Source organism: Zeus faber (assembly GCF_960531495.2).
Source record: "Zeus faber genome assembly, chromosome: 20".
In the NCBI taxonomy this organism is placed as follows: domain Eukaryota; kingdom Metazoa; phylum Chordata; class Actinopteri; order Zeiformes; family Zeidae; genus Zeus; species Zeus faber.
In genome coordinates, this window is record NC_137207.1 from 27,314,406 (window position 1) to 27,386,494 (window position 72,089).

Here is a 72,089-nt window from a genome sequence, read left to right on the forward strand (position 1 = left end):
ACATGTACATGGAAAAACGTAAACATAGAAACAAACAACAGCATGCGCATGGAAATGGAAACGAACATGTAGATGGAAAAACAAACATAGAAACAAACAACAGGTACATGGATAAACATATCCATAGAAACAAACATGTACATGAAAAAACAAACATAAAACCAAACAACATTTACATGGAAATAGAAACGAACATGTAGATGGAAAAACAAACATAGAAACAAACAACGTGTACATGAAAAAGACACATACAAACAAACGTGTACATGGAAAACATAAACATATAAACAAACATGCACATGAAAAAACAAACATAGAAACATGTAGATGGAAAAACAAAGAACCAAACAACATGTACATGGAAAAACATCAACAAAGAAACAAACATGTACGTGGAAAAACAAACATACAACCAAACAACATGTACATGGAAAAACATAAACATAGAAACAAACAACAACATGTACATGGAAAAACATAAACATAGAAACAAACATGTACATGGAAAAACAAACATAGAACCAAACAACATTTACATGGAAAAACAAACAGAACCAAACAACATGTACATGGAAAAACATAAAAACAAACATGTCCATGGAAAAACATAAACATAGAACCAAACATGTACGTGGAAAAACAAACATAGAACCAAACAACAACATGTACGTGGAAAGACAAACATAGAAACATGTACATGGAAAAACAAACAGAAACAAACATGTACATGGAAAAATGTAAACATAGAAACAAACATGTACATGGAAAAATGTAAACATAGAAACAAACATGTACATGGAAAAACATAAACAGAGCTAAACAACAGCATGCGCACAGAAATAGAAACAAACATGTAGATGGAAAAACAAACTTAGAAACAAACAACATCTACATGGAAAAACAAACAGAACCAAACATGTAGATGGAAAAACAAATTTAGAAACAAACAACATCTACATGGAAAAACAAACAGAACCAAACATGTAGATGGAAAAACAAACTTAGAAACAAACAACATCTACATGGAAAAACAAACAGAACCAAACATGTAGATGGAAAAACAAACTTAGAAACAAACAACATCTACATGGAAAAACAAACAGAACCAAACGTGTAGATGGAAAAACAAATTTAGAAACAAACAACATCTACATGGAAAAACAAACAGAACCAAACATGTAGATGGAAAAACAAACTTAGAAACAAACAACATCTACATGGAAAAACAAACAGAACCAAACGTGTACATGGAAAAACAAACTTAGAAACAAACAACATCTACATGGAAAAACAAACAGAACCAAACATGTAGATGGAAAAACAAACTTAGAAACAAACAACATCTACATGGAAAAACAAACAGAACCAAACGTGTAGATGGAAAAACAAATTTAGAAACAAACAACATCTACATGGAAAAACAAACAGAACCAAACATGTAGATGGAAAAACAAACTTAGAAACAAACAACATCTACATGGAAAAACAAACAGAACCAAACGTGTACATGGAAAAAACTTTTAAAACTTTAAACTTTTAGAGACTGCTGTCGTTGAAGTAATTGAAGGAAGCCGTGGCCGCCAATATTATACCTTTGGGTTGAGGTTGGGAAGGATATGAGCAAATTGTTTTCAAAAATGTGTTCCAGGTGAGTCATTCCTTGTCTTTTCCAAGACCTGGTCTGTTTTTAACCAGAATATCTGGGTTCTTCCAGATTGGCATGAATTTGTTTGCAGATAGAGTGTGAGTGTGTTTGAGTTTGAGGAATCTCCACCAGGCTGACAAAGTTGTTGTGATGAATGGGTTTTTGAAACAGTTAAGTTTCCTTATTGATTCAGTCTGAAATGGTAGATCAGATATTGATGACTCCTGACATTCTGTTTGTTCAATGTGTCTCCATCCATGGCCCAATTGTTGCTCTGGTTGTAACCATTTCATTATACTTTTGAGATGGTTCCCTAGATAGTAGTATCTAAAGTTTGGGGCTGCTAGCCCTCCACAGTCTTTGTTTTTCTGTAGTGTTGCTAGTTTAATTCTCGGTTTCTTGTATTTCCAATATAATTTATTGGTGTGTACAATCTTTGCAGTAGTACTCCTGATGTGTGTACTGTCTACAGCTGGTCAGTTCCATTTATCAACCCACTGTATCTCGAGGGCCACAATATAAAGAAAGAAGCCCAAAATCTAAGCTTAAAGAGGTAAAATGCACTTAAGAACTAACTTGTCAGTTGTATAATTGTAGTACATGGTAGAAACATGTTAGAAAATGTTTATGGTTATAATAACCCCTTCACTGTTGATGTTTGTATTATTTTGTGATATTCTCAGGTTCTAATTTTAGTGTCAACATGCAGACCAGGATGTAGGTTATTAGCGGATTTAAAGGCTCTCTTCTCCTTCTCTTCTTCTCCTCAGACTACCTGAGTAATGTGATGGATGCTCTGGGGCTGCAGCCATCCCGCTCCCTCCAGCAGATCCTTGTTCTCCTGAAGACCAAACCAGCCGAGTATCGAGTGATGGCCAAGCCGCTGCCTCGCAGGCTGGCCTGCACTGTGGCAGCCATCCGGGGGCTGGACTACTGAGCCCCCAGGGGGTCAAGGGGCAGATTTGGGGCCCTCAGGGCTTAAGGACAATCCCAATACTTGTTTGTATTGACTTGCCTGTAATATATTTATCTGTCATATGAAATGTTTGAATTAAATGACCTTAGGCTACTAAAGGTTTCTGAGATGTTTGATTGGATGTGGCAGTTAGATATTCTACTCTGTGGTACTAATCTGCAGTACTCTGTACTACTCTGCGGTACTAGGTTTAAAGATGTTTCTTTACTGAGGACGGACAACAATCAAACCACATTAAAATAAACCATACTGTCATGTATCTCACTGAGCAGGAGTTGAACAAACATTTCTTCACTGTTCTTTAAAATTAAATGAGAGTGTTTGTGTGATGTGGGGATGGGTTGGTTTGAGCAGCCACACCTGACCTGGATCTAGGTGACTGGGTCAGGGTGGCTGCATACCTGTTGCTCGTTGGTTGGGCTAACGAGCAGCAGGTTAAAACGCCCATCCCCACACTCACTCAGGAGAGGAGCCCTGTCATGACATGTTCCACCTGCTCCTGGCTTGTTCCAGCTAGCCTCCTCTCTACAATAAACTGCTCCTGGCTTGTTCCAGCTAGCCTCCTCTCTACAATAAACTGCTCCTGGCTTGTTCCAGCTAGCCTCCTCTCTACATTAAACTGCTCCTGGCTTGTTCCAGCTAGCCTCCTCTCTACATTAAACTGCTCCTGGCTTGTTCCAGCTAGCCTCCTCTCTACATTAAACTGCTCCTGGCTTGTTCCAGCTAGCCTCCTCTCTACAATAAACTGCTCCTGGCTTGTTCCAGCTAGCCTCCTCTCTACAATAAACTGCTCCTGGCTTGTTCCAGCTAGCCTCCTCTCTACATTAAACTGCTCCTGGCTTGTTCCAGCTAGCCTCCTCTCTACATTAAACTGCTCCTGGCTTGTTCCAGCTAGCCTCCTCTCTACATTAAACTGCTCCTGGCTTGTTCCAGCTAGCCTCCTCTCTACATTAAACTGCTCCTGGCTTGTTCCAGCTAGCCTCCTCTCTACATTAAACTGCTCCTGGCTTGTTCCAGCTAGCCTCCTCTCTACATTAAACTGCTCCTGGCTTGTTCCAGCTAGCCTCCTCTCTACATTAAACTGCTCCTGGCTTGTTCCAGCTAGCCTCCTCTCTACATTAAACTGCTCCTGGCTTGTTCCAGCTAGCCTCCTCTCTACATTAAACTGCTCCTGGCTTGTTCCAGCTAGCCTCCTCTCTACAATAAACTGCTCCTGGCTTGTTCCAGCTAGCCTCCTCTCTACAATAAACTGCTCCTGGCTTGTTCCAGCTAGCCTCCTCTCTACATTAAACTGCTCCTGGCTTGTTCCAGCTAGCCTCCTCTCTACATTAAACTGCTCCTGGCTTGTTCCAGCTAGCCTCCTCTCTACATTAAACTGCTCCTGGCTTGTTCCAGCTAGCCTCCTCTCTACATTAAACTGCTCCTGGCTTGTTCCAGCTAGCCTCCTCTCTACATTAAACTGCTCCTGGCTTGTTCCAGCTAGCCTCCTCTCTACATTAAACTGCTCCTGGCTTGTTCCAGCTAGCCTCCTCTCGACAATAAACTGCTCCTGGCTTGTTCCAGCTAGCCTCCTCTCGACAATAAACTGCTCCTGGCTTGTTCCAGCTAGCCTCCTCTCTACATTAAACTGCTCCTGGCTTGTTCCAGCTAGCCTCCTCTCTACATTAAACTGCTCCTGGCTTGTTCCAGCTAGCCTCCTCTCTACATTAAACTGCTCCTGGCTTGTTCCACCTAGCCTCCTCTCTACATTAAACTGCTCCTGGCTTGTTCCAGCTAGCCTCCTCTCTACATTAAACTGCTCCTGGCTTGTTCCAGCTAGCCTCCTCTCTACATTAAACTGCTCCTGGCTTGTTCCAGCTAGCCTCCTCTCTACATTAAACTGCTCCTGGCTTGTTCCAGCTAGCCTCCTCTCTACATTAAACTGCTCCTGGCTTGTTCCAGCTAGCCTCCTCTCTACATTAAACTGCTCCTGGCTTGTTCCAGCTAGCCTCCTCTCTACATTAAACTGCTCCTGGCTTGTTCCAGCTAGCCTCCTCTCGACAATAAACTGCTCCTGGCTTGTTCCAGCTAGCCTCCTCTCGACAATAAACTGCTCCTGGCTTGTTCCAGCTAGCCTCCTCTCTACATTAAACTGCTCCTGGCTTGTTCCAGCTAGCCTCCTCTCTACATTAAACTGCTCCTGGCTTGTTCCAGCTAGCCTCCTCTCTACATTAAACTGCTCCTGGCTTGTTCCAGCTAGCCTCCTCTCGACAATAAACTGCTCCTGGCTTGTTCCAGCTAGCCTCCTCTCGACAATAAACTGCTCCTGGCTTGTTCCAGCTAGCCTCCTCTCTACATTAAACTGCTCCTGGCTTGTTCCAGCTAGCCTCCTCTCTACATTAAACTGCTCCTGGCTTGTTCCAGCTAGCCTCACCTCTACATTAAACTGCTCCTGGCTTGTTCCAGCTAGCCTCCTCTCTACAATAAACTGCTCCTGGCTTGTTCCAGCTAGCCTCCTCTCTATAATAAACTGCTCCTGGCTTGTTCCAGCTAGCCTCCTCTCTACAATAAACTGCTCCTGGCTTGTTCCAGCTAGCCTCCTCTCTATAATAAACTGCTCCTGGCTTGTTCCAGCTAGCCTCCTCTCTACAATAAACTGCTCCTGGCTTGTTCCAGCTAGCCTCCTCTCTACAATAAACTGGTGTCTACAACCCATCGTCGTCTGTGTCTCTGTGCTGAGGGCCCTGGAAACGCCACCCATGTGGCGTGTGGAAGGTGGAACTGCCACAGTATGTTTACTGAGTCCCACGGAATGAAGAGAAGAAGGAGATGGACTGGCTATCCCTCACAAGCAACTGACATATTCTGCAGAGGGGATGTAGGTGGATGGATGGAGAGATGACTGATGTACATTTACATTTACATTTAGTCATTTATCAGACGCTTTTATCCAAAGCGACTTACAAGGGAGAATAACATTCAAGCTACATTGCAACAGAGACATTAGTGTAAAAATAAATACTGCTAGGTAGTGCTAAGTAATTGTATGTTAGGAGAGGAGGTACTCACTGAAGAGCTGGGTCTTCAAGTGCTTCTTAAAGACAGAAAGGGAGGCCCCTGCTCTGGTGTTTTTTTTGGCAGCTGGTTCCACCAACGTGGAACTACAAATGAGAACAGCCTGGATTGCCGTGGCTGTATGGCCAGCAGAGCCAGGCCACGCCCATTTGATGAGCACAGCATCCGGGGGGCAACATGTGCTTTTACAAGAGCATTTAAGTAGGCGGGAGCATTCCCAGCAATCACTCTGTAGGCCAGCATCAGAGACTTGAACTTGATGCGGGCGGCTACAGGTAACCAAGCGGCTACAGGTAACCAAGCGGCTACAGGTAACCAAGCGGCTACAGGTAACCAGTGGAGCTCGATGAGCAGCGGAGTGACATGTGCCCTCTTTGCCTGGTTGAACACCAATCGCATTCTGGATCATCTGCAGTGGCTTCACCGCACAGGCCTCAAGCCTGTTAAGAGGGCGTTGCAGTAGTCGAAGCGGGACATCACCAAGGTTTGTAGCAGCAGTTGAGTGGCATATTGGGTCAGGTACGGCCTGACTTTTCGGATGTTGAATAGTGCGAAGCGGCAGGACCGGGAGACGGCGGCAACATGGTCCGAGAATGTAGTTGGTCATCTATAATGACACCAAGATTCCTTGCAGCCTTGGTAGGAACAAGAGATAAGGAGTCAATTTTAATATCAATGTTGTGATAACATGATGGATATGTGATGTACATGAAGGATGGCAAGATGACTGATGTAGATGGATGGATGAGAGATGACTGATGTAGATGGATGAGAGATGACTGATGTAGATGATGGATGAAGAAATATGCTGATGTAGATTGCTGGATGGAGAGATGACTGATGTAGATGATGGATGGAGAGATGACTGATGTAGATGATAGATGGAGAGATGACCGATGTAGATGATGGATGGATGGAGAGATGAGTGATGTAGATGAATGGATGGAGAAATGGCTGATATAGATGGATGAGAGATTGCTGATGTACTGTAGATGGATGGATGGAGAGATGACTGATGTAGATGGATGGATGGAGAGATAATGGATGGAGAAATGGCTGATGTCAAGGAATGGAGAGATGCCTGATGTAGATGGCGGGGTGGAGAGATGATTGATGTAAATGGATGGGTGGAGAAATGACTTGTATGTAATTATTATGTGTTATATATATTTTATATAATGTACTACGATTCAATATGTCATATAGTGTTATATATATTTTATATAATGTACTACGATTTATTATGTTGTATAGTGTTATATATATTTAACATGATATACAATGAGTAATTATGTTATATAGTGTCATATATTTTATATGATGTACTGTCATTTATTATGGTATAAAGTTTTATATCTTTTATATTATGAACTATGATGTATTATGGTATATAGTGTTATATATTTACATGATGTTCTATGATTTATTATGTTATATCATATATATCTTTTACATGATGCACTATGATTTATTATGTTATATAGTGTTCTATATATTTAATATTATGTACTATGATTTATTATGTAATGTAGTGTTATATATTTGACATGATCGACTATGATTTATCATGGTATATAGTGTTATATATACTTGACATGATGTACTCTGATCTATTATTCTAAATAGTGTTGTGTTCATACAGTGCATGTTTATCATGTGGAGCTCCTCATGACGCGGCTCCTCCATCACATGCGTGGAGGAGAGGAGCGGGCTTAGGACGTCACCGCCCCCGCCCTGCCTGCCGCAGCATCCGGACTCGGATGATGGAGAAGCGCCGGGGAGGGGACGGCTCTCGTGTCGAGGTTTGCTGATGGAGGATCGGTGTGGAGCCTTAGACCTCCAGGTTCAGAAGGTGCAGCAGGGCTTAGGTGGAGGTGTTCGGGTGCCGCCGCCTGAATAAAACATGACTCCATCACCGTCCACGGGCTGCTCTTACTGATCGATCCGAGTCCTCCAGCTCCATGTCGAGATGACGGCCCCGGTCCGGCTCTCCTGCTTCCCCAGGGTGGATGGTGCAGCTGGTGGTGTCGGCTCCGGACCAGCGGGCCTGGCGGAGAACAACACGTTTTCATCGGTTCCTTTCTTTTAAAAACGGCCTCGGAAGACCCGCGCCACCATGTCCAAAGCCTCCAGCACCAAGGAGAAGAAGTCCTTCAGCAAGAAGCTGTTCAGGCGGAGCTCCGTGCGCTCCGTCGGCAGCTTCATCAACCGGGTTCTCCGGACCCTGTCCACCTTGTCCCACTTCGGAACCGAGGAGAACGCGGCCGACGACGAGAAGGACGAAGCCCCCCCCGTCCCACCCGCCGGGGGCTCCGTCCCGTCGGACGACAGCGACTGCGGGGGTCTGCTGTTCGGGGACAAGGTCCCGGGGGTCTCCGGGCTGAAGAACCACGGCAACACCTGCTTCATGAACGCCATCCTGCAGTGCCTGAGCAACACCGAGCTGTTCGCAGAGTACCTGGCCCTGGAGCAGTTCAGGGGGGCGCCGGAGCCCAGCGGCGCCGACAAGACCAAGTCCAACGGGGTCCTGGTCCAGAAGAAAGCCCCGCAGCCCCCGCAGGACGGCGGGGAGGTGACGGAGCAGCTGTCCGGCCTGGTTCGAGCCCTGTGGACCTTCGAGTACACGCCGCAGCACAGCAGGGAGTTCAAGGTGCGAGTTGTGTCTGGACTTCCTGTCGTCGTGGAGTACTATGAACGATGAAGTAGTAAACTATAGAGTACTATATAGTATAAAGTACTCGATTGGATAGCGTGACAGTCATAGCCTATAGGGTACTGTAAAGTACTATATTCTATAGGCTAACCGACTCATACCGTATAGAGTGCTATATACTATAAAGTACTAGATTCTATAGAGTACTATAAAGTACTATATTCTATAGAGGAACAAAGTCATATCCTATAGAGTACTCTGTACTATAAAATTCTATATAGAGGAACAAAGTCATATTCTATAGAGTACTATCGACAATAAAGTACTAGATTATATGGAGTAACACAGTCATAGCCTATTGAGTACTATAAAGTACTATATTCGATAGGCTAACAAACTCATACCGTATAGAGTACTATATACTATAAAGTACTCGATTCTATAGAGTACTATAAAGTACTATATTCTATAGAGGAACAAAGTCATATCCTAAAGAGTACTCTGTACTATAAAATTCTATATAGAGGAACAAAGTCATATTCTATAGAGTACTATCGACAATAAAGTACTAGATTATATGGAGTAACACAGTCATAGCCTATTGAGTACTATAAAGTACTATATTCGATAGGCTAACAAACTCATACCGTATAGAGTACTATATACTATAAAGTACTCGATTCTATAGAGTACTATCAAGTACTATATTCTATAGAGGAACAAAGTCATATCCTATAGAGTACTATGTACTATAAAATACTATATAGAGGAACAAAGTCATATCCTATAGAGTACTATCGACAATAAAGTACTAGATTATATGGAGTAACGCAGTCATAGCCTATTGAGTACTATAAGGTACTATATTCGATAGGCTAACAAACTCATACCGTATAGAGTACTATATACTATAAAGTACTCGATTCTATAGAGTACTATAAAGTACTATATTCTATAGAGGAACAAAGTCATATCCTATAGAGTACTCTGTACTATAAAATTCTATATAGAGGAACAAAGTCATATCCTATAGAGTACTATCGACAATAAAGTACTAGATTATATGGAGTAACACAGTCATAGCCTATTGAGTACTATAAAGTACTATATTCGATAGGCTAACAAACTCATACCGTATAGAGTACTATATACTATAAAGTACTAGATTCTATAGAGTACTATCAAGTTCTATATTCTATAGAGGAACAAAGTCATATCCAATAGATTACTATGTACTATAAAATACTATATTCTATGGAGGAACAAAGTCATATCTTATAGAGTACTATCAACCGGGTGTCATGACATTTCACTGCATATATGTATGAACGTATGTATATGTATGTGAAAAATAATCTCTTGAACTTGAACTTGAACTTGAACAATAAAGTACAAGATTCTATAGAGTAACAAAGTCATAACCTATTGAGTACTTTATACCAAAAAGTACTAGATTCAATAGAGTATTATGGACTATAAAGTACTGTATTGTATAGCGTAACAAAGTCATATCCTGTAGAGTACTATATACTATAAAGTACTAGATTCTATAGAGTAACAAAGTCATACCGTATAGAGTACTATATACTACAAAGTACGAGATTCAATAGAGTTCTATGTACTATAAAGTACTAAATTCTATAGAGTAACAAAGTCATATCCAATAGAGTACTATGGACTATAAAGTACTATATTCTATAGAGGAACAAAGTTATATCCTATAGAGTACTATCACCAATAAAGTACTAGATTATATGGAGTAACACAGTCATAGCCTATTGAGTACTATAAGGTACTATATTCGATAGGCTAACAAACTCATACCGTATAGAGTACTATATACTATAAAGTACTCGATTCTATAGAGTACTATAAAGTACTATATTCTATAGAGGAACAAAGTCATATCCTATAGAGTACTCTGTACTATAAAATTCTATATAGAGGAACAAAGTCATATCCTATAGAGTACTATCGACAATGAAGTACTAGATTATATGGAGTAACACAGTCATAGCCTATTGAGTACTATAAAGTACTATATTCGATAGGCTAACAAACTCATACCGTATAGAGTACTATATACTATAAAGTACTAGATTCTATAGAGTACTATCAAGTTCTATATTCTATAGAGGAACAAAGTCATATCCAATAGAGTACTATGTACTATAAAGTACTGTATTCTATGGAGGAACAAAGTCATATCTTATAGAGTACTATCAACAATAAAGTACAAGATTCTATAGAGTAACAAAGTCATAACCTATTGAGTACTTTATACCAAAAAGTACTAGATTCAGTAGAGTATTATGGACTATAAAGTACTGTATTGTATAGCGTAACAAAGTCATATCCTGTAGAGTACTATATACAATAAAGTACTAGATTCTATAGAGTAACAAAGTCATACCGTATAGAGTACTATATACTACAAAGTACGAGATTCAATAGAGTTCTATGTACTATAAAGTACTAAATTCTATAGAGTAACAAAGTCATATCCAATAGAGTACTATGGACTATAAAGTACTATATTCTATAGAGGAACAAAGTTATATCCTATAGAGTACTATCGACAATAAAGTACTAGATTATATGGAGTAACACAGTCATAGCCTATTGAGTACTATAAGGTACTATATTCTACAGAGGATCAAAGTCACATCCTATAGAGTACTATCGACAATAAAGTACTAGATAACTATAAAGTACTAGATTCTATAGAGTACTATAAAGTACAAGATTCTAAGTAACAAAGTCATAACCTATAGAGTACTTTATACTATAAAGTACTAGATTCTATAGAGCACTATGTACTTTAAAGTACTATATTCTATAGAGGAACAAAGTGATATCCTATAGAGATCTATATACAATAAAGTACTATATTCTATAGAGTAACAAAGTCATATCCTATAGAGTACTATGTACTATAAAGTACTGTATTCTGGAGAGGAACAAAGTCATATCTTATAGAGCACTATCGACGATAAAGTACTAGATTCGATAGAGTAAAAAAGTCATATCCTGTAGAGTACTATATACTTTAAGGTACTAGATTCTATAGCGTAACAGTCATATCGTGTAGATTACTATAAAGTACTAGATTCTATAGAGTAACACAGTCATAGCCTATAGAGTACTATAAAGTACTAGATTCTGTAGAGTAACAAAGTCATATCCTATAGGGTACTTGATACCATAAAGAACTAGATTCTATAGAGTAACAAAGTCATATCCAATAAAGTACTATGTACTATAAAGTACAATATTCTATAGAGGAACAAAGTCATATCCGATAGAGTACTATATACAATAAAGTACTAGATTCTATAGAGTAACAGTCATATTGTATAGATTACTATTAAGTACTAGATGATATAGAGTAACACAGTCATAGCTTAGAGAGAACTATAAAGTACTAGATTCTACAGAGTAACAAAGTCATATCCTATAGAGTACTTGATACTATAAAGTACTAGATTCTACAGAGTAACAAAGTCATATCCAATAGAGTACTATGTACTATAAAGTACAATATTCTATAGAGGAACAAAGTCATATCCGATAGAGTACGAAATACAATAAAGTACTAGATTCTAAAGAGGAACAAAGTCATATCCTATAGAGTACTATATACAATCAAGTACTAGATTATAAAGAGGAACAAAGCCCTATCCTATAGAGTACTATATACATTAAAGTACTAGATTCTAGAGAGTAACAAAGTCATATCCTATAGAATACTATAAAGTTGTCGATTCTATAGAGGAACAGTCATATCCAGTCGAGTACTATATACTATAAACTATTATATTCTATACAGTAACAAAGTCATATCCAATAGAGTACTATATACTATAAAGTATTATATTCTACAGAGTAAGAATGTCTATCCCATAGAGTACTATAAAGTACTATATTCTATGGAGTAACAAAGTCATATCCAATAGAGCTCTACACCCTAGTGCTCTATCTAGAGGTGTGCCAAGTAGAAAGTACTATATTCTATAGAGTAACAAGCAATATTCTATAGACTACTATGTACTGTAAAGTACTAGATACTATACAGTAGCAAGAAGTATTTTATACAGTAATATATCCTATAGAGTACCACATCCTATGTAATAATAAAGGATTATCTTCGAGTACTACATCCTCCAGAGGTGTCAACTCACATTGCTGACTTGAAGGTGTCATAGTTGCCGTCGCTGCTTCTGACTTGAAGTGTTTTCTGAATCCTGTCTTGACAAATTCAACAGAATCTAGATTGAATGTTGATCAAGGTATAAATGATATCAACCATTTTCCAGCACAAATGCTTTTAACATTTTTGGGAAGAAGAGTGGATTCAGAACATAATCGAATAAAAATGGAATCATGCTCAATGCAGACGCATCAGAGTGAAACACCTGGAAAATGATACAAAAGCAGAAGTCAATGATGTTGAGGAAAAGTCCTGAAGGTCTCTGGTTGTGAGGGACGATGTGTTGTTCTCACAGGAACTGCCTTGACCTGGGATTTAAACCATGACTTTTATTTCCTGTATTTGTTGAAATCAGAAGCTGGAAGAGCAACAGAGCAGCTTCACCTGGTGATATGATGTCATATTCAAATATGACATCATATTTAAATATGATATGATGTCATATTTGAATATGATATGATGTCATATTTAAATATGATCATATCATATTTAAATGTTTAGCGATGAACCTCAACAGCAGTGTGATGAAGGTACTATACACCTGTGTATCTAGACACTGTAATAGAATAAAGTACTACTATCTAGACTCCAGATACTCCTCTCTAGAATGAAGACACTACTGCCTAGTTGTATCCGGTAGTACTATCTAGGCTCTAGATACTACTGTCTAGTTGTATGTGGTAGTACTATCTAGGCTCTAAATACTACTGTGTAGTTGTATGTGGTACTACTATCTCGGCTCTAGATACTACTGTCTAGTTGTATGTGGTAGTACTATCTAGGCTCTAGATACTACTATGTAGTTGTATGTGGTAGTACTATCTAGGCTGTAGTTGTGTGTGGTAGTACTACCTAGGCCGTAGTTGTATGTGGTAGTACAATCTAGGCTGTCGTTGTATGTGGTAGTACTACCTAGGCCATAGTTGTATGTGGTAGTACTATCCAGGTTGTAGTTGTATGTGGTAGTACTATCTAGGCTGTAGTTGTATGTGGTAGTACTATCTAGGCTGTAGTTGTATGTGGTAGTACTATCTCTGTGTGAGTACATGATTTCTCTGTTTCTATTTTTGTTCTTTTCACTTTGATGATTCTTAAATAAACACAATGTTGAACTGAAGCTTCAGACGTCGACACAGTTTGAATCATTTGTTTTCAGTTTATTTCCTATGAAACAAACACGTTCAAAACAAACATATTTAAAACAAACATGTTCAACGTCACTTCTCCACACGTCAACGTCTCCCCACGTCAACGTCTCCACACATCACTTCTCCACATGTCAACGTCTCCCCACGTCAACGTCTCCACACATCACTTCTCCACACGTCAACGTCTCCCCACGTCAACGTCTCCACACATCACTTCTCCACACGTCAACGTCTCCCCACGTCAACGTCTCCACACATCACTTCTCCACACGTCAACGTCTCCACACGTCAACGTCTCCACACATCACTTCTCCACATGTCAACGTCTCCACACGTCAACGTCTCCACACATCACTTCTCCACACGTCAACGTCTCCACACGTCAACGTCTCCTCCACATGTCAACGTCTCCACACGTCAACGTCTCCACACATCACTTCTCCACACGTCAACGTCTCCACACGTGACGTCTCCACAGGTCATGTCTCCACACGTCAACGTCTCCACACGTCAACGTCTCCACACATCACTTCTCCACATGTCAACGTCTCCACACGTCACGTCTCCACATGTCAACGTCTCCACACGTCACGTCTCCACACGTCACCTCTCCACAGGTCATGTCTCCACACGTCAACTTCTCCACACGTCACGTCTCCACAGGTCATGTCTCCACACGTCAGCTTCTCCACACGTCCACATCTCCACGCATTACATCTCCACACGTCACGCCTCCAAACGTCACGTCTCCGCAGATCACGTCTCCACACGTCAACGTCTCCACACGTCAACGTCTCCACACGTCAACTTCTCAACACGTCAATGTCTCCACATGTCAACGTCTCCACACGTCACTTTCTCAACACGTCAATATCTCCACATGTCAACGTGTCCACACGCCAACGTCTCCACAAGTCAACGTCTCCACACGTCACGTATCCACATGTCAACGTCTCCACACGCCAACGTCTCCACAAGTCAACGTCTCCACACGTCACGTCTCCACAAGTCAACGTCTCCACACGTCAACGTCTCCACACGTCAACGTCTCCACACGTCACGTCTCCACACGTCAACGTCTCCACACGTCAACGTCTCCACACGTCAACGTCTCCACACGTCAACTTCTCAACACGTCAATGTCTCCACATGTCAACGTCTCCACACGTCAACTTCTCAACACGTCAATGTCTCCACATGTCAACGTCTCCACACGTCAACACTTCCACACGTCACATCTCCAGAAGCTCTGATCAGCCACCACAGGAAACAGCAAAGTTCTGTTCATTAATTACCAGAATAAATGTCGGTTTTGTTAAAGACATTTCTGTCTGTCCTTGCCGATGAAACAACACTGGTGACTTTTTAATACAAATATAGCGTGGAGAAAAAAATCTAAGTATAATACGATATATATAATAATATGGGTGAATTTAAGAATTAAGAAATTTAAGAATTTAGATTATTTTCATAACAGTTACACAAAGGAATGTTCACCCAGAATGACAGAGCTAAGCTTCTTGAATCTTTCATAACGATGCCTTCATGGTCATTACGACTTTCCTTCACCAGGGGACGTCAGGGTTTTGCTCAAGGGCTGTGGCAGATGTGGTGTCCAGCCGCTCAGTTCATTGGACAACTGAGAACTAATGTTCGATGGTCATCACCAGAAGATGTTGAATAATAAAGTACTATCTCATCTTAGTAAAACTAAATTCAGTCTTTGATATTCTGGCTTCCCAGGTTGTTGTGGAGTTTGTTGGCTTTGGTTCCTTTCTTCGACTGCACCGTCTCTTTCTGCTCTAACGCCTCAATTTCTCTCCGGGGATTTAAAAAGTCTTATCTTCCCACTGTCACGAGTCACTGCTGGACTGCAGTCTGGTGCTGACCAAGGGATCCAAGGAAAACCTCAATGTTTCGTGGTTCAACAATGTAAACAAATGCCATCACATAAAAATAAATCTTAAAGTTTCCAGATCAAACACTAATCTGTTTGTGACACTGCATTGATGTTTTCACATTGACTGTCTCACCCAGAGCATCAGAACTAACAGCCTCAGTCCCTGGATGGACAACATCACAGCCAACACTGTAAGAATTCCAAGTATTAAAACCAAAACCTCTCAGACCACAAATCCATCCCATAATATTGGAATTATGTCTTTCTGAGAGAGAATGACCCTTTTATTTTTGAGTTGATAAGATAATGAGGGGGCTCTTTTATGGTCTGTGGGAAGATGACAATAAAGAGTTCATCTAGTCATGGATGTTCTCTGCACACCAGAGCTGGACTCCTCCAGCTTCAGGTTCCCACCAATCAGCAGCTTCCACTAAGTTGGGTCATGAGGGTGGACTGAGAAGACCTTTTTTGAACCCTTCTGCCAACCTATAAACTTGTGAAAAATTCCTTGTGAATGGACTACAACACTGTTCTGTTGTATTTCCAGAACGTGGTGTCCAAGAGTGCCCTCCAGTTCCGGGGCAACGCGCAGCACGATGCACAGGAGTTCCTTCTGTGGCTACTGGACCGAGTCCATGAAGACCTGAACAACCTGGTGCACCCTGAGAGCCGACCCCCCAGGCAGGTAAACAAGCAGGACGCTTCACGACAGAGCGTCTTATCTTACCCTTTGGTTAAGGTCTTATTATTAATGAGATTATATAATGTCATCAAAATAGATTCAATTTTCAGCTCCAATCAGCGGTTTTGGAAAAGAGTGTTCCCCAAGTGAAAGATGGCACCCCCCATTGAAGTAAAGTGAGAAGCAGCGATGCATCGCCAGGTTTTTAATTGGAAATGGAATAACAGAAAATAATGAATTCAACACCGTGGTCAGGAATCTGACGAATGAAATGAAAGCAACAACAATAAATGTAGGTGCAGCAGCAACAAACGGGGTCCAGGTCACTCGTGTTTGTTCAGAATTCCCCTGAAACGCAGCATCACTTCCTACCGAGTCGACGTGGAACCGAAGGGTGGACGTTCTGCCCACTGCGTCTTCTTGTCTCAGACCTTCAACTTCTCTTTTGCATCTGGAACACAAACAATACTATACTATTATTTAATAACACAACAAAAACATAACTTGAAATAAAAAAATATCTGGGGGAAAACAACATGAATAACAGTTAACCCAGTTTTATTGAAAGCAGCGTTACTTGGGAGTTTTCCGAGTTCCGTGAACACACCATCACTTCCTGCTTTTGGAGCGCTTTCACCCGTAGAGCCTCTGGTGTCGCTCTACCAGAGGAAAAAAAGATTTATTTCATGAAATGATTTTTGTTATTCATCACGTTTCAGTCTTTTACGATGATGCATGTTCATATTGCAATTGTGATGAAAATAAGGTTGATCATGTAGCCTTACACTGCGCACCCCGCCCGGTGCGAAAGACCACCCAGAGACGAAACCTGGCCATATATAACAAAGTGGATGATGATGTCACAAAGTGCCCACTCCACAAACTAATCAAGGTAGGACAATTCCTGCTCCAAATGTAGACGAGATGCCTGAGATGTCCCGGTTCTAACAAGACCTCAGCCATGTCAGTGGGTTCGGTGGCTGTCGTGCACCAGACACTTTTATCCCGAAAAATGCCAAGGAGAAAAATAATAAAAATCTGAATAAAAACAAAGGCGAATCATAACAATAATAATAATAATAATAATAATAATTAAAGCTGCAGGCAGCAATACACGGGCCTCTTCTCGACAGCGATTACAAATTTCCGATTTCCCATTGAACGCAGCATCAGCTGCTGCTGTCGCTCCTCTTTACATTAGCATCACGTCAAAAACAAGTTACAATTTTCCGAGTTCCCATTGAACGCAGCATCGGCTGACGTTATGACGTTGAGTCCTGATGACACAGAATTACTAATACAAGGATCCACTTGATGTGTGTTGTGACTCTATCCCAAAAATGAGAAGGTCCCTGTCTACTTCCTGTCAAGTCCCTGTCTACCTCCTGTCAGGTCCCTGTCCACTTCCTGTCAGGTCACTGTTTACTTCCTGTCAGATCCCTGTCTACTTCCTATCAGGTCCCTGTCTACCTCCTGTCGGGTCCCTGTCCACTTCCTGTCAGGTCCCTGTCGACTTCCTGTCAGGTCCCCGTTGACTTCCTATAAGGAAATCACTCCGTGTGGAAGTTCCCAACAACACGCTTCCATTCAAACGGATTCAACACTGCATGTCCCTCAGACATTTCGTCCACTTTTTTAACTTTTGGGACTTAAATAAAAGGGACACCATTCAGACCCGTTGCTCTGGAGATGCAAGACAACTCCATGTGTGAGGTCACAAACAGGGAAGATGTTTTGTTCTGTTTTCCACTCCTACACTTTGTGTTACAACTGGATCCAATGCTGCAAAATAACAACACGGCACCGGTTCCATCAACACAATGAGTTTATATTTCGAAAAAGGAAAAAAGAATCAAATAACAAACCAAACGCCCACGTCAAGCAGGTAAGATGACGCACACACACACACACACAGTGCACCCACTACAGAGTGATGGCGTCTACATCACGCAGCCACAACATGAACATTTATAATGAATTGAATGTTGACGTCACAAAGCGTCTTACCCCACAACCTCATCTCGCTGCACCACCCGACCACAACTTTTACAACCTGGTGTGTGGGTGGTGCACAAACGTTCGGCTTTTTCTGCTCAAATTTCATCGCTTTTTCGCTGATTACTGCTTCATATTTGGATCCATTTGGATGGAACTTGGACGACAAGATGTCTGAGACGTCACGGTTCTAACAACACCTCAACTTTTTGACATTTTGTTTAAAGGCTCTACGAGGTGCGCGCAGGACTTTTTGCCACGCCCGTGCACAGAACCATAGAATATCAAATGCCTCACGGGGACTGACGAGTGTGAGAGAAGCTGATTCAAAATGGCAGAAGAAGAAGAAGAAACGGAGCAATAACAACACGGTGAAAACAGGAAGAATAAAAAGTAAAAATGACTCATGAATAATAAATACTAATGATGTCACTCAGTTGCTTTGGTGACAATAGCTGTTCAACTCAACAGGATCTCCAGGGACCATCTAGATGTAGGACCTGGGCGGGGCTGTTGAAATCCATTAATAACATGAGACTTGAGTCCTGATTCAGAGCGTAACGATGACATCACTTCCTGTGGCTTCAGGCTCCATTGGAAGTTGAAAGCGTGTCGGAGGGTTCTCCGCTGCCGACGCCCGGATCCTTTGTACAGGAGCTGTTCCAGGCCCAGTACAGGTGAAAATATCAATAAGCACATCATGACATCATGACGACAAAGATATTACACTCTGTCATGAACACTCTTGTCAAATGACATCATACTTCATCACATCTTCTTTAGCATGTACTTGGGATATACTTATATACTAGATATAATAAATATACTATATGTAGATATAGATGTACTATATAGATCCATTAACACGATAAATGTGTAGACCTAAAATTAATACAGAAACTATTTAGAATTCCTATTAATCATTATGATTGATGAATTCAGTAATGACATCATCAATGTGTAGAATGAACTGTGTCCTTTTATTCAGATCAATGCCATTAAAAATGATATTCCCTGATCAGATGGAAGGTTGCACCACATGTATGAAAGTTAATTAAAACTAAACTAATTCAACTAAACGAGTTAGTATTGTTAACACTGAGGTAGTATTATTATAGTATTATTGTACCATTACACATGTTATAGTCAGCAGGAAGTAGGATGTTGCTGTTTCATGGACCTTTCAAGCAGGTTGTTGTTTCCATGCAGGTCGTCACTGACCTGCCCTCACTGCCAGAAACAGAGCAACACCTTCGACCCCTTCCTGTGCATCTCACTGCCCATCCCTGTGCCTCACACCCGGTAATCACAAGTACACACACGTAAACACACACGTACACACAAGTTCACACACGTACACACAAGTATACACAAGTACACATGTGTGTACAAGGTGTGTACTTGTGTGTACAAGGTGTGTTTTGGGTGGTCCACTGACCGCAGAGCTTGTGGAGCCTCTTGCTGTTGGAAGCTGCAGTGTACAACGTGCGCTATGCGCTGTTGCAGACCTCTGTATGTGACGGTGGTGTACCAAGGAAAGGGCTCCAGCTGCATGAGGGTGGGCGTGGCCGTTCCTCTGTCAGGAACCGTGTCCAGACTCCGCCAAGCCGTCGCACAGGAGACCAAGATCCCAGCTCAGCAGGTGAGGAACACATTACCACTCCCAGCAAGTGGGAGGTTCCCCATCCTCTTTGGTGGTCGTTCATCATTTGCAGATAAGGTTGACGGGTAAAATTGACCAAGGCAGGAACCCATCAGTCAGTCAGTGTCAGACTGTTGTCCTCCTAAGGGGACCAAAGTTCCAGAGGAGATGCTTTCACCAAAGTGTAGAAAGAAAAGGAAACTAGAATCAAGCTGATAGACAGGAAATGGTAGCCATGCCACTCATCTAGTAAGTAAAGCTACATCTAGTGAGTACAGCTGAGTATAGTTATTAGAGCTGCAGCTAGTTAGTACAGCTGTATCTAGTCAGGTTCTAGACCTGCTCCTCTGCTGCTACGTGTTGCTAGGGGTCGTTCATCTCATCTGGTAGTAAGTCACTGGGTGGTCTGTACTGGTGGTGGTAGTTAGTCACTGGGTGGTCTGTACTGGTGGTGGTAATTAGTTACTGGGAGGTCTGTACTGGTGGTGGTAGTTAGTCACTGGGAGGTCTGTACTGTAATGGTGGTGGTAGTTAGTCACTGGGTGGTCTGTACTGGTGGTGGTAGTTAGTCACTGGGTGGTCTGTATTGGTGGTGGTAATTAGTTACTGGGAAATCTATACTCTACTGGTGGTGGTGGTTAGTCACTGGGAGGTCTGTACTGTAATGGTGGTGGTAGTTAGTTACCGGGAGGTCTGTACTGTATTGGTGGTGGTAGTTAGTCACTAAGAGGTCTGTACTGTACTGGTGGTGGTAGTTAGTCACTGAGAGGTCTGTACTGTACTGTACTGGTGGTGTCGGTAGTTAGTCACTGGGAGGTCTGTACTGTACTGTACTGGTGGTGATAGTTAGTCACTGGAAGGTCTGTACTGTACTGGTGGTGGTAGTTAGTTACCGGGAGGTCTCTACTGTACTGGTGGTGGTAGTTAGTCACTGGGAGGTCTGTACTGTACTGGTGGTGGTAGTTAGTCACTGGGAGGTCTGTACTGTACTGTACTGGTGGTGGTAGTTAGTCAATGGGAGGTCTGTACTGGTGGTGGTAGTTAGTTACTGGGAGACATTTACTGTACTGGTGGTGGTAGTTAGTCACTGAGAGTTCTGTACTGTACAGATGGTGGTAGTTAGTCACTGAGAGGTCTGTACTGTACTGTACTGGTGGTGGTAGTTAGTCACTGAGAGGTCTGTACTGTACTGGTGTTGGTAGTTAGTCACTTGGGGGTCTGTACTGTACTGGTGGTGGTAGCTAGTCATTGAGAGGTCTGTACTGTACTGGTGTTGGTAGTTAGTCACTGGGGGGTCTGTACTGTACTGATGGTGATAGAAAGTCACTGGGAGGTCTGTACTGTACTGTACTGGTGGTGGTAGCTAGTCACTGGGTGGTCTGTACTGTACTGGTGGTGGTATTAGTCACTGGGAGGTCTGTACTGTACTGGTGGTGGTAGTTAGTCACTGGGAGGTCTGTACTGTACCGGTGGTGGTGGTTAGTTACTGGGAGGTCTGTACTGTACTGTACTGGTGGTGGTAGCTAGTCACTGGGTGGTCTGTACTGTACTGGTGGTGGTAGTTAGCCACTGGGTGGTCTGTACTGTACTGATGATGGTAGATAGTCACTGGGAGGTCTGTACTGTACTGTACTGGTGGTGGTAGCTAGTCACTGGGTGGTCTGTACTGTACTGGTGCTGGTAGTTAGACACTGGGAGGTCTGTACTGTACTGGTGGTGGTAGTTAGTCACTGGGAGGTCTGTACTGTACTGGTGGTGGTAGTTAGTCACTGGGAGGTCTGTACTGTACTGTACTGGTGGTGGTAGTTAGTCACTGGGAGGTCTTTACTGTACTGGTGGTGGTAGTAAGTCACTCTGAGGCCTCCTGTCTTCTTAAATTATAAATATACTTCAATATTCCATATCCAAAGTCATTCCATACTATGAAAATATGACAAAATGTCTTCCTCAGATCGTCCTCACCGAAATGTACTTCGATGGATTCCATCGCTCGTTCTGTGATGACGACGATGACCTGGAGAGCGTCCAGGAGAGCGACACCATCTTCGCTTTCGAAACACCGGAGCAGTTCAGGCCGGAGCAGATCCGCTCGCAGCGAGGAGGTACTCATCTGCATATCATTTATATTACCTCACATTTTCATTCACATAAGATAACACTTTATTATCCCCAATGGGAAGTTCAATTACAGCAGCAAATTACATATATAGTACATTACATATACTGTACACAGATCTGACACAACAGTAAACCAGTGACAGGTGAAGTGAATAACATTGATAATCTGGTTCCAATGGCACCTTTCAAGGGGTGGGATATATTATTATTATTATTATTATTATTATTATTATAATATACTGTTATATATTGTTATTAAATATATGCTGTTATATATTATTATTATATATATACTGTTATATATTTTTATAACGTTTTAAATATACATCTTCTGATGCTCAAACTTGGACACAGATCATCAGTGTTGTATCCTGGGGTCATTGGGTGTTTCGGGTCTTGCAACAGACACCCTCGTCCAGGTGACCCAAACCAAGGTTGATCAAGCCTCGGCCTGTGTCCAAGCGGCATGCTACTGACCCCACTGGTCACCCCTTTTCAGCCACAGCCACCTTGACGCCCTTTCCGCTGCCTACACGTTGTTGTTAATGGCTTTTTTCCCCTTAAGGCCCGTAATGCCCAGCACTACATAGGCCTTGCTGAGGGAATGGCTTGTTAACCCCCGACTGCCCACTTAGACAGGCATGCACCTGGTCCTCCAACCACTCCTGTGGCAGTCCTCCACCAGCTCCTGGTACTTGACCCTCTTCATCTCTTATGATTCCTCCATTCCTCCAGGGCACTGTCAGTTCCAGTAGGATGAGCTGTCTTGTGGCCTCCGAGACCAAGATAATGTCTGGTCTCAACAAAGTCTGGGTGATGTGTGATGGAATTTTCAGCTACCTCTCGTGGTCAACTGTCATCACCCAGTCTTGTGCTGTGGATAGCAGCCCAACAGAGCAGTTCCTGGGTCTGCTCCTTGGCTTCTCTCCCGCCTTGACAAACTTGATCCTCCTGGCTGTAGCGTGGTAGTATCTGCTGTCACTGATCCCCTTGCTGATTGCCTCAGCGATGGACTTGAGGACCTGGTCGTGTCTCCAGCGATGGCTTCCTTCGCTCAGTGCTTTGGAGCAACTGCTCAGGATGTGCTCGAGGGTACCTGTTTTGGAACAAAGGGGACATGCTGGTGTTTCTACTTTGCCCCATGTGAACAGGTTAGATGGACTGGGGAGGACATTGTAAACCCCCTGGATCAAGAACTTAATCCTCTCGGGGTTCCACTTCCAGATGTCCTGCCAGGTGACATTCCGCTACATTGCCTGTTCCCACTTCAGCCAGGCACCCTGTTGTCGCATCGCCACTGTCCTGGTCAGTCGCTCTTCCTCAACTGAAGATCTCACCTCCTCCTGCACCAGCTTCCACCTGTCCTTCCCACTGGCAGTGTCGTATCGGGTTGATGTTGAACTCCCGAGTCTGGCTCTGCCCTGTGCCCCGTTCCCAAGAATGGCCTTGTGCTCCAGCCGAGCTTCTGCCTGCTGGACTGCCTCTTCCGCCCTCCACTTCCTCGCCGCCCCCCGACAATCCCTGCGCCGGACAGTTTGTTGTCTCTCGATCCAGTGGACTATAGGTGCTTTTGTTACCTGTGCCACAATGAACTCCTCCCTGTCTGAGCGGAATGGGAGCCTGAGCTCATTGCTTATTGTTTCCGTACAACCCGATGCTACTCAGGCTGCGTGGCAAGCCCAGCCATCTGCGCAGATAGCTGCTCATCTTGTGGAGCCCTCTACCACAGTCATGGGAACTTCATAAATGAGCAGGGGCCAGAGGATTCTTGGGAGGATCCCGTGCTGGTAGACCCATGCCTTGAATCTTCCCGGGAGGCCAGACTTGTCCACCGCTCTCATCCAGCTCTCCAGATCAGCACGGGTTGCCTTGATGGAATCTGTGTTCTTCAAGCTGCAGTTGAAGACCTTACAGAGGCTTTTCACTGGTCTTTCGGTGATTGACGGGATCTGGTCTTCTCCCAGCCTGAAACGGAGGCTGTCTGTGACCTTCCCCTTCTTCAGAACCAAGGAACGGGACTTTGTAGGTTTGGAACTCATGCGTGCCCAGGACACAAGCTTTTTCAACCCTTGGAGGATATACCTGGCTCCTAGCACTGATGTTTTTGTCACCGTGAGGTCATCCATAAAGGCTCTGATGGGGGGTTGCCTTACTCCGCACTTGCTGAGAGGGCCTCGGCACCCTACCTCCGCCGACTTAACCAGCATGTTCATTGCCAGTGCAAAGAGGGTCACCAAGATGGTGCAGCCGGTGATTATCCCTACTTCCAACTGGTGCCAGTCAGATGTTAATGAGCTGGAGGAAGCCATCAAACTGAACTTACTGTAGTAGTCCAGGATGAGGCCTTTCACCTTCTGGGGTACGTGGTGTCTATCCAGTGCAACCTTGACCAGCTTGTGGGGTATTGAGCCATAAGCATTGGTAAGATCCAACCACAGTACAGCTAGATCCCCTCTGCCCTCTCTCGCCTCCCTGATGAGCTGGGTCACCACACCAGTGTGTTCAAGGTAACCAGGGACACCGGGTATGCCTCCCTTCTGCACAGAAGTGTCAATGTAGTTGTTGTTCACCAGGAAGTTGGAGAGTCTCTTGGAGATGACGCTGAAGAAGATCTAGATCTAGATCTGAAGCTAGTCTAGTCGTTTGGTTCGATTCCACAGAAGAACTACTGTAGCACAAAGTGGTGAAACAGTGAATGTTGCTATGATAGATAGAACACACAGTGCATGGCAGCTTACTGCGTATGGGAGCGCTCAGTGTCCATGCTGACCCCTGTCCACCCCTGAAAGCATCTACAATGGACACGTGAGCGTCACTACTGGACCATGGAGCAAAGAAGGTGGTGTCTGATGAATCACCTTTTCTTCTTCTCATGGATGGGCGGGGTTAAGGTCCGATCCGATGGAGCATGGGGGCCCCACCTCCAACTTCCAGGACTTAAAAGGATCTGCTGCCAACGTCTTGGTGCCAGATACCACAGGACACCTTCGAAGTCTGGTGGAGTCCAGTCCTCCACCTCACAGCTGTTTTTCGGGAGCTCCACAATATTAGTGCGATTAATGGTGCTTTTAATGTTGTGGCTGATCAGTGTATATTGCATCACATTTCTATTACATTATCTCATCTATATTATCTATATCTATCTTAAGCTCATTCACAACAACAGGAAGGTGTTGCCTATCTAGACAGACAGATGGATAGATAGATAAATAGATGGAAGGATGGATGGATGGATGGATGGTTACTTTATAAATCCCCGAAGGGAAATGGCAGTGTTGGCAACAGCTTACATTAAAAACAGGCAATAATAATAAAGTGTGGCAGTTTCGCCTGCAACACACTACCTGAGTGGTGTTTTCAGATCCTTCCGGCACACAGACACAGATGACGGGGTTGAGGAAACACAAGATTATTGTAGAGAGGAGGCTCGATGGAACAAGCCCGGAGCAGATTGACATGTGTCATGACAAGGGCTCCTCTCCTGAGTGAGTGTGGGGATGGGGCTTTTACCTGTTGCTCGTTAGACAAACCAACGGGCAACAGGTGTACATCTGCACTGATCCTGGGCCCCAATAACCTATACCCATGACAGGTGTGGCTGCTCAAACCACACCACATAAAGCAAAAGAATAAAAAATATAAAAAAGAAAATGGCAATATATGCAACAATGCGGAAATATACAATAAAATTGTGCACAATAAACATGAATATGATGCTAGAGAAAAGCCAGGAGTCACATCCTGGCTCCTTTATTTATTAAGAAATAAAGTCTTATTTTACCTCCTTATTTTATTGAGAGTATGTTAGTTTGTTTTTTGTGTTTGCTTGGAAAAAGGTAAATAGGTACAATATAAGTTCAACATGGGTTAACATTTTGATTGTTGAGTGAAGACCACGGTGTCTTGCAGGGAGCCCCCACCTGAACCTGAACCAGAACAACCTGAAATTCGATAACAACCGCGCGTCTCCACAAACGCCCCCCCAGAGCCCCAACAAGAACAGTGGGCAGGCTGAGAAGATCGTCCTGCTGGTGTGCAACCGAGCATGTGCTGGACAGCAAGGACGCAGGTAGGACATGTCCCCGGAAAGATGGTCGCCACCAACCATGGTATAGCTGATGGTATGCCCGATCCGATGTGCGTCCCCACGCCCCGTTTCTCCAAACAAAACCAATAATAATAGTGTGTTTTTATTGTAGATGTATTTATTGTAATTGACTGAAACAAAAAAAAACACGGTGCGTAGCGGTGACACTTTCTCAGTCCCTCTCAGTCAACCATGACTGGAAAGTGGTGACCCGAAAGGCATGGCCAGGACAACCTGATGTCAAATAACAACTCATACTATTAACAATAAGAAATATTTAATATCCATTTGAAGCACTTTGGATACGATCACCTCAACTCACCAACTACAAAATCTAAGAATCATAACTAATAAAACCTGTGATTAACGGGTGAGAGGATGCAGCTCGAACACAGCTGGAGGCTTCTGTACAGTGTGTGTGTGTGTGTGTGTGTAGGTTTGGGAATCCCTTCATGCTGTTCCTGGAGCGCTCCATGACCTGGGACTGCCTTCAGAAGGAGATCCTGGAGAAGATGAAGCATCTCCAGCGTCCTGGAGTTTTCCTCCAGGTCTGTGACCTTTGTTATAACAAATGACACACGCATTGACCCACTAGGCACTTTGACATGGACCAGGAGGAGCCGGGCATCGAACCAGTAACCCTCCGACTAGCAAACGCCATGTTCCACCTCCCGAGCCACTGCCACTGCGTCCATTCACCGTTTACCATGAATATTCAACGGGTGTTTGTGTGTGGTGTTTCTGCAGGCGGGGCCCTTCAGCCTGCGTGTTGTCGGTGTTGTAGGAATCACGTACCTCCTGCCGCAGGAGGAGCAGCCTCTCTTCCACCCGTCCGTTGAGAGGTATTTCCCCCTCCCGTCACTAGATGGCAGTATCACGGCACAGAGCCCTGTCTTCCTGCTTCACTGCTTTGTCTCTTTGACTCGGTAAAAAGATGAATTTCATTTTGCGTTGCTTTGATTGTGTTTGACAAGCTGTGAGAACGTGGAAACCGCTCCCATTCAGTGTGAACTATGACAAATACCTTCAGCCTTTGACATAACAATGAATCCTGGCTAAATACTTCCTGTTTGAGCAGCAGAGCTGCAGGGTGCCATGCGTCTCACCCTCCTCCAGGGTCAGTGGAAGGTGCATCACTGCTTCAGATCAGAGACAGGAAGTCATTCAACATCAGGATAAGAAGGAATATTTCATGTGTGCAAAGTATATTTATCATGATGAAAAGTGGAGGGTGTGGAGGTTAAAGAGCAGCTTGCAGAACTAACATGGGGATGCAGCAATTCCATTGAAGAAATATTTTCTTTTTTTTTGTTTTACTTAGAATTACAGCTGGACTCATTTCTGTAATGCAGTTAGCCACGCCCGCTCACCTCAACGTGACGTCACTTCAAGGAGACAGGACAGAGCTCGAACAGTAACTTGATAAGTAGAAGAAAAATGAATGGGAATGAGGTGGAAAACCCTCCTCCAGCAAGACCCAGGGCCAAGCCCCGCCCGCTCCCAGGGGGCGTCACTCTGGCCCCGCCCGCTCCCAGGGCCAAGGGTGAAGCTCTGCCCCTCACCCCAGCCTTGTGACGTCACTGTCATCGTTGCTTCAGGGAACAAGAGCCACGCAGGAAATGTTTTTTATGTTTTGGTTTTACTACTTTTATTGGAATCAGTGTTTTTTTTATTCTTAATTGGACTTGGGATCGTTAATTGGCGTCTTTGTTCCTTTGGCAATAATAAAGTGTCTTATCATCATATTGTTTAGTTCACTCCTATGAGGCTCCACCACTGTTCTACTCTATGTTATGGTGCTGTAGTAGTACTGTATGTACTTGTGTGTTTTCTATGAGTTTAACTTTTGGGGAATGAGAAGTGAAGTCATCCTACAGAATACAGGAAGCTGTCAGAGTGGGACAGGAAGTCCCGTCCCAAGCCCCGCCCCAGCCCCGACCCTAACAGTACAAAGAGCCACGGTGTTCCAGTTTCATGAGGTTTATTTATTTTTGCTGAGTAGCTTTAGTCTTCTCAGTGTCCACCTCTTCCTCCACCTCCACCTCCTCCATGTATTGAAAATCACTTGATGCCTGTCTGAACCACAACAATCTGAGCGTACCCTGCTTTTTTTTTTTCAATGTACTTGAACGCCGCCACGTGATCATGAAAGCCATGCCTCCTCCGGTGCTGCCCAAAGTCCTGAAAAAGCTGGCGCCGCGCCCGCAGCCCGTGCTCTGGACCCGGTGCGCTCGGCTCGGGTTGCACCTGTACCCACACTTAGGAAAAAGCAGTTTCTGTTATTGGGACATTTAACAATATATATTTTTAAAAACATCTTCTCCATAAAGCCAAAATGGAACCTCCAGGTTGCTATTTAATGGTGATTGAAGCCCCTCCGTTCCTCTGTATTAAAGCCAGACTGGTAATCTGTTGATCCTTGTTGGGGCTTTCAGGGCGTTCCGGTCCTGTGGCCCTGGGGGGCCAGCCCATGTCAAGATCGTCGTGGAATGGGACAAAGAAACAAAAGATTAGTAAGTAGGATCTGCAGAGTGACATGGCTCTGTTTGACCTCCATGTGACCTCCGTTTGATCTCCATGCGACCTCTGTTTTAACTTCATGTGACCTCTGGTTGACCTCCATGTGTCATCTGTTTGACCTCCATGGGACCTCTGTTTGACCCACGTGTCCTTTCCATCAGTCTCTTCCAGCGCACGGAGGAGGAGTACATTCCTGACGCCGAGAGCGTCCGTCAGATGAAGGAGCTTCACCTACAGCCTCAGAGCTGCTCTCTGGCCCAGTGCTTCCAGCTCTACACCAAGGAAGAACAGGTTTTCAAATGTCTTTCATTCACCTTTACAAATATAAGGCGTTAAATGTCGGAAATAGTCATAAGTCTTCATTTCAAAAAGATAATTTGATCATCTGAGCTGGAGTGTCCTTTCCCCTTGGTCTCCGTGGTTGCTAAGTGGCTCGTTCTCTGCTTCCTGTCCAGCTGGCTCCAGACGATGCCTGGCGCTGCCCACACTGCAAACAGCTGCAGCAGGGAAGCATCAAGCTCAGTCTGTGGACGCTGCCCGACATCCTGATCCTCCACCTCAAACGCTTCAGACAGGTACTGTACTACACCCGACATCCTGATCCTCCACCTCAAACGCTTCAGACAGGTACTGTACTACACCCGACATCCTGATCCTCCACCTCAAATGCTTCAGACAGGTACTGTACTACACCCAACATCCTGATCCTCCACCTCAAACGCTTCAGACAGGTACTGTACTACACACCGACAGCCTGATCCTCCACCTGAAACCAGCAGTACAGCAGAAATTATTCAGCAATACTTTGCTTCTACTGAGCTGAGTTTTCAAATGGAATCGGATCGAATGGAAATACATTTTTGCGTTAGCTGCCTTCAAACTGCAACTGCGTTAAACTATCAGACTTTTAGGGCAAAATAAAATCTCTTCTTGATGTTTGTTCTGTAATGCCAATACGAAGGGCTTTTTTATGTACATAAGCATATATAATATAATACTTTAATAGTCCTGCATAGTGTTATTAGCACCGTCCATCCAAGTCTAAGTCCCTGAGTCTGAGTCTCTGTCCCCCAGGACGGAGAGGATACAAATGCTTGACATGATAGATGAAGAAACCTTGAATCATAATGTTTTCTTTAATAGCCCTGGTGCTGGTCTTTGAGTCCTGGTGTCTGTGTCCCTCCAGGACGGAGAGCGCAGGATGAAGATGCAGAACATGGTCAAGTTCCCTCTGACTGGCATGGACATGGCGCCTCACATGGTGAAGAGGAGCCAGAGCAGCTGGAGCCTCCCATCCCACTGGTCACCATGGAGACGGCCCTATGGCATGGGCCGCGACCCCGAGGATTACCTGTACGACCTGTACGCCGTGTGCAACCACCACGGGACCATGCAAGGAGGTCATTACACAGGTAGGACCTGAGACCAGCAGGGACTGCTGTCAGATGTTGCTTGAGATGTTTCCTACGTCCACCACACTTTGGGTTTTACTGCTTCTTTAGAATTCAAACAGTTTGGCACAGCAGAGTATGGGACCGTAAAGACTAAAAGTCGCTGCTAACACAGTAGAAATAAGGCCAAAATTATATGAATGCCTTAAACATTAAAAGAAACATTTAGAAAGTATTCTCTATCTTAAAGGACTCTGTTACCCAGCATGCATCACATTAGTGTTAAAACATTATTACCACTAACAAGAGTTTTATGGAATCTCATAAATATCACTTTAATGCATTTGTTTTTTTCATCTTTGGATTTAGATATAAATGATGTAAATCCCTCAGACTATATTACATTTGAGACCCACCGTGTACTAAAGGGCCATTTGGCGGTTTTCGAGATTTTTTTTTCCACATCATTTGAAAGTGAAGAATCAGAGCTTCCAAACAAGGTGTCACTTGTGCAAATCAAGCAAATATTTTTAAAGCTATAACTTGTTAATGACAAGGGTTTGGCAAACTGTGATTCTGACATAATCACCTCCAGAGTTTTACCCACACCAGCTTCATTCAGCCAGCTCTCACAATGCAAATGGTTGGAGGACCAACAAAGCCTCATGGCTACTTAACATACTGCTGAATGGGCCAATCACCAACAGCTCAACAACACACCTCATTTTGTTCTGAAAAAAGCTTTAATTTAACAGTAAGAATGTACATGTTTTATAAAAGTGAAATTATTTAGGAGTTTTAAGGTACGGACAATACAACAAAATGTAGAGTCTGTCAATAATATGAGTCTCAGAAAATCTGAAATCTGAATGCCTGTATAAAAAACCCTCAACGGACTTCATCACGTCATCAACTTCTTTGTAACAGCTGTAACAGCAACGGGTGTATCGTCGGTCTCCTCTGGTAGTTCTTGAAAATATTCCGTTTCATCGTCACATTCGGGTTGAAATCCGCTGTTTGAAATGTTCTCCAAGTCCGGAGTAATATCACATTCAGCGTCACTGTGGGAGAACTGACTGTCATGGTGGAACATGAAGTCCAGTACGCGCTGCTTACACTGACTTGGATCCATGGCACTGGTCAGATTAAGTTCAAGTTCAAGTTCAAGTTCAAGAGATTATTTGTCACATACATACACATATGGTCGTACATATATGCAGTGAAATGTCATGACAACCGGTGATTACGCACAATAAGCTCTATAAGCTCGAAAAATATGCGTAATCGACAGGCGGTGTTCGCGCAGGCGGCCACAAGGGGCGGTGCCACAATCGCGGTTCTGGGTTCTATAATTATATAATAGAATTAGTTGTCTGTGTTGTATTAAATATACATCTAAATCCTCCTAAATGAAACTTTACCATAACTTACCTCCAGTACTTACCTCACAGAGCTTACGTCCAGCAAAGTGCGGGCGCAGTGTAGAACTTGGAAAAATGAAACTCAAAAAACCGTCAGCTTTTTGCAGGCACCATTCTCGTTTCTTCAAGGTCCGTGATATAATTCAGATCTTCCTCCAACCGCTGCTCCTCATCCATAACAATAAGGGAAAAGAAAGTTTTCACAGACAAGTGAGACAGAAACACCCCTGTGCTGCGCTTCAACCGTCTTTTACAGAAGCACTTTCGTTTACGGAAGGATTTTTCCTCTTCGTTTCACAACGTTGTCTCCGTATGTGTAAAAGTAGTACGATTTAAAGGTTGAACTTTATGAAAACGGTTCCATTGTGACTTGACATCACATGTCAATGCTCCTGGCCATTTTAGAAATGTGTGAGATGGTGAGTTTTGCTGTGGTGGGACACATTTGTGTGTGGAATTAATTTATTTCACAAACAATTCAATCTTAATTTTCACATTATAAAAGAAAACATGGCGTCTGTACTTACGTAAAACCCTCAACAGAATGTAAGCCTCCCAATTCAAAAAACCCTCACCCTTAAAAATTATTTCAAATTTTCAAGGTTTGAAAGGTGTTTGTTTCCTGTGCAGCGCACTGCAAGAACTCCATCGACGGCCAGTGGTACTGCTTCGACGACAGCGACGTGCACGCCATTGCTGACGAGCACGTGTGCAAACAGACGGCCTACATCCTGTTCTACCAGCGCAGGGCCACCATCCCCTCCTGGTCTGCCAACAGCTCTGTGGGAGGTAGGGTTACTGTGGCGCAACTATGGTGCAACCATGGTGAGACGTTGTAGTTAGTGTGGCCTACATCCAGTTCTACCAGCGCAGGGCCACCACCCCCCTCCTTTAAATTAAAAACATAAAATAATACAGATGTGTGGTAGACCTATGGATGCAAATGAGTCCGGTCCTAAAAGAAGCTGGTTCCTGCAGGCTCCACCAGCTCGTCGCTGTGCGAGCACTGGATCAACCGACTGATGGGGAGCCGCCCCCCCAGCCAGGCCTCCTCCGGCTCCTCCAGGAGAACCTCCCTGGCTTCACTGTCAGAGTCGGCCGAGTTCGCGGCCGAGCGGAGCGAAGACGACGGTGCGTCACAGTCTTTTTTCTCTTTAAACTATTGAATAGTTTAAGCCTTTCACTTTTTAACTATTACAAAGGTTAAATGGTATATGCAAGACAAACAAGCAGAACAAGGAACAGTGGAGATGATCAAATGATGTGAAATAAAACAGTTTAGTTTTAGTTTTGATCCATGTCTCAAAACGTATAAATGGCACAGCTTAGATGTTTTAAACCCATATTTCCATTGTGAGTGACAGAAGAAGGTGATTAACAGACAGTTTGATGTATCAGTTGTCCAATTTGGTAGTAATTGAGGAACAACACCAAGACAAATTCCTTGTACGTGTAAACTTACTTGTCAATAAAGACGATTCTTATTCTGATTCTGAGTTACAGTGAGTTAGAATTGAGTAAGAAATGCAAAGATTTTCTCCATCAGCCAGAGTGAGCTGATCAGCATTTCAGCCTGGTTGTTTATTGGAGCGCACAGCCCGCGTTCTGTCTGAATGAATAGTTAGAATATTAATATGTAATAGAACAATTATTAAGTGTGTGTGCATACTTAATAAGTACTTTTCTGCACAAGGGGGAGTGTGAGCACTACCGTTAGGTCTGGAAATGTGTCGACAAAAATGTGAAGGATTGAGTTTTACGACAGACATGGTGTCCACCTGGTTTTAACCCGAAGCGCTGTCCATCTTTCTGCAGGTCTGTCTGGCAGACCATTGGTCCGGGGTCTGCAGAGGCAGACCTTCTCAACCAGGTCTTCCATGGCCAGCCCTCTGGCACTAAGTGAGAACGGCATCAAACCCTCCTGGCCGCTCTCCGCCAAGCTCCAGCTGCGCTCCAACTCTCCCTCCCGCTTCTCCTTGGACTCCCACTCTTCCTCCCCCACACTAGAGAGAATTGGGGAGGCCGCCGATGATAAGGTCTCCACCTCCTGCTTCAGCGGGCCAGCCAGGCAAGACAAACTGTCCGGGGGCAAGTCCTCTCTGGCAGCCGTGGAGAGTAGGAGGATGGTGGAACCGGGGCAAGCCAAGGCTGATTCTGCACCCGAGCAGCGGAGCACCACCCCGGCTGGGGAGAACAACAACGTGTCCACCACCACGGATCAGACAACACTGGCACACACCTCCGCTAAGGAGACCAAACCAAGGAGCATTGCTGGAGAAGGCACCACGGCCAAACGGACCTCAGCCAAAACCTCCTTGGAGTCTGAAAAAAGTCCTAAGAAACGCCCCACCACCTCCTCCACCTCCTCCAGCTCTCCTTCCCATGCTTCCCCTGCCTTGGAGAAATCACCATCCAGGGCCGCATCCCACCCCAAAGCTAAAGGCGACGGTCCACCAAAAATGAGTAAGGTGGCCCCCTCAAAAATATCAACCCCTTGCAAAAAAGGGCCACCACAAACCCAGGAAACATTACACCCTGATCCCAGCCAGCTGAAGAAGAGTGGATCTCCAGGTTCCCAGGGCTCACACCCTCAGAGGAGGACACCTCCCAAAGGGGGAGCTGAGAAGAGCTCAGCCTCAGGCAGGACCAAAGGAGCTGACAGGAGTACCAGCCGAGAGTCTTGGCGAGCCACAGCACCCTCTGAGAGGAAGGGCAGTCATGGTGGTCCTCCATCCAGAACCTCGGCCGGCCCAGCCAGGGGTGGAGATGCTGGCAGAGTGGAGAGCAGGAAGGCAGGACGCAGCTCCAGTAGCAGCTCCTCACTGACCAGCCTGCGGTCCTCCAGCATGGCAGGCTCTTCTGCAGCACTACCATCCAGAGGAACTCGGCACAACAGCAAGACAGAGGACAAAGGCTTGTCCTTCTTCAAGGCAGCCCTGAGGCAGAAAGAGCCCCGTAAGTCAGCTGATGGTGGCAAGGCAGGGGTGACTGAGGCTAAGGGTGGTCCGGAAGATTTGGAAGAAGCTGCGGGAGAAGAGAGCAGAGAGGGAGTGAGCAGGAAGTCCCAGAATATGTCTTCAGAGGCCCAGAGTAACACAACATCATCCAAAGATAAGGAGTACTCTAAGACACCTGCCACTGCCAAACGTACACTGCTGCTCTCCAACAAGACCAAATCCTCTGTGACAGAAACCTGTTCCCAACCTTCTACCAATGGCAAAGAACCTTCAAAGAAAGATCCGGCTAAAAAGACCATGCAGTCCAGGAAGATCCCTATCAACTCCACCAGAACCTCCCAGAAGCCCAAGTAGAGCAGTAGAGCTCCACAATAAATCTCTGGTCTGGTAAACCTCATCATAGAACTCGTAGCAGTCTGTTGGTCAAGGCCTATACCAGCTGCCATATTGGACGGTTGTTGTCCACCAACTGTTAAATACTTCTATAGGAATGGATTTTAACTAAGCACTTTGTATGGATTGCATTGGTTTTGTACTATATAGTATCGTATAGATGTATAATGTTCTGCACATATATTTACATCTCTGCTTGGTTCTGTCCGTAGCATGCGGCTGTTGAGGAGAAACCGAGCCACGAAAGGTAGAAATGAACTTTTTGAAAAACGTTAGGACTCCATTTACTGGAAGGTTGTGATTGGCTGAGGCATGACACTGAGGTGAAGCACTTGATTATTTCACAGTATTTCCCATCATGCAGCTCATGGGAAAAAGCACTGGAAGCGTTGACGACAAACATCAGTGCCTCAGATAAGTACTTCTGTCATAAGTTAGTTGTAAAACACAAAGTGTTGGTTGATTTACAATAACGTTTTGATATTTATTCAACACCAAAAATACAGTTTCCTGCACCACAAAGCGAATCCTCCCTAACTGTGTATTCTACTGTGTACAGTAATCAACTGGGTTTCAAGTCACTAGGACCGTGAGCAGTGGAACATCTTCATTTGCTGTTTAGGAGATAAAGTGGTCGGCTGCTGCGCCTTCATTAAACCTTGAACGCTCTGGTTTAGACCTTGAACGCTCTGGTTTAGACCTTGAACGCTCTGTTTTAAACCTTGAACGCTCTGGTTTAGACCTTGAACGCTCTGGTTTAGACCTTGAACGCTCTAGTTTTAACCTTGAATGCTCTGGTTTAGACCTTGAACGCTCTGGTTTAGACCTTGAACGTTCTGGTTTAAACCTTGAACGCTCTGGTTTAGACCTTGAAAGCTCATCATTCAACCAGTCCAAGTGCCCGGGAGCGAAGGAGTTGCTCCAAACGTTGTATACTTAATAAAGGGGTATGGTTTAAACTTGATGTTTTAAGTTTTAAACCTGAGCTTTAAAGGTTTAATGATAAGCTTTAATTTTGAATAAATGATGATGGATGTGGATCCTTTGTGGGCGCAGTCACTTTATCTCAGTGGGGGGCTGTGGTTGATAATCGCTATAAGCCCCGCCCCCCCAGCTGCTGGCAGGAACTGTCATACTGACGAAACGCTGTCCATGTACATACACACTATGTGCACTTGTTATTAGCTTCTTAGCTCGTGCACGGGTTAAGCTCATGCGCTTCAGGCCACATTGAATGCATCCCGTTTGACTGGAGAAGTGTCAGCCATTTATGAAATGTATGACAGCAATTGTTGCATGATAAATTGCTTATGCATGCACTTACCTATGCAAGCACTTCTTGCTCACACCCACACGGAGTACACGCTCCTTCTGAATGTGTATATATTTCTAACTGTATATTTTTCCAAATGCCAGCATCAGAGAGCATGTTTAGGCATCCTTTATCAATGCTTTGTTTGCACATTTCTTCAAAGTAAAATACATTTTGTATGAATGCTATTTATTGCTCTTTCATCCTCTCACAGTAAATGGATTCACTTCAAATTAATGTTTTCTCGACTGTGTTCATTTGTCTCTTTCCATCAGCAGCTGTTTGGTGGGCCACAGTTTACACACATTGATGTCAATCGCTCTTGATCGACTTTTAAAAACATTTTTAAAACGCCCTCATGTGGTTGGTCCAGGAGCAGCCGTCCTCCTCCCACGCCTTCTTTTCTAAAGTCACAAAAACTCAGAATGGTTTGATAAACAATCCCAACATTGATGTCATTATTGGACGAAGAATGATCTTCCCTTTATATATTGCATTTTAACACCGAGTTTTTAACGCCAAAGTTTTATAATAATCTCAACTTTGACGAATTGAAAAAGACCATGTAGCAGATCTCGCTTTTAGGAGATCTATTTCCAGCCTCACTTGACGCTGGACGACGCACAACAACCTTCAATGCGCTGCGGTATTTTGGGAACAATCTTCAGAGAAAATGTGATTGATCATGTGGAAGAGAAAGGGGAAATTAAAATGTAAAAGCATGGAAATTTTTTATTTATGTGATTAAATGTATTTTCTATTATTCTGTTCAGCAGAATCCATCCGTTTTACTATTTAAAGTTTGTTGATTGGTCAGCAATGCAAAACAAATCTATAATCTCATGTTTAAATTAATTTATTTTCTTTTTTATTTTATTAGTTTATATAAATACGAAATTCTACATTCTCTTCACTTGGTGGAGTGCTTGTATGCTCCAGAATCTCAATTTTGCGTCAAGTCCTGGAGGAGTGTCGCTCGCAGGTTGTTCTGACCAGCCCTTCTTTCTGCCGCAGAGGGAAAGGAAACAACATCTGAAGCCAACACCTTGTTTAAATGCTCAAATCAATCAGCTCTGTTTGGATTTAACAAAATGCGGTGCAGCATCTTCAGCATCTCAGGAGGTTAAAGAGAAGGTCCACTTTTTTTTATTGTGCTCAGTGATGTTGTTGCGAGATAAATGTCATTTTGAATGAATCCAAACCGAACATTGTGTGAGTCACGTTGTTATGGTGTCAGCACAGGATCAGACTCCATCTTAGTTTTTCCCAGTGAGGGATGACTACCCTCATATTAAACTTGAAAATCATATTAATATATTGTCAACATCATGGCTTTGTTGGAAATAAAGAACTATAACAAATTGTGAAGTGGAGTGCTTTGCATTATAGATGTTCTTAGGTTCCAATTTCATTTTCCAAATGTTCTGAATCCCTGAGATGATTAAAGCCTAACGGTCACATGAGCAGCGTGTGGCTGCTGTTTGGAAGGAGCGGCTGCTGTTCATCTGCGCTAAAACCTTGAAGTAAGATGGTGTCTTTGAACCAAGGAAGTTTTGCCTTTGGATTTCAGTTTGGTTCTCCAGTATAAATGAAAATGTTAAAAAGGAATGATTGATGTTGGTTTGAATTTGATGGTGTAGGTACTTTGAGCAGGGTTTGTCTCAGTAGTCTTAAAAATAAAATGACCATTGGAAATGATAAGCCATTATAAGCCCATGAATGTCTTATAATGGCTTATCATTTCCAACGGTCATGAGGTTCCCAAGCCACTGGTTTCTTTCCTTTGAGCTCCTTTACAAACACAGATCCCGGCACCTGGACTGAGAAGCGTGGGAGGAGCAGCCATTATGATAACGCACACGGAGGAGGCAGAAGGATCCCAGCAGAGGTCCTAGAAAAGCCGTCCAAGCCGTGGACGTTCCACCCGAGGGACAAGGGGTTGGTCTTGCCGTCTACTCCAGAAAGTGACTTCCTGACAAAACTGGTAACGGTCTTTGGAGGTAACTGAGGAGGTGGACCCCGTCACTTAGCATGTCGAGCAGTCAACTAGATCCTATCCATCTCCTTCAGAAATGGGTTTAGGAACACAAATGTTTGCCCTTGTCTGTCCCAACTCTTCCCCATTGTAGAGAGAGACCACAAAGTTTGAAGGACGCGTCACTAATGGAGAGGAATCAACCAGGGGCGTGTCATCTGCAAACAGGGGAAGTTTGACAGATTTGCTGTTCGAAGTAGACGTTTATGTGGAGAGAGAGAGAAGGAGGGCACAGAACCCTGTGGAGCGCTGTTTCTGAGGATGAGATAGTTTGAAATGTGGCCTCACACCCAGACGTCCTGTTTCCTCCTTCATCCAGAGGCAAGGAGAAGTTACCTCACTCGTAGACTGCCTCAACATCTATAAGGGGGCCTTGTCTGCAAAGGTAAACTGGGAGAAATGCGGGGCCCTGCAGGTGGGGGAACGGAGGGAGGGGGCAGCCCCCAGTCCGGCAGGCGGTTTCAGGTGGGGAAGGGCAAGGATGAAAGTGCTAGGGGTGCATCTAGGCTCAGAGCTTTTTTAGGAGTAGAACTGGGAGGGTCTGCTGGAGAAGGTGACGGTCCGACTCTCTCGTGTTTGCAAAACTCCCCAGCTGTCCTACAGGGGAGACTACTGGTGGCCTCAACCCTATGGGACCAGCTGTGGGTCCTAACTCCACCATCGTCCGTTTCCTCTGGTCAGGGCCTCATTGGCTCCGGGCTCCTGTACTGTACCTTCCAGGGGAGGAGGGAGGATAGGGCCTTATGGACATCGAGGCCCGGGTCGCGGCGTTCAGGCTCCAGGCGGCACAAGGGCTCCTCTACACCCCAGGACTGAGCTGGTTGAACCCCGCCGGGCTGTTGATGAGGAGGAGGAGGGCCGGCTGGCTGGGCTATGACAATCACCTGTTCCTCCTCCAGCAGCAAGAAATGGACTCTCCGGGTTGATACCATTCTAGATAGATCTGTGTTCCAGTTCCGGCAGGTGTTCAAGGCCCAGCACAAGGCCAGCCCTACACCAGGAAAGGATGGTGGATCTCCAGTGGAAGGTGGGTCCCAGGTACGCAGCAAATAGAAAGCAGGTCCACGTTCTGATTCATTTTTGTTTAGCGTTTCCAAACTGTCTATATGGAAGACTAGGAAGAACCGGATCCAGGCGCAGGGCTCTCTGGACAAGGTTCCGCCTGCTGGCAGCTCGCCTTCGGGTGGAGTTTGTCTTGTACACCCTCACGAGCAGCTGGAGGTCTTCAAGTCCACCTGGGGGATCGGTTGGTGGGGGTGGTGTGTGTGGGTCCGCAGCCAGGATGATGTAGCCAGGATAGTGCAGTTGTTATTTTTATAGACTCTTGAGAGAAGGTGAACACGTTGGAGGTGGTGGTGGTGTTATAGAAGGTGAACACGGTGGTGGTGGTGGTGGTGGTGGTGGTGGTATTATAGAGGTGAACACGGTGGTATTGGTGTTATAGAAGGTGAACACGGTGCGTTCGGGGTGGGGGGGGTGCTCCTGGGGAGTACCTGCAGCTGGCAGCCTAGCCAGCAAAACCAACAGACGGAGGGTGCGGGTCATGAGTTTGGGTCTCGGCCCCGTGGTCGGCGGGTCGGCACACCGCTGGGGTCCTTCTGTCTGGTCCTGTCAACCAGGGTCCTGAACCTGGCTGGCTATGCTCTACGCAGGAATCCCCATGTGGCCTCCTTCGGTGGGAGGCGGTCTCCTGTCATCACACCGGGTTGCCTGGGTACCTGTCCTCTGGTGCTCTCGGTGCACAGGGCGCTCCTCGCTGGGGGGTTGGCTGTGGGTGGTCCGCCCTCTGTTACATTACATTACATTTAGTCACTTAGCAGACGCTTTTATCCAAAGCGACTTACAATTGTTCAAACACTGACGGACGCAGCCATCAGGAGCAATTAGGGGTTAAGTGTCTTGCTCAAGGACACTACAGCATGCTAGCAGGAGGAGCCTGGGATCGAACCAGCAACCTTTAGATTACTAGACCACCAGCTCTACCGCCTGAGCCACCATCCCCTGTTCTGTGGTCTGGAATGCTCAGCGGCTGGGGGCTGACCAGGGGCCTGGTGGGGGCACAGAGCTGCATGGCATGGCGGAGGAGCATGGCGGACCGCTCTGCGCCCGTGGCTGATCGTTGTAGGTTGGGTGCCACCATATACAAGAGGTGGGCGTGCTAGGGCACGGTCAGCTCCGGGGGGATGGGATCCGGGTGGTTGCTCCCGGGCTTGCTGCGCCCCTGCATCGATCTGGCCGCGATTTGCCCATCTCTCCCAGGACCAAAACTCATACTCAGCACATACACCACACAATAGTCCTAGGGCTTGCGGGATGGGTGGAGTGCAAGCTAGTTGGGTGGGGATGCGGCAGGCAGCTGCCATCTTGCCTGTCACGCTCCTGCCCCAGCGTGCTTCTAGTCCGTCCCGAAATTTTTATCCCTCTCATATTAGCTCAGAACACATACATTCGCACACCAATCCTACTCCAAACAACACTCCACCAGACCAGGGTCTGTGGGGCAGGAGTGAATCGGGTTTGACTTGCCTGAAGGACTCACACCCCCAACCCCGCAATTTTAGCTGCAATTGCCAACAGCACACATTGAGCACTGGTGTTTTTCCGGGGTGGTCCATCTCTGGCGGGTCGGTGTGGGGGCGTGGTTGGCTGGGGTTGGCCGCATGGGCACTCTGCGCTCACGCCGGGTGGGGTGTCTGGTCAGCTGCAGTGGGGCGGACCTCACCCTTACGTGGTGGGGCGGGCGGTTCGGGCAGGGTGCCGGTCCGTCGCCGTGGGGCTGGGATCCGGGCCTGCGGTCTGTGCCTGGCACCCGCGGCCCTGGTTCTGTGCCTGCGGTGGCGTCTTGTGCCTGCACCTGTTGGTTGGTTGTGTGTGTGCACCCCTGGGGTGCGGGGTCTCCTCGTGCTCACTGAGACTGGGTAATGCTCCTCGGGGCTGGGCGTGGGGATTGCTTCATGGCCCTCTGGCTTCTCTGGGAGCCCGGGGGTCTGCTGTGGCTGCAGGGTAGGCTGCTTGGGGTTTTCCTGCAGCCGTAGGGTGTCTACAAGGCTGCGGAGTTCAGGGGGCTTCAGGGCCCCTTCCACTGCTTGGAGGCGCCACAACATAATACTGACCTTCTACACCAGAACCAATGGGGATAAGTCATGTACACTCACCGGTGGACATCTTCACACACACACACACACACACACACACACACACACACACACCACTGCTTCGAGTCCACCCCAACACCCACGAAGTTGCATTCCTCTCCTTTTCTCCCTCATTTGCTGCCATAACTATGACAGGAAAGAGGCCACGTGACCAATTGTAGTTCCAGTTTTCCTGGACATAATTCATTAGTAAGGAGGCACCTGGTAATAGCCCGTCCTGGAGAAGAGCAGAGCAGCAGCAAGGGCCGACGGAGGGGAGGTCAGCGGTCACACCAGGTGAAGGTGGTTCAGGAGAACAGGACGGAGAAGCAGGTAGTGGGTGAAGAAGCAGCAGGACAGAAGGAAGCTGACATCTGCAGCTTCACCCGAAGCTGCTGATGTACAAGGTCTGGTCTAAGGGCACCAGGTCTTAGCACCATGAAATTGGGCAGAAAAGAAAAAAGTGTTTGTGTTGTGTTGTGTTTGTTATTTGTTGTTTGCTTTCTGTTGCTTGTTATTTGCTGCTTGCTGTTTGTTGAGTGCTGTTTGTTATCTGTTGTTTGTTTTCTGTTGTTTGTTATTTGTTGTGTTTTATTTGTTGTGTTTTATTTGTTGTTTGATATTAGTTGGTTGTTATTTGTTGTTTGTTATCTGTTGTGTTTTATTCGTTGTTTGTTATTTGTTGTGATGTTTAATTGTCTTTTATTAATGCACATGGTTGGAGACATCCTTTGAAAATATGTAAATAAAAGTTTAAAAAAAATCAAAAATCCACCTCACTGTCTCTCTCTCTCTCTCTGTCTCTCTCTCTCTCTCTGTCTCTCTCTCTCTGTCTGTCTCTCTGTCTGTCTGTCTCTCTCTCTCTCTCTGTCTCTCTGTCTCTGGCTCTCTCTGTCTATGTCTGTCTCTCTCTCTGTCTGTCTCTCTCTCTCTCTCTGTCTCTCTGTCTCTGTCTCTCTCTGTCTATGTCTGTCTCTCTCTCTGTCTGTCTCTCTCTCCCTCCCCACCGTACTACAGTTGGAACGGTACTTAGCACCACCTTGCAGTATTTATTGTTACACGAATGTTGTTGTTACACTAATCTCTGTCGCAATGAAGCTTGAATGTTATTCTCCCTTGTAAGTGGCTTTGGATAAAAGCGTCTGATAAATGACTAAATGTAAATGTAAATGTAAATGTAAATGTAATGTAAATGTAAATGTAAATGTAATGTAAATGTAAATGTAAATGTAATGTAAATGTGAATGTAAATGTAAATGTAATGTAAATGTAATGTAAATGTGAATGTAAATGTAAATGTAATGTAAATGTAAATGTAAATGTAAATGTAATGTAAATGTAAATGTAATGTAAATCGAATGTAAATGTAAATGTAAATGGTACAGAGAACGTCAGCGTTGCTCCTGCGCAGAGGAGGAGCAACGCTGAGCAAACCCAATGATTTAATAACGCTAACCCAATGATTTAATAACCCTAACCCAATGATTTAATAACCTTAACCCAATGATTTAATAACCCTAACCCAATGATTTAATAACCTTAACCCAATGATTTAATAACCCTAACCCAATGATTTAATAACCTTAACCCAATGATTTAATAACCCTAACCCAATGATTTAATAACCCTAACCCAATGATTTAATAACCCTAACCCAATGATTTAATAACCTTAACCCAATGATTTAATAACCCCAACCCAATGATTTAATAACCTTAACCCAATGATTTAATAACCTTAACCCAATGATTTAATAACCTTAACCCAATGATTTAATAACCTTAACCCAATGATTTAATAACCTTAACCCAATGATTTAATGACCCCAACCCAATGATTTAATAACCTTAACCCAATGATTTAATAACCCCAACCCAATGATTTAATAACCTTAACCCAATGATTTAATAACCCTAACCCAATGATTTAATAACCTTAACCCAATGATTTAATAACCTTAACCCAATGATTTAATAACCTTGACCCAATGATTTAATAACCTTAACCCAATGATTTATTAACCCTAACCCAATGATTTAATAACCTTAACCCAATGATTTAATAACCTTAACCCAATGATTTAATAACCCTAACCCAATGATTTAATAACCTTAACCCAATGATTTAATAACCTTAACCCAATGATTTAATAACCTTAACCCAATGATTTTCTTACCAGAAACCTATTTTTATTTAATTGTAAGTCGCTTTGGATAAAAGCGTTTGCTCAATGAAATGTAAATACTAACCAGAAAGGTATTGTTTACGAACCAGAAAGGTATTGTTTACGAACCCTAACCCCGTTAACGCATGTTTTCATTCAGAAGACACAAAAAAAATCGGTCTCTAAAATTGCGACAAGAACGTTTTGATGACGCTGTGATATGACAGGAAATGGATGAAAACATTGCGACAGGACGCAGGGTTAACAGGTGAGAAATGAAAGAGGTCATGTTAAAACAATGGAGGAGGAGGAGGGTCAGGGGAAGAGGAGGGAGAACAGGAGGAGGGTCAGGGGAAGAGGAGGGAGAACAGGAGGAGGGTCAGGGGAAGAGGAGGGAGAACAGGAGGAGGGTCAGGGGAAGAGGAGGGAGAACAGGAGGAGGGTCAGGGGAAGAGGAGGGAGAACAGGAGGAGGGTCAGGGGAAGAGGAGGGAGAACAGGAGGAGGGTCAGGGGAAGAGGAGGGAGAACAGGAGGAGGGTCAGGGGAAGAGGAGGGAGAACAGGAGGAGGGTCAGGGGAAGAGGAGGGAGAACAGGAGGAGGGGAGGAGGAAGAGGAGGGAGAACAGGAGGAGGGTCAGGGGAAGAGGAGGGAGAACAGGAGGAGGGGAGGAGGAAGAGGAGGGAGAACAGGAGGAGGGTCAGGGGAAGAGGAGGGAGAACAGGAGGAGGGTCAGGGGAAGAGGAGGGAGAACAGGAGGAGGGTCAGGGGAAGAGGAGGGAGAACAGGAGGAGGGTCAGGGAAGAGGAGGGAGAACAGGAGGAGGGGAGGAGGAAGAGGAGGGAGAACAGGAGGAGGGGAGGAGGAAGAGGAGGGAGAACAGGAGGAGGGTCAGGGGAAGAGGAGGGAGAACAGGAGGAGGGGAGGAGGAAGAGGAGGGAGAACAGGAGGAGGGGAGGAGGAAGAGGAGGGAGAACAGGAGGAGGGGAGGAGGAAGAGGAGGGAGAACAGGAGGAGGGTCAGGGGAAGAGGAGGGAGAACAGGAGGAGGGGAGGAGGAAGAGGAGGGAGAACAGGAGGAGGGTCAGGGGAAGAGGAGGGAGAACAGGAGGAGGGTCAGGGGAAGAGGAGGGAGAACAGGAGGAGGGGAGGAGGAAGAGGAGGGAGAACAGGAGGAGGGTCAGGGGAAGAGGAGGGAGAACAGGAGGAGGGGAGGAGGAAGAGGAGGGAGAACAGGAGGAGGGTCAGGGGAAGAGGAGGGAGAACAGGAGGAGGGTCAGGGGAAGAGGAGGGAGAACAGGAGGAGGGTCAGGGGAAGAGGAGGGAGAACAGGAGGAGGGTCAGGGGAAGAGGAGGGAGAACAGGAGGAGGGTCAGGGGAAGAGGAGGGAGAACAGGAGGAGGGTCAGGGGAAGAGGAGGGAGAACAGGAGGAGGGTCAGGGGAAGAGGAGGGAGAACAGGAGGAGGGTCAGGGGAAGAGGAGGGAGAACAGGAGGAGGGGAGGAGGAAGAGGAGGGAGAACAGGAGGAGGGGAGGAGGAAGAGGAGGGAGAACAGGAGGAGGGTCAGGGGAAGAGGAGGGAGAACAGGAGGAGGGGAGGAGGAAGAGGAGGGAGAACAGGAGGAGGGTCAGGGGAAGAGGAGGGAGAAGGAGAAGAGGAATTTGGAGCGGAGCTTGTTGTTATTCCTGCGTCACGACCAGAACTGGGAGGGACCCAAACGCACGACACAGGGAGACGGGAGGCAGGCAAGGGACGTTTATTAGCCGGGACGGTGGAGCTGGCCGGGGGGACCCGGTCGGGTGGGGATGGAGCAGGGCAGGGATGATGATGACCAGGAGATGGGGTCTAGGATCCGGGTGGAGAGACGGGGAACCAGGCTGGATGGAGATGGACGGGCAGCCCTGGTCGACGAGCGGAGACGGGCAGGTAAACCGGGCTGGCTGGACTTGGAGAGACAAGCAGGGAAGGGGAAGACGAGGCAACGAGACATAAACTAGGAAGGGAGCCAATAGCGATACAACTTGGGGAAAGCTAGTTGACGGTCTGGCAAGGAATGATTGGGGATGGTATCTCAGGCGGTAGAGCTGGTGGTGTAGTGATCTAAAGGTTGCTGGTTGGATCCCAGGCTCCTCCTGCTAGCATGCTGTAGTGTCCTTGAGCAAGACACTTAACCCCTCATTGCTCCTGATGGCTGCGTCCGTCGCTGTTTGAATAATTGTAAGTGGCTTTGGATAAAAGCGTCTGATCAGTGTAATGTAAATGTAAAGTAGTCACCGTCGACTCTTTGAACTCGCTGTTAGACCCCGGAGTGAACACAAAGAAAAAGTGTTTTTCAGTTTGCCCCGCACCCTCCACTCTGCTGCTGCTTTCAGAAAGGACTTTTATGTGTTTTAGTGAAGTTTTTGCTTTAAATGTCAGAAAACATCAGTTTTCTGTTGACTGTCAACTGTTCAGTGTTGTGATTGGGCAAGAGCCCGGTCAGTGTGTCATCATTGCGTGACACAGGATATGGTTCCTACAGCACATACTGTACCTTTTACTCCGACCACACGTCGCACCGACTCCTCTGGAGCCTATGCAGCTACATTCATGTGTTATATTCATTTGATCTTTTTGGTGTTCATGTAAAATGAATGGTTCTATTGTTTGTGCATGTGTTATCTGAAAAACAGTTTACAAACAAAGGGCTGTTAAAAATGTCTTTGTCTCTCGTCCCCCCCCCCCTCTAAATGTATTTTATTGACATAACAAGACATAACAGTTAAAACAATTATGTAACAAAAATCAACAAGACAAAAAGATACAGTAAAATAAAGGTGTGTAGGCGAGTTGTCACTCAGTTTCCTTTCTTCTCTGACAGACTGCCACAATTGGGCATTTGGCCTTTTCTCCTAAAATGTACGACTTTGCTCAGATTGTATTTAAAATGATTATATTCTTTAGAATTGTATTAAATTTAGGCACAGCCTGGTCTCTCTGGGTTGCCAGGTCTGGCAGTGGCGGGCTTCAGCAGCCTGGCCTCTCTGGGTTGCCAGGTCTGGTGGTAGCGGCCCTTTTCCATGGCCAGACTGTGTTCACAGAGTCTGTACATCGTCAAGGCAGAAGGATGGGGGTTGACATTAAACCTACAAATAAACAATAATTCAGTCATCATCTTTGTTTTATTCTGTTAACACGCATATTTATTAATTTGCAGATCCAAAATTTTCAGATTAGGAATTTTATTCCAATGGGGGAGGAAGATAACATGCTGTGCCACTGTGAGTAATTCCACCGTTGCTATGGAAACTGTCATTATGACGTTCTGATGGCCAAAGCAGTGTGATAGTAGTGGTGGTAGTTGATAGTAGTAGTGTGATGGTGGTAGTCGTAGTAGGTGGTAGTAGTAGTGGTAGTAGGTGGTAGTAGGTGGTAGTAGTGGTAGTAGGTGGTAGTAGGTAGTAGTATTAGTGGTAGTAGGTGGTAGTAGTGGTAGTAGGTGGTAGTAGGTAGTAGTATTAGTGGTAGTAGGTGGTAGTAGCGGTAGTAGGTGGTAGTAGCGGTAGTAGGTGGTAGTACTGGTATTAGGTGGTAGTAGTGGTAGTAAGTGGTAGTAGGTGGTAGTAGCTGTAGTAGGTGGTAGTAGTGGTAGTAGTTGGTAGTAGTGGTAGTAAGTGGTAGTAGTGGTGGTAGTAGTGGTAGTAGGTGGTAGCAGTGGTAGCAGTGGTAGTAGTGGTAGTAGGTGGTAGTAGTAGTGGTAGTACGTGTTAGAAGTTGGTAGTAGGTGGTAGTAGGTGGTAGTCGGTGGTAGTAGGTGGTAGTAGTGGTAGTAGGTGTTAGTAGGTGGTAGTAGGTGTTAGTAGGTGGTAGTAGTGGTAGTAGGTGGTAGTAGTGGTAGTAGGTGGTAGTAGTGGTAGTAGGTGGTAGTAGGTTGGAGTAGTGGTAGTAGGTGTTAGTAGGTGGTAGTAGTGTTAGTAGGTGGTAGTAGGTGGTAGTAGGTGGTAGTAGTGGTAGTAGGTGGTAGTAGTGGTAGTAGGTGTTAGTAGCTGGTAGGTTTGCTGACAGGTACGTTGCCAGATTTCTAAGTTATAACTTTGTGATATATGTAAACAATGTTTCCATGTGTTCACGCCTGGTGCGCTACGACCAGGTTGCTCCGGTGGGATCAGGGGCTACAGACGTCATTCACCATCGACCGACGTCGAAGCCGATCCAAATTCCACTCCATAGCATGCGCTGGACCATGAACCCGCCTTTTTATTAACTGCATCCTCCAACCCTCTTAATGCGTCCTCCAGAACGCAACTCGGAAAATAATGTACCTGTAAAGCCCAAAGCGTGAATAGCAAGCGGCGGTTGGAGTGTGGCACACCATCAGTGCACAGCCGCCGTGTGGTGTGGGCTGCAGGAACAAAACTGGGATATTGAAAAAAGAACACTATTGGCTCCCGTTAGAGAATCCATTCACATGCAATGAGCCATAAAGTTAAAGAGCAGTTCCTCCAGCTTGGTGCACGCACGAGCACCGTCACGTCCCCCGTCTCCTCCGTGTGTCACTGTGTGCGCCAGGGAGAACGCCACCTGCCACCTGCGCCGTGAAACAAACCCGACCATCACCAGGAAACGGAAAAAAACCTGCAACCTGAGTTTTTAATTTGCTTTTTTTGGAGATCAGAGCTGCAGAACCATGTGTGTTGGTGTCAGATTCACCTCTTGTTTCCTCTCCTAGCAGGGATGGAGAAGATCTACGTCCACACCACCGCCAGCACTCTGACGGCTCACGAGGACTTTGTGAAAGAACTCGTCAACAAGGGAGCGACTCGGGTGCAAGCTGCCAACATGAGCGACCTGGTCCTGGTCTTCTGTCCCATCGTCACTCGCATGGGGACGGACATCGAGACTGCGCTGTCTCAGATACGAGGTAGAGCCGCTGTCTCTCACTGAGGACTTCCTCTTTCTGCGCTGGCCGGTGTGGAGCAGCTCTGCGCTCTGTGTCTCCCCCAGAGTCAAGGTTCAGGAGGGTGATCCTGGTGGTCATGCACCCCACGGCCGACCCCGAGCGCTTCTTCCCCGAGTGCAGGGACCTCGGCACGAGCGACGTCATCCTCACCGTCAAAAGTGTCTTCAACGAGGAGGAAGGCTTGCTCAAGTGCTCCCTGAATGAAGGAGCTGTGGCGCAGGTTCTCCAGAAGGTCAGACCACCTCTTCATTCAAATGTACATTTAAAGGAATATCACTGAAAGTCAAATAGTGAATTTAAAACAGTTTATATTGGATTAGAAAAAACCCCAAAAAACTCTTGTACAAAGTGCAAGGGCAAAAGAACACATTTGGCATTTCCAGCTCGCTGGTAAAAAATGACACCATTTTTTTTACATTTGGGCCGGTGATGTCACAGGGGGCGTGGCCATCCCTCTGCCACGGTGCCATAGTCAGTCGCAGGCCAGTCACTTGGTTTCACAGATATATTTAGGATGTGAAGTACCGTGACTCTATTGTTAACAATATAAATATGAATAAACGCTCAGCTGAGGCCTTGGGCTGGCGGGAGACGCAGGGTTGATTATTTTATTTATTATAATTGTTTATTATGTAAAGACTATTTACACTAAAACCAGGAGAACATGCAGACTCCACTCAGAAAGGTTGCAGTTGAATTTTGCTCATGTTGACGTTGCTTTTGGTTTTTTTGGGAGTTATTTATAGCAGTAGCTCGTGTGCATATGAACAGTATGAGTTGTCAAGCTTCATAGTTTGCAGACTGAATATTTCATATGATTTTATTTTGCAGATGGATCTTCCAAAAGGTAATTCACACCAAACTCCTTCTTTCCATTCAAAGTGTTGGAGCCAGCTCCTCGGAGGTGTGGTCTGGGGGGAGCACAGTGCAGGGGTTGAATCCCACGTCAGGCTGGCGAGACGCACGCGGCTGCCGTTGCCTTTGAGCAATAGTAGAAGTGCAGAGTGTAGAAGTGGTGCTCAGGAGGAATGCCTCCACTGAGACAGAAGGCGACGGCGTCGTACCTGAACAACTGAGTTCACATTTTGTGCACGTCAGTCATCCTGACGTGCAGGGTCAGGGTGTGCAAACACGTAGTAACCGAAGAGTAACAGCAGTTGGAGTTCTCAGTCAGCAGGACGCTTGCATGGCCGTCATAGCTCCTCTTAGGGCTTGGTCTCAGGAGCTGAAAACCTCCTTTTTACTGTTCACAAGTCATTTCTATAAAAAGAGATTTATTGGACGTGATATTAATGTGAACGTTAATATTATTTTATGGTTTTCTAAATGTAACTTTTTTTGTACCTCTGTTTTTGGTCCAGCTCCAGTTGCTGGTTTTCCATAAGCGCCAAAAGTGGCTTCTCCTCCTCGCGTCGAAACTGGAATTTTTCACTAGAATTTTGAACAGATGGGGACTCGGCCAGGGGGGCTTATCCAGACCAGGCGGGGCTTATCCAGGACGGGCGGGGCTTATCCAGGTTTCCAGCTCCAAGTGAATGTCGTTTGTCAGATTCGTGTGAAGGTGGATTCAAGGGAACTATTCTGAAAAACTCACTTTTTCAGTGCTTGTTCACATTCCAGTATGAGTCTCTGATGGGCCTGCTTACACACACATTGAAATAAGATACAAATACTCATTTATCCCCAAAGGGAAATTCTAGTGTTGAAGCAGCAATGACATACATGACAAAACACACATAATGTACAAAAACACATGTTGTTTTTGAATCAATTATATATATATATATATATATATATACACATATATATTCATAGATACAGATGCACACACATATGCATATGTGTATATACAAAGAGCTACTGTACCCTATAAGAATAAATCGAATAAAATAGAATTTAACTTAGTGAAAGGCAAAGCTTTAAAGTGGAAGTCAAATGTGAAGTAAAAATGTGTCTTGTGGAGGAGGAGTTTCCTCTCCTGGCTCAGGGCGGAGTCATTGTAGGAGCTACTGCGGTGCAGGAATGAGCTCCTGTAACGGAGCTGAAGGAGCCTCTGGCTGTAGACGTCTGTTGTCTAAGTAACAGACAACAATGTCAACAACCCAGTGAGGTTGTTGTGGGCTGTCTGTTTTGGAAAACGTGGTGAAAGATTCAGAACCTTCGGAACATTCGGAACCCTAAGCTAAGCTCAAACCCCATTGGTTCACAGAACTCTGGGCCTCAGGAGGGTGGCTCCTCCCACAAAACAGCCCCTCTTGGAACAGGATGGTTTAGAGGCATGTTAGCAACGCACGCTAACCCATGCATGATCTGAGTGGAATCTTCAGTAAAATAAATTCAAAAACATGTTTTGGGGACCTCAGAGACATATACTAACTTGTTGAAAAGGAGCATCATAGGTCCCCTTTAAGAATGCTAGGCTAACCCCAACATTAAACAGGCCAGCTGAATTCTTCATGTTGCTTTCAGTTAACCACCACCTGATGACCACAAATCAAATCCCCTTCTCTTCATCTTCTCAGCAGCTCCAGCTGCTGCTTCTTTCCCTTTCTCTGCTGATTTGGCTAATGTTTCCGAAAAAGGGAAAAAGTTTGTCGGGAAACTTTCTTTTCAAAAAAAGAAGCCTGATCCGCTCCACAAGCCCTTGAATGAGAAAGATGAACTGCAGCAGGAGAAACAGGACCTGGAAAGAAGACTCCTGGAATGCCGACAGAAGCTGAGGGATTTTAAGGAGAGGGATCCACAGCTGGTGATGGCCATGGAGGAACTGGACAATATCTGTGATTTGTATCAGAGAAAGGTTACAGATTTGATTGACCAGAGAGAGAGGATGAATCTGGAAATGGAGGTAAAGTACACGGCCAACCTGATCACCAAGAAGAGAAGGTGTCCAGGGAGGAAGGAGCAGTCGACTTTTGAGGAAGCTGAAGAGATGGTGCGAGAGGTTTTTCAACACTGGGGTGGGTGCTTCTCAAGATGATTCTAAGGTTTCAGATGAAGGTTTTCAATCTACATTTGATTATTATTTCAAATGTGTTTTCACAGCAAATCGGATAACGGAACTGGACGGTAAAAATTGCACACTGCAAGAGGAAAAAGATGCCCTAGTGTCAAGTGAGTCACCAAAAACCATGCAAAAGAAACATTTTGTTCTTGTTTTCTTTTCCATCTCATTCTCTTGACGTCCTTTTCAGAAAATCAAATCTTGAATGAGAACATTTCTGATCTTGAGAGAGAAATCAAGCAACTGAAGGATCTTCAAACTGGTGAGTAGATCCCTCCATAGGACGCTTGACAACATTCCATTTTCTCCCTTAAACAACACGTACAGTATGTAGTGATATTTGATACCAGTAAATACTGCTGCTGGAAGCATTGTGGACAGAGCAGAACATCTTGTAAAGAATGTTCTACAGAACAAATCAAACCTGATAAAGTTCTCACCATGTTTCCACAATGTTCACACCTGCATTTATTCAAGATTCAAGAGGTTTATTCGTCACATACATATACATACTTTCATACATACATGCAGTGAAATGTCAATGCAACGCACCCGGTGATTACACACAATATGTTCTAGACTGAACACAATAACTACCTAAGAATTTCTACTTGACTAACTAACTGATTCCTAAAACTTAATGCAGTAAGTCGAATACTATAGAATAAATAAAACATACAGTATATAGAATAAAATAAAATAAAATAAGAACTCAAAGGTAATGCAGGGTGGGGATACAAAATAGATAATGGGGATAGGCTTATGTATATGGGATAGACTTATGTATATGAGATAGGCTATTTATGTATATACAGATATGTGCATTAAAGTGGCATGTGAATTAAGTGAGGTAGTGTTTGTGGGATAATACAGCACAGTATACAACAGTACGTCGCAGCAATATGGTAACACTGAACAACCCAGAACAATGACACACTATGCGGTACAGTTTGCTACATACAGTACAGTAAGGTAATGGAGCCTATGTGTGTGTCTCAGTTAGGACCCCTGGTGAGGTCAGCGTTGACAGTTCTTATGGCTTGCGGGAAAAAACTCCGTCTCAGTCTCTGTTCTCGCTGTGTGACTGCGGAGGCGCTTGCCTGACCGCAGCAGCTGGAACAGTCCGTTGTTGGGGTGATGAGGATCCTTCATGATCCTGCAGCTCTGCTACTACACCTCCTGGTGTATAACTCCTGCAAGGGGGGAGGGTAGTTCCTGTGGTACGTTCAGCTGAATGCAATGCCTGTCCTGAGCAGTGCAGTACAAACCAGGCAGTGATGTTGCCTGTCAGGATGCTCTCCACCGCTCCACAGTAGAAGGACTTGAGGATCCTCACCGAGACCCGGAATTTCCTCAGCTGCCTGAGGTGATAAAGACGCTGCCTCGCCTTTCTCACCAGAGTGTCTGTTTATAAAGTCCATGTTAAGTCCTCTGTGATGTGGACTCCCAGGTACTTGAAGCTGCTCACCCTGTCGACAGAAGTCCCATTAATCACCAAGAGCGTGCGCGTCCTCGGTTGTAATCCACGCCTAAAGGCCACAATCAGCTCCTTAGTTTTGCTGACGTTCAGGTGTAGGCTGTTGTCCTGGCACCAGAGTGACAGGTCAGTCACCTCCTCGCCGTAGACCTTCTCATTGTCGTCGGTGATCAGGCCACCACCGCGACGGTGTCGTCAGCGAACTTGATGATGGTGTTGGAGCTGGACCTGGCCACACAGTCGTGTGTACAGGAAGTACAGTAGGGGGCTGAGGACGCAGCCCTGGGGGGATCCTGTGTTCAGGGTGATGGAGCTGGACATGTGCCTTCCCACCCTTACCACCTGGGGCCAGGTTGAGAGGAAGTCCACACAGCAGAGTATTCAGTCCGAGCTCCTTCAGCTTGACAGCCAGTCTGGTGGGGACTATGGTATTGAAAGCATTTAACTGGTTCTTGGGTGATCCATCAAAGTGTTCAGCTCTAAATCAGGTGTAAACCCCAAGACTAATTGGGTGGTGGTCAGGGACGCATGGAGGTCTGGCATGCATGTATCTACATTAGTGTAGTCTGAACCCACATGAAGGATCCTGAAGGTGAATGAAAGTTAATTTCTGAAAACTTTGACCAATGAGTAGATCCACGTCCCACGGCCGGAACAGAATCTGCATCGTTCTCCTGGATCCAAGGTTTGACTATCGGCCATATCCTCCTTTCCAGTACCCAGACAGAGGCTTTCCCAGGGAGGAGGCATAGTGGGATCCCTCCATAGTTGGAGCACACTCTCCAGTCCCTTTTTAAAAATGGGGATATCCAGCCCTGTCTTCCAACCCAACATCTGTACAACATTGAAAATGCATTGCGGCCATGACAGCCCCACAATGTCCAGGGCCTTCAGCATTTCTGGGCAGATCTTGTCCCCTGGTGTTTTTCCACTGCATAGTTTTCTGACTATCTCAATGACTTCCAGCAAGGAGATGGTTCTGATCCCCCAGAACACTCCCTGCCTCCTCCACAGAGGGTTAACAAGTTCCTCAAAGAGTTCCTTCCACCTCCTGACGATATCCTCAGTCAAGGTCAGCACTTCCCCACATCTTGCTGATAACAGCTTGTGTGATGTCCTGCTTTCCCCTCCCGAGCTGTCGGATGGTTTGAAGAACCTCCTTGAGCCCCGGAGTCCTTCTCCATGGTCTCTCCAAATGCCTTCCACACCTGAGTTATTGCTTCCACAACCACTGTAGCTGCAGTCCTTCTGGCCTGCTGGTCACCACCAGGTGGTGATGGGTACATTTACATTACATTTACATTTAGTCATTTAGCAGACGCTTTTATCCAAAGCGACTTACAAGGGAGAATAACATTCAAGCTACATTGCGACAGAGATTAGTGTAACAACAACATTCGTGTAACAATAAATACTGCAAGGTGGTGCTAAGTAATTGTAGGTTAGGACAGGAGGTACTCACTGAAGAGCTGGGTCTTCAAGTGCTTCTTAAAGACAGAGAGGGAGGTCCCTGCTCTGGTCATTTTTGGCAGTTCGTTCCACCAATGTGGAACTACAAATGAGAATAGCCTGGATTGCCGTGGCTGTATGGCCGGCAGAGCCAGGCGACGCTCATTTGAGGAGCGCAGCATCCGGGGGGCAACATGTGCTCTTACAAGAGCATTTAAGTAGGCGGGAGCATTCCCAGCAATCACTCTGTAGGCCAGCATCAGAGACTTGAACTTGATGCGGGCGGCTACAGGTAACCAGTGGAGCTCGATGAGCAGCGGAGTGACATGTGCCCTCTTTGGCTGGTTGAACACCAGTCGCGCCGCTGCATTCTGTTTCATCTGTAGTGGCTTCACCGCACAGGCCGGCAAGCCTGTTAAGAGGGCGTTGCAGTAGTCGAGACGGGACATCACCAAGGTTTGTAGCAGCAGTTGAGTGGCATATTGGGTCAGGTACGGCCTGACTTTTCGGATGTTGAGTAGTGCGAAGCGGCAGGACCGGGAGACGGCGGAAACATGGTCCGAGAATGTCAGTTGGTCATCAATAATGACACCAAGATTCCTTGTAGCCTTGGTAGGAACAAGAGATAGAGAGTCGATTTTAATATCAATGTTGTGATAAATACCTTGTTTGGCCGGGAAGACCAGCAGTTCCGTTTTCGCCAGATTTAGTTGAAGATGATAATCCTTCATCCATGTGGATATGTCAGCGAGACAATCCGAGATCCGCGTCGAGACAGTGGGGTCGTCAGGCAGGAAGGACAGATAGAGTTGAGTATCATCTGCATAGCAGTGATATGAAAAGCCATGTGAGCGGATGATCGGGCCCAGTGAGGTGGTGTATATGGCAAAGAGGAGGGGTCCTAGCACCGAGCCTTGGGGCACCCCTGTGGTGAGGTGGAGAGGCACAGACAGCTGGCCTCGCCATGTCACACTGAACGAGCGCCCGGTGAGGTAAGATTCGAACCAGGAAAGTGCACTGCCAGAGATGCCCATACTTGAGAGTATGGACAGGAGTATGCTGTGTCAAAAGCAGCTGATAAGTCAAGCAGAATGAGAACCGAGGATTTGGCAGCAGCTCTAGCAGTTTTTAAGGCCTCTGTCACAGACAACAGGGCTGTTTCGGTGGAGTGACCACTTTTGAAGCCAGATTGAAGTGTATCAAGAAGGTTGTTTCTTGACAGGTTCTCTGTAACCTGTCTAGAGACCGCCCTCTCTAAGGTTTTGGAAAGGAATGGGAGGAGTGAGACCGGCCGATAGTTTTCTACTTGATTGGGATCGAGTGAAGGTTTTTTGAGCAGTGGTGCGACCCGAGCCGCTTTGAAAGCGGAAGGGAAAGTGCCGGAAGTTAGGGAAGAATTAATCATATGTGTGATTGCCGGGGTGATAGTCGGTGATATGGCTTGAAGGAGGTTAGATGGGATCGGATCTAGCGGACAGGTAGTAGGACGGCTACATGTTAGTAGTTTAGATACCTCACTTTCAGCGAGGGGAGTGAAACCAGGGAGCGATGAGCCTAGGGCTGGAGGAGACAGGTTGTGAGTAAGTTGATTAGTGAATTGGCTGCTGATGGCTGCTACTTTGTTAGTAAAAAAGGAGGCAAGGCAGTCAGCAGTGAGGTTAGTAGCTGGAGGAGGTGGTGGAGGGTAAAGCAGAGACTTGAAGGTGGCGAATAACTTACGTGTGTCTGTGGCACCGTCGATCCTATCATTGAAGAAGGCCTTCTTGGCAGCAGTGATGCTGGAAGAGAAGGAGGAGGACAGCAGTGTCTGGTAGCTAGCAAGATCCTCAATTGTTTTGGATTTGTGCCATTTCCTCTCGGCTGCTCTGAGGTCAGTGCGCGTTGTCCGGAGGGTGTCAGTCAGCCAAGGGTGCGACTGGGTTGATGGAGCAGGTCTGGTGGATAGTGGACACAGGCTATCCAGACATGAGCTCAAGGTGGAGCAGAGAGAGTCAGTGGCATCATTTACCTGCAGAGAGGAGAAAGTGTCGTGGGGTGGAAGAGAAGAGGAGAGCACAGAGGAGAAGTGGGTGGGAGACAGGTTGCGGAGATTGCGGCGGATAGTAACCATGGGTGGGGAGGTGTGGGGTTGTTTTGGTAGCTGGACATTGAAGTGGATGAAGAAGTGGTCAGAGAGATGAAGAGGAGTGACCCTTAGGTTGTCCGTGGTGCAGCTCCGAGCAAGAATGAGATCAAGCTCTTTGCCAGCCTTGTGAGTCGGTGGAGTCGGGACCTGTCTTAGGTCGAATGAGCGAACCAAAGACAGGAAGTCAGCCGAGCTCACACTGTCCAAGTGGATGTTCATGTCTCCGAGGACGAGCATGGGACACACTACAGCTCATGTAGGAAGTCACCTAGTTGTCCTGGTGGACGGTAGATGACGACCACATAGGCTTTCACCGGAGCAGTCACCAAGACGGCGTGATATTCAAAGGAGGCAAAGTTGTTTAAAGGCAGCAGTGGATTAAATTTCCATGTGTTGGAAATTAGCAGGCCAGTCCCACCGCCACGGCCAGATGGTCTGGATGTGTGGGAGAATGTGTAGTTAGTGGAGAGTGCAGCCGGGGTTGCGCTATCTTCCGGTTTAATCCATGTCTCAGTGAGAGCAAGGAGCTCCAAGGAGAGGTAGTTGGCATGACCAGAAATGAAGTCTGCCTTGTTAACTGCAGATCGACAATTCCACAAGCCAACAGAGAAGGAGGTCTTTGCAGAAGATGTTTGCTGCAGAGACCTGAGGTTACCCAGATTGCATCGGCATATGGTATAACGAGGCTTTCTGGGTGACCTTGAAGTTGTAGGGATGCGGTAGTAGCACATTTTGTATGGAGTGAGAGAAAGAAGGCAGGTTTGCCTTGTTCGGTGTCCTTGCTTCGGTTGACGTGCAGAGGTAGACGTGCGTCTTCACACGAGAGCGACTACAAATGGGCCAACGCTTGAAGCTAATGCTTCAAGGGCAGCACCATAAATAGGTGATAGAATACAGCTGCTCATGTGATTAGAGTTGCACCTGGATAAGAGCACGCCCACATAAGAGAGGACTTGCCTGAATAGGGGGTGTGTCTGGAACACAAGCTTGTTGGCAGATCAGCAACTCAGGTAGACAACTTGGCAGGTAGACAACTCTACCCACACCCAAGGGTCCAGGACATAATGGCCTCAAGTCTGATGAAAAGACTAAATAGTCATCATGGTGCTCCGGTACCAAGTACACATATGAGCCACCTTGTGTTAGAATATGGTGTTTGTTATGGACAGTCCATGACGAGCACAAAAGTCCAAATAACAAAGAACTGCTTGGGTTCAGATCAGGCCGCATCTCTCCATCACTGCCCACCAGATGGAGTTGATTTCCCCCAGAAGAACTCTTAAGTCACAAGGCAGAATGTTTTCATTCACCCCTCCATGACTCCAAGAAGGTGGTGTAGTCTGAACTGCAGTTGGGCACACGACAGTCAGAGCACTCCTTCTTGCGACCCAAAGTTGCATTGAGTCCTCTCTCTAGTTCACCGGGACTGAGTTGTTCTGAGATGGGGGCTGGTGAGTATCCCCACCCCTGGCCTGCACATTTCCCCCTGTGTGATTCTGGAGCCAAGGAGTTTGGTTTCGTAGCCAATGCTATGGAGAGGTGAGACTAACGATGTCCAGTCGGTACCTCTCTACCTCCTGCACAAGCTCCACTTCCTTCCCCGCCACAGAGGTGATGAGAGGGTCCAGCATGCGTAGGCCCTCTCTGCCTCTGCCTGTCACCCACTAGGCATTGCACAGGGCCCTTATGATTTGGGCTGGGGGTACATTGCTTGAACTGTATAAACAGGAAGGAGCTCAAAGTAACTGAAATGAACGTTGCTGTTCGCCAGGTGGAACTGTTACCAGGTGGAAACTTCCATATTTCTGGTTGCATCTTTTTCCATTGAAAGGTTTTAAAGCTTCCTGCTGATGCCCATCTTCCACAAACTAGATCCTGTCATGACTAGTTTGTTGATTATGATTATAATGTGTTTCAGGAGAAAAGCCCACAGCATGTGATCCAACGCAAAAGGAACTGCCCCCCAGTCGTGTTTCAGGAAGAGAGGGCATTGAACCAATGCATTGGGGACAAGATCTACCTGTGGAGGAACAGCCCCCAGCCATGCTTCAGGAGATGTCTACTGAATGACCTCTGGATATGATGCAATGATGGGTGTTTAAGATAAGATAATACTTTATTGATCCCCAAAAGGGAAATTCAGGCATTGCAGCAGCTCAATGCGGAAGCTTGAAGTACAATTAAAATGCCTGTTTGTTGCTAACATAGCAACGTGGAGGTTGGTAAGATTCAGCGACTTTCCACAAAACCAGTAGAAAAAAAACTGCTTTCGCCATCTGGTATTTGTCAAAATCCGTAATTCAAATTAAAAAGCAAAATTCTATCGCTAGTGTTATAGTTGTGCAGGTGTACATACATCTGCCTGGGTGATGCTAAAGGGTTATGAACTGGGTATTTTGTGTCTTTAAATGAGTAATTCTACAACATGTGGTCCTGTGTGATTCTTTCCCTCATCATCCTCCTTGAGTAAGGTGAGTTTTGTATTTTGATAGAATGTATTATCCATGTTGATGTCATTTCATCAAATAATCACATAATTTATATTACTTGTGCATTCCTGTTCAAAACATGCCCATTCGGAACGGGCTGCACTGCGGACGTTAGTGACTCAGTCACAGAGCCAGTGCGTGTCGATAATCAAAAGACAGACAGACAGACAGACAGACAGACATATTCCTTCCTTTATGAGTGCAGATACAAGTGACTAAGTTGCAGAGCCCCAAAGCCCCGCTGCTGCACAGAGCTCAGCGACTCGCTCTTCTCTTGTTTATTAATATTACATGTTTTGTGTGTCCAAGAAATTGCACCAAATTCAACACTGCACGTCCTTGGGTCCCCAGTGATACACCTGCCAAGTGTGAAGTTGATTGGATGAACAGTTGTCGAGACAATCGAAATGATCAATTATCAATTGGTGCATAGCTTCCAGTACCTATACCTAATATCCCCATTTTGTTTTGTGAGGATTCAGATAATGGTCAATAAATTAATTCTGTGTTAGACCACACCCATTGTTAAGTTTAATGGTTAATAGCGGCTGGTACGCTGGGTCCCTTTATGTCCTATACCAAATTTGGTGTCAATCAGTCAAAATCTGACAAAACCTTGGCAAAAATAAAAACAATTCAAGAAATGTAAAATGCTGGAAATCATCTCCATCTGCAGGTGAGGAGAGTCACCTCTGGCAAACAGAAGGGGCTGCAGCTGCAGGAGATTGGGGTGATCAGAAAAGCTGCAGTGTTTCCACCTCTCTTGCTCTTTCTCCTGACCGCAAGGCTGGGACTTTCTTTTTTGGGGCGGATTCCAGACTCCGCCTAACGTTTGTCACCTGTATCGCTACCCTGCAACCGACGAGGGACTTGCTCCAGCCAGCGGTCTGGCGGTCTGGTTGACTTTTTTGCAGAGCACATTTGCCTGGTTGTAGAGACCAAGTGTTCGTAATAATCTTAATTACAATGTAGGACTGTAAATTCAACATTTGACTTAAATATATCATGGGAATGAACCTCCTTATAACGGCCCTAGGGTTAGGGTTCGTGAGGTTTGGGTTGTTTCGGGGTTATCATTAGAACCAGACCACCTGGTCTGACAACTGGTCAGTTTAATACTGGATCTCAGGATGGTACTGGCCCGGTGGGTCCCTGGTAATCTCCCCTAATTGTAAATCCATCCTTTTTATATATTCTTTTTGTCTTTTTAATAAGACGTTGAAACTTCTTCATCCTCTGATCAAAAATGTGTCGTTCTACCCCTCTACAGTCACCTATACCCCCCCCCACACTATTCGTGTACATTTTGGAGGAGAAAATGATCCCTGCCCCCGATAGAGACCTCTCCCCGGGGGCGCGGTCCATCCCTGGGTCAAACTATGTGCGCCCCTCATTGCTCATTCATTTTAATTGATAATATGATTATGTGATGATGGGACGTTAATCCGTTTGGCCTGGCTTTCCTGACGTGGGGCATGGAGCCAGGGAGAGTTGCTCTGGAGGCCCATGAGTCTCAGGTTCCTGATCTCACGTTGGAGCTCGGATCCTGTCTGGGTGGAGTGACTGGATTGAAGGTCTCTCTTCCACGTCTTCCACATCTTCCACAGTAAGTCATGAAGATTCAAGGTTTTGTCTCGGCACCAAGGATTGGACAATTCTGGTGGACCATCTTTTTGAACGTGTTGGTTTGGCACAGTTTTGAATGACGGACGTCTCCCCGGAAGCCTCCGTTGAGGTTGTTCAAAGGGGGGGGGTGGGGGGCGCGGGGGGGTCATTTGTATCGGTCGTAATTAGTGGGATTAAGTCAGATTGTTAATTTATGAAGCTTTTGTAACTTTTCCTCTGAAAATGTTCTTGAATATACTCTCTCCCTTAATGCCTTGAAAATATTTTTTTGTGCCGAAAAGAAGTGTTTCCTGCAGATTCTCATGAATGGTAATAATTGCAGGTTGGGGACAGGAGTGTGTATTATTATTTTCATGGCACACCAAGTGCTGGAGGAGAGTGTATATATACTGTATATTGTGTGTGTGTGTGTATATATACTGTATATTGTGTGTGTGTGTGTGTGTGTATATATACTGTATATTGTGTGTGTGTGTGTATATATACTGTATATTGTGTGTGTGTGTGTGTATATATACTGTATATTGTGTGTGTGTGTGTGTATATATACTGTATATTGTGTGTGTGTGTATATATACTGTATATATATACTGTATATTGTGTGTGTGTGTGTGTGTGTGTGTGTGTATATATACTGTATATTGTGTGTGTGTGTGTGTATATATATATACTGTGTGTGTGTGTGTGTATATATATATACTGTGTGTGTGTGTATATATACTGTATATTGTGTGTGTGTATATATATATACTGTGTGTGTGTGTGTGTGTATATATATATATACTGTGTGTGTGTGTGTATATATACTGTATATTGTGTGTGTGTGTGTATATATATATGCTGTATATTGTGTGTGTGTATATATATATACTGTATATTGTGTGTATATATATATACTGTATATTGTGTGTGTGTAGATATATATACTGTATATTGTGTGTGTGTATATATATACTGTATATTGTGTGTGTGTATATATATATACTGTATATTGTGTGTGTGTGTGTGTATATATATATACTGTGTGTGTGTGTGTGTGTATATATATATACTGTGTGTGTGTGTGTATATATACTGTATATTGTGTGTGTGTGTGTATATATATATACTGTGTGTGTGTGTGTGTGTGTATATATATATACTGTGTGTGTGTGTGTATATATACTGTATATTGTGTGTGTGTGTGTATATATATATGCTGTATATTGTGTGTGTGTATATATATATACTGTATATTGTGTGTGTATATATATATACTGTATATTGTGTGTGTGTAGATATATATACTGTATATTGTGTGTGTGTGTGTATATATATACTGTATATTGTGTGTGTGTGTATATATATATACTGTATATTGTGTGTGTGTAGATATATATACTGTATATTGTGTGTGTGTGTATATTTATACTGTATATTGTGTGTGTGTATATATATATACTGTATATTGTGTGTGTGTATATATATATACTGTATATTGTGTGTGTAGATATAGTGTGTGTGTGTTGTGGCGCTCTGCGCCTTTAAGGACGCAGTCCCTACGTCACAAGGAACGCCCCTACCCTATGCGGAAGCAGGGGTTGTTTGAATGGTCGTACGGTGCGAGCCGCCGGGGGGTGGGACGCACCCAGAGGAGGCTCCGTCGCTCGGCTTCCAGGCCCTGGCGGCGGCAGCAGCAGCTTCGGTCTGCGGGGTCAGGGCCTCATCCCCCCGTCAATATATATATATATCTCGCTCCGGGTACCGGTCGTCTCGTCTCCACCGGAGTGAAGGAGGTAACTCCGGGGTCCCCGGAGTAACGTAAGACTCGTACTTTAAAAAGGATCTTGATTTAAGTAACGTACTTTAAAAAAGACTTGTACTTTAAGTAACGTACTTTAAAAAAGACTTGTACTTTAAGTAACGTACTTTAAAAAAGACTTGTACTTTAAGTAACGTACTTTACGTTACTGAGGAAGTAACTCAGGGGATGGTGTTGCACGGGACAATATATGTTGTTGTTATGTCGCTTTATTTATATATATATATACATACAGTGTATATATATATATATATATATACAGTGTATATATATATATACACTGTATATATATATATATATATATATATACACTGTATATATATATATATATACACACACACACATACACACACACACAGTACATCCCCCATGAGCATCCACCTTTTGAGGAGCCTCAGTCTCCAATTCATCCGATCCAGTCTTGGTGGAATCGAGCCCGAGCTGAAATGACAATTTAAATAGCCCACCACCCCCACCCCCACCACCCCCACCACCACCCCCACCCCCACCACCACCACCCCGTGAAGAAGAGCGGTGCTGGTGCTTCTTGATTTGACTGCTGTGACTACTTTCTCAGGGGAAGCTCGGCTGGGACGGGCTGGGAGCCAGGCGGCAAAACAGGGAAATGGTTGTTATTGTTGCTACTAACAATACAACATATTATATTCTATATTCTTATATGATTGTATAAATAATCATTTCTTGATCAATTTTTTTAAAAGTCAACCACTTGAAAACCTCTGTTGGTTTTCTTTGGATAAAGAAACATAAATGAAAAACAACTTCATACATAATATAATTATAGTTTTGTTTGTAAAGCAGTGTCTCGGGGAGTTGAAGTGGCTTACCCCTGTCTCTCTGCTCCCCCTGTCTCTCTGCTCCCCCTGTCTCTCTGCTCCCCCTGTCTCCCCCTGTCTCTCTGCTGGACTGTCCCCCTCCCCGTCATGTGACTTGTTTCACTCTGGCTGTCGCTGACACACCGGGGCTTGTGGGACATCCCATCTACCTCGGAGAAGCAGCGAGGCTCCTCCACCTCTCCGCCTCGCTGCGAGGCTCCTCCACCGCTCCTCCACCGCTCCGCCTCGCTGCGAGGCTCCTCCACCGCTCCTCCACCGCTCCGCCTCGCTGCGAGGCTCCTCCACCTCTCCGCCTCGCTGCCGACCCCATCTGCATGAAGTCCTGGAGGCTGGAGCAGCGCCTGCACACTCTGATATAACAATATTAGATAACAATAAAAACAATAATATAACCTTCAAAACAAATTCATCTATGGAAGCAGTGCATGTGCTTTTCAAGCAGCCAAAGTGTCACATGCCACACCCCGCTCCACCCCTCTCCACCCCTCTCCACCCCTCTCCACCTGCTCCCTGTAGCAGCCCTTAGTGCTGACCTGCAGGGCACTCACTGGATCTGCACCACACACACTGCATCGCGTAGCAGACCACACTCTAACCTGCTCCCTGAGCGGAGGCTCCACCTCCACCTTCAGCAGACTGGGAGCTCCACCTCCCTGGCAGCAGAATGTGAGCTCCACCTCCAGCAGACTGGGAGCTCCACCTCCCTGGCAGCAGAATGTGAGCTCCACCTCCAGCAGACTGGGAGCTCCACCTCCCTGGCAGCAGAATGTGAGCTCCACCTCCAGCAGACTGGGAGCTCCACCTCCCTGGCAGCAGACTGGGAGCTCCAGCAGACTGGGAGCTCCACCTCCAGCAGACTGGGAGCTCCACCTCCCTGGCAGCAGAATGTGAGCTCCACCTCCAGCAGACTGGGAGCTCCACCTCCCTGGCAGCAGACTGGGAGCTCCAGCAGACTGGGTGGTGTCTGCCTTGAACAAGTAGGATCATCTTATATTTGATGATAACATTCAGCTGTGTCATATCGCATAGTTAACTAGTCTTGTTTCACAGATAACTAGTCTGACAGTTAACTAGTCTGACAGTTAACTAGTCTTGTTTCACAGATAACTAGTCTGACAGTTAACTAGTCTTGTTTCACAGTTAACTAGTCTGACAGTTAACTAGTCTTGTTTCACAGATAACTAGTCTGACAGTTAACTAGTCTGACAGTTAACTAGTCTTGTTTCACAGATAACTAGTCTGACAGTTAACTAGTCTTGTTTCACAGTTAACTAGTCTGACAGTTAACTAGTCTGACAGTTAACTAGTCTTGTTTCACAGATAACTAGTCTGACAGTTAACTAGTCTGACAGTTAACTAGTCTGACAGTTAACTAGTCTGACAGTTAACTAGTCTGACAGTTAACTAGTCTGACAGTTAACTAGTCTTGTTTCACAGATAACTAGTCTGACAGTTAACTAGTCTTGTTTCACAGATAACTAGTCTGACAGTTAACTAGTCTTGTTTCACAGTTAACTAGTCTGACAGTTAACTAGTCTGACAGTTAACTAGTCTGACAGTTAACTAGTCTGACAGTTAACTAGTCTTGTTTCACAGATAACTAGTCTGACAGTTAACTAGTCTTGTTTCACAGATAACTAGTCTGACAGTTAACTAGTCTTGTTTCACAGATAACTAGTCTGACAGTTAACTAGTCTTGTTTCACAGTTAACTAGTCTGACAGTTAACTAGTCTTGTTGCGTAGTTAACTAGTCTGACAGTTAACTAGTCTGACAGTTGGGGGTAAACATGGTATGATGCCATATGTGATCATATTCAGTTTGATGTCATATGTGATGTGATGTCATGTGTGGTGATGTCATATATAAAGTGATGTGATGTCATCAGGGATGTGACCGCTGGTGCGGCGTGCTCACAGACTAGGCAAGACAGGTAAGGTAAGACAGGTGTTACAGCAGACAGCTGAGGAAGAGGAGACAGACGGAAACCAAGCTCACATTTTAAGAAAGTCCAATCAGACAGGCAGACAGGCAGACAGGCAGACAGGCAGACAAACAGACAGACAGACAGACAGACAGACAGACAGACAGACAGACAGACAGACAGACAGACAGGCCTCCATCTGAAGCACCTGTCTGTGGTGCTGGTGTGAGCAGTAAGAAGAACCTGAAACCACTTCATACACCAACAAACTGTTTCATCAGCATGATGCACAGGAGCCGCACTGCAGGCTATTATGGGATATCGTCATCAACCGTTCTGCTTTCTTAACCGTTCCATGACTGAAGGCGTGGCCCGCTGGGCTCCGCCCGCTGGGCTCCGCCCGCTGGGCTCCGCCGCAGCAGCACCACACAGGAAGTGGTGCATTCAGCGTTCTCAACATTCAGTTTCACAATAAAAGCCCAAGCTACTCCTCCATGACAGATGCGAGCGGCTCCGCCTTATAACAAGCTGCTCACACGGTGCTTCCCACGGGTGGTGTCAGCACCATCAGCTGCACGGCCGACAGCTGAGCAGCTCCTGTTACCCCTTTAAGGAAGGAGGAAATGATGTCACTGACGGCCTGATGTTTGCTGAAATAGCTTTTGTTTATTCTTGGTCACTTGATGTGGTGGTGTTTTGGGCGGAGGCTCTCCAGGATCTTTTTACAGCTGGCTTCAACAGTTCATCGTTCCAAAGATCCTCCAGCAGAGACATCGTTATAATTAACGATCATTATTCTAAAGTTCATATCGGCCTGAACGGCAAGAACCTTTATGAGGCCCCCGAGGCTGCTCTACCTCACAGCGCCCAGCAGGTGGCAGCAGACGTGTTTATCATTCAATGATTCCCTCTTCCCATCCGTGTTGGTCATGTGGGAGGCTGATGGGCAGTGAGACAGGGAGGCAGTGAGACAGGGAGGCAGTGAGACAGGGATGGCAGTGTCTCAGTGTCTCACATTCACACCTACAGTTTGATAAGAGTCCAATAAACTGAAGCTGCATGTGGGAAGAAGCAGAGTGAGACAGAGAAACAGGCAGGCAGAGAGACAGGGGGAGAGAGACAGGTACCACATGTTGTCTTTCATCCTGTCCATCTGGGTAGATGGATTGACAGACAGGTGAAGAGGTGGTGTAAAGCTGTCACCAGGTCACAGTCTCCTGCACGTGGGCAGACATCACAGCCTCCGTCACAGCCTCCTTCACAGCCTGCGATGCCTTCAACTACAGCTCACGTGCAGAGGGAGCTCCACCCACTCTTAAGTCACTTCCATTGATCCTCCATCCGCCTTGTTTTTCATATCGTGTGGTTTTCATTTTAAGGAGCAGATCATGGCCCCGTGGCCTCCAGGCCAGTGTTTCCTGCCACGCCCCACTTCTACCTCAAATCCTCCACGGCTACACCACTGGCGATCTAAGCAGTAAAAACATCCCGAAAGGTTATGACCTCATCATGATAGAGATGAACGAAGCACAAACCATTCGCTGGTCGTGAACCAATCTAACCAGTTCATCTTGGACTCACAAGCTGAAAATAGTCAGACTGAACTCAGTCGGAGTGTTTGGCGTGCTGTGTTTTGGGTGTGACTGCTTTACACTTTGCATTCCAACAAAATACTTTGGACAAACTGAAATGTGTTCGTCGAGAATTGGATCAGTGTCGCCGTGGTTACACCAACTGAACCACGTGAACTGAGGCAAACCTTACGTCACAACTCATGGTTCTGACTTTCAGAGGGAACATCCTCTGCTGAGCTGACCATTACGTGAGCCTTGCAACTTTGATCTTGCAACACAAGAGGTGGTTTCCACTATTTATTTTATGTGGAATTTGAAAATGAGTGATTTTTCTTGATTCTTGTGTTGTAATGAGTGCTACAGACCATAATAAGCTGAGAGTTGTAAGACTGCAGGGAGCGGCGTGTGAGCTTGGATCCGCTCCAGCCGCCTCCCGTGTCATTCCTACGACCTCAGAATGCCTCCTATATGTGTGAGCTATAGCTTTCCTCCTGGCGGGCGGTGTAGAGTTACGGGCTCCTGGCACGCCGGCCGCTGGCCCGCAAGGGCCCACGCCCACAGGGGTCGGTCGCCCTGGGGACCAGGGTGTCCAATTTAGCTTGACACCGCCAACAACCCCCGTTCATACCCGTCGTAAAAGAGCCGACTGTAAATTCTCACTTTGGTGCCGATGACTCGCACTCTTAAGTGCAGAGTTGATTTATGCGTTCTTATTTGCGTGGCGTGGCCCTCCTTCCTGGGACAGGGCGTGGCCCTCCTTCCTGGGACAGGTTGTGGCCCTCCTTCCTGGGACAGGGCGTGGCCCTCCTTCCTGGGACAGGTTGTGGCCCTCCTTCCTGGGACAGGGCGTGGCCCTCCTTCCTGGGACAGGTTGTGGCCCTCCTTCCTGGGACAGGGCGTGGCCCTCCTTCCTGGGACAGGGCGTGGCCCTCCTTCCTGGGACAGGTTGTGGCCCTCCTTCCTGGGACAGGTTGTGGCCCTCCTTCCTGGGACAGGGCGTGGCCCCTCCTTCCTGGGACAGGGCGTGGCCCCTCCTTCCTGGGACAGGGCCTGGCCCCTCCTTCCTGGGACAGGGCGTGGCCCTCCTTCCTGGGACAGGGCGTGGCCCCTCCTTCCTGGGACAGGGCCTGGCCCCTCCTTCCTGGGACAGGGCCTGGCCCCTCCTTCCTGGGACAGGGCCTGGCCCCTCCTTCCTGGGACAGGGCGTGGCCCTCCTTCCTGGGACAGGGTGTGGCCCCTCCTTCCTGGGACAGGTTGTGGCCCTCCTTCCTTGGACAGGGCGTGGCCCCTCCTTCCTGGGACAGGTTGTGGCCCTCCTTCCTGGGACAGGGCGTGGCCCCTCCTTCCTGGGACAGGTTGTGGCCCTCCTTCCTGGGACAGGTTGTGGCCCTCCTTCCTGGGACAGGTTGTGGCCCTCCTTCCTGGGACAGGGCGTGGCCCCTCCTTCCTGGGACAGGTTGTGGCCCTCCTTCCTGGGACAGGTTGTGGCCTTTCTTCCTGGGACAGGTTGTGGCCCTCCTTCCTGGGACAGGTTGTGGCCCTCCTTCCTGGGACAGGGCGTGGCCCTCCTTCCTGGGACAGGTTGTGGCCTTTCTTCCTGGGACAGGGCGTGGCCCTCCTTCCTGGGACAGGTTGTGGCCCTCCTTCCTGGGACAGGGCGTGGCCCTCCTTCCTGGGACAGGTTGTGGCCTTTCTTCCTGGGACAGGGCGTGGCCCTCCTTCCTGTTTCCCCAAATGTTAATGGAGGGATGGAGGCTTCAGCTCCAAACTGAGAAGAAGCGACGGCTGAAGGATCCAGGACGTCCGATGGGTTCAGGCTTCACCAGGTTCAAGGAGCACGACTTCATTTGCACGCAGCACGGCCTGGGAATAGGGGTTGCCCGGTTGCCCCCCGGTTGCCCCAGGCCATCCCATTGGGGTCATTGTCAACCATCTCATGAAGCCTTGTTGCCCTGCACCACTTTTAACAAAATGTATGTTTTGAAACTTCCAACAAGGAGAGCTTGTTTTCCTGATGCACTGATTTACTCAAAATGTTGCAACAAGAGAGGATGTTGAAACATGGATCACACACGGCACGTCGTCGGCTGGGTCGCTATCAACCAGTTATCAAAGGATCCAGATTCGTCCTGGCAACCGATAGCTGATGCATGGCGGCCAACCTGGCAACCGCTTCTGAAAGTTAGGGCCGGGCACTGCAGAGTCATCAAAGACAACAACATTAGTCCCGTTAAATTGTCGTCCAGTTGAAAGCTGGATGGTGCTGAGGCACTGTGAACAAAGCATCTGGAGGTCAAGGAGCCCACGGAGACACAGGACAACAGGGCTTCCCAGGAACAGCTCATCCTTCAGGATACAACCTGCAAATCACAAAACCTTCCAGGACGTTGGGACTAGCTTGTCGGGCTTTTTCCCGTCGTCCCTGCTGCTAAATGAGGTTCTGGTAGAATCATTTTTATTTTTCTCACAGGTTTGCAGATTTTAGAAATAGTCACAACAGCGTTTAATCTTAAATTTTCCCCAAATTGTTGACGAAATCTGTGCTGATTTGGGGAGGTTGCTTTGTCACCCTGAAGCCTGGCTGCCCATTCCCGACCTTTCGTGTATAATGATATTTGATTGGTTGTTTTATCAGCTAAGTCCCGCCCTTCCCATGTATGATGATATTTGATCCAATTAAAAAGGGAGTAGAAGGACCGCCAGCTCGCTTGTGAACTCGGTCGCTTGCAGTTGATTTATTTTTTGCTTTTACAAACTCAGTGAATCAGTTTTTTCCTAAACTAAACTGTGGACATACGCTAATGGAAATGTTATATTTAAGATATTTTAAATTATATTATCTAAAGATTTATAATTTAGACAGGGCAACACCTTAAAACTATGTGAAACAACATATTTCCAAAATGTACTTTGTAAAACAGTCTCAGTCTGATTCTCACTCGTCTTTGGCCATAATAGTCGTTTTTATCTTGTCTAACGTGACATCGGTCATTTTTGCAACAAAAGGTCAGTTACTGATGAGCGAGCTGGCAGCCCTCGTTTTGTTTCAATCTTGTGGTAATAGAGCGCAGTGGAAATTGGGACGAGAAATGACAGCACATTTAATAAAGGTGTTTATAACGTGGTTGTATGGAGTTGTTTAACAAAAAAAGACAACCACAGCTTGACATTTGTAATGTACGTGTTACATAAACGAAGTCATCTGGACAAAGGTGAATGAAGAAATGATTCACCTCCATTTTATTTCTCCAACTTACTAATGTCAGGCTCCACATGCTGTGACGTCCACGTCAGGTTGGTGGCATCATGGGCAACTTCTACACTTCCACTGATGTTGCACTTGAGTTGGACTCTGTAACACTGTTGGCAGGTCTCCATCCTGACGGAGGGAGCCTCTTCACACTCACACATACAGGATGTGGAATTAACACTTACATTCAAAGTCTTTTCATTAGTGGGGTTTTTTTCCACAGTATTTTTCTTTAAATAAATCTCATTTATGGTAAATAATATGACGACGTTATCAAGCGTCTTACTGTAAATCTCATTTATGGTAAATAATATGATGACGTCATCAAGCGTCTTACTGTAAATCTCATTTATGGTAAATAATATGATGACGTCATAAAGCGTCTTACTGTAAATAGAATTTATGGTAAATAATATGATGACGTCATCAAGCGTCTCACTGTAAATATGATTATGTCATAAAGCATCTTACATTAAAATCAAATTTATAGTAAAGCATATGATGACATAAAGTGTCTGACTGTAAATCTCATTTAAAATAAATAATATGATGATGTCAAAGTGCCTTACAGTTAATGTCCTTTATAGTAAATAATATGATGCCGTCATAAAGCGTCTCACTTTAAATATAGTTTATACTAAATAATATGATGTCATAAAGTGTGCTACTGTAAATCTCATTTAAAGTAAATAATATGATGACATCAAGCGTCTTACTGTAAATCTCATTTATAGTAAATAATATGATGACATCAAGCGTCTTACTGTAAATCTCATTTATAGTAAATAATATGATGAGGTCATAAAGCGTCTTACTGTAAATATAATCTTGTTTCATTGGTTGTTGAGCGTTGTGCCACCTGGATATTTTGTTGTTTTTTCTGCTCCATATTTGGATCGATTTGGACGAAAGTCGAACCAGGAGATGATTGTGACGTTGGGTTCAAACGAGAAGGACACTGTTCTTAACTTCTGCTGCTGTTCTGTTCAAGATAGTTTTAGCCCGAAGAATTTTGAGAGAAATTGTCGAACAATAACAATAATAATAACAATAATAACAGCAATAACAGTAACAATAATAATCATAACAATAACAATAATAATACTGCCAGTTCAATATGTTGGTAATATTTTTAATCAAAACAAAAAGACAGCGTTACTACACAACTCACTTGTTTTGGAATCATTAACAAATGGCACACTCAACATTCACTAACAAGCCAGTTCAGAAAGAATAGTTATGGCTTGTAAAATAAACATGTAAACAAAAAAAAAGGGAAATATAAATAAGCAGATCTTCAGATTCATCTGTTGCTTTTATCAACTGCTTGAGGTACAAGATTAATGAGCAGATTCTTCTACTTTTAACTGGAATTTAGATGCATTTCGTGTTCACGTGCATTTACATTTGAGACAACATGATGCATGGACGGATGGATGGAAGATGGGTGGATGTTGGAAGAGATGGGTGGATGGAAGGAGGGTTGGGTGAACATTGGAACGGTTGGATGGTTGGATTGATGATATTGGAAGAGATGGTTAGAAGGATGGATGAATAAAGGAAGGAAGGACAGATGGTGTATCCCGCTACACCTCTGTTTTCCCAACTATGGTGGCGGAGGACTGGATGCCGACCCAGAGCCCGGGCAGGATCTTGTTGTGGATGGGGCCCTTGACGCGGTGCAGCGGGGCCACCTCGCCCGTGGCTCCGCCTACGGCGTAGAAGCAGATGAGCCCGGCCGGCTGGTCCACGTAGACCCCGATCCGGGAGCAGTGAGGGACGTCCTGGATGTCCTTACTCCGCCCGTTGAACCACACCTGGAGCACCGTCACATGGAGGAAGATGTAGAACTCTGGGTTTTTAGGTTACTTAGGAACACACTTCAGGTTGAGAAGACTGAAACAGACATCCCAGAGGTGTGTTTTGTGACTTGTGAAAATGTGAAATTTCATTTGCATTTTCACTTTGTTAACGTGCGTCTGATATTTGGAAATTCAAATTGGAACGTTGAATTTGAATTCTACTGATTATGAAAATTTTGCTTCCAAATGTAATGTATGATGTATGATGTAATTGTATTTTCCTGGTCCAGTTTCAGCGTCCCCTACCTGGTAGCAGGTCCCGGACCAGCACAGACCC

At 45.5% G+C, this 72,089-nt stretch overlaps 3 protein-coding genes across 6 annotated transcripts in view; all 3 read left to right on the plus strand.

Moving 5' to 3' along the window:
- The window catches only part of cog7 (component of oligomeric golgi complex 7), a 37,497-nt gene extending 34,625 nt beyond the window's left edge, over positions 1 to 2,872 (plus strand). For both annotated transcript variants that reach the window (XM_080020771.1, XM_080020772.1), the window contains exon 18: positions 2,416 to 2,872. In XM_080020771.1, the coding sequence (XP_079876897.1) occupies positions 2,416 to 2,582 (167 nt within the window). In that variant the 3' untranslated portion in view covers positions 2,583 to 2,872. The remainder of the gene's footprint in view (positions 1 to 2,415) is intronic.
- A 4,919-nt stretch (positions 2,873 to 7,791) lies between these two features.
- Positions 7,792 to 34,753, plus strand: LOC307245797 (ubiquitin carboxyl-terminal hydrolase 31-like; the record flags this gene model as incomplete). The annotated part of the gene is made up of 16 exons (XM_080021475.1): positions 7,792 to 8,325; positions 16,134 to 16,271; positions 18,852 to 18,940; positions 19,473 to 19,565; positions 19,770 to 19,905; positions 21,857 to 22,007; positions 25,933 to 26,092; positions 26,547 to 26,658; positions 26,858 to 26,952; positions 28,546 to 28,623; positions 28,792 to 28,921; positions 29,086 to 29,205; positions 29,817 to 30,042; positions 32,073 to 32,231; positions 32,421 to 32,573; positions 33,258 to 34,753. 16 exons carry the CDS (start codon positions 7,792 to 7,794, stop codon positions 34,751 to 34,753), a joined length of 3,870 nt encoding a protein of 1,289 aa, XP_079877601.1.
- Positions 34,754 to 45,154: 10,401 nt separating this feature from the next.
- Positions 45,155 to 58,766, plus strand: LOC307245428 (uncharacterized protein). Of its 3 annotated transcripts, none has more exons than XM_080020998.1 (8): positions 45,155 to 45,362; positions 48,145 to 48,336; positions 48,420 to 48,607; positions 49,207 to 49,222; positions 50,898 to 51,335; positions 51,421 to 51,489; positions 51,570 to 51,641; positions 58,349 to 58,766. In XM_080020998.1, the coding sequence occupies exons 1-8, from the start codon at positions 45,242 to 45,244 to the stop codon at positions 58,498 to 58,500; spliced, it is 1,248 nt and encodes a 415-aa protein (XP_079877124.1). In that variant the 5' UTR covers positions 45,155 to 45,241; the 3' UTR covers positions 58,501 to 58,766. The 3 variants fall into 3 exon arrangements, with proteins under 3 accessions (XP_079877124.1, XP_079877126.1, XP_079877125.1); XM_080021000.1 differs by having other exon boundaries at positions 50,958 to 51,335; XM_080020999.1 differs by having other exon boundaries at positions 48,148 to 48,336.
- Positions 58,767 to 72,089: the final 13,323 nt, after the last annotated feature.

Coding starts and splice junctions, on each gene's coding strand:
- LOC307245428 (XM_080020998.1), top strand. CDS start 45,242: ATGGAGCAGGGCAGGGATGATGATGACCAGGAGATGGGGTCTAGGATC. Junction 51,336..51,420: donor AGAGGTTTTTCAACACTGGG/GTGGGTGCTTCT, acceptor GTGTTTTCACAG/CAAATCGGATAACGGAACTG. Junction 51,642..58,348: donor ACTGAAGGATCTTCAAACTG/GTGAGTAGATCC, acceptor AATGTGTTTCAG/GAGAAAAGCCCACAGCATGT.